Consider the following 72089-nt stretch of genomic DNA (forward strand, 5'->3'; position numbering starts at 1 on the left):
GGTGATTATGTGTTAAGCTTGGCCCCAATATGAAAGCCCGTAATCCAATTAGGAGTACATGGAAGCACGGTAAATCATTTATCTAACAGAAAAAGGACATTTATTACGGATGAAATACAATTTAGTGACAAAAACATTTTTTTTTTGACGGAAATTATGTCAGCAAAGTGCTTATCGAATTACGATGTGATAATCTAGCATGTTATTCAATGATGTTTCACTTATTTTGCTGTTTTGATGAGAGAAAATATGTAAGATTAATGTATTATATTTTTTCAGGCAATTATAACCGCAATTTCTTGTTTTCGAGGATTTGAAGTCATCCGTAAACACGAACTGCCCACCATCACTCCACTTTTTTCCTTGAGATAAGAATTGAACTTCCTCTTTCCTCAAAAATTGCTCCTTTTCCTTAGACAACAGAAAATATTCCGGATGGAACTACACCGTGTAATTCGCATATTTAACGGGAGAAATTCACCCTACAGCCACCGAGGACGGTAATTTCGTTGCATATACACCAATAATCACCTTCATGTATGTGTCTCATGGAAAATCGAAACGTTTCATATTTCTCCCGTGTACCTGATAAATTAGTTAAATAACACTTTTGATATCTGGTGATTTTTCCGGGTATTCTTCCGCGTTTATCCATTTTGTAGGACAATATTTCGCCAACGTTCCAGTTGGCTTCCTCAGGTCCACTGAAGTGTTGATGCAGAAAGTTGTTCATCTTATTTACACGTTTGCCGCCTTTTTTGTGGAGGTGTGACCTGTTTTTTCAGGATCTCTGAAGACCTTTTTCCACGCGCTGCTAAAATTCAGTTGCATATTTTCAGAAATAAATAGTGAGAACGTTAAATAATTTTTGGTTGAATTTTTGGTAAAAAACCAAAAATTTTGTGTTGTCACGCTGATATTCCGTCAATAATTATTTCGCCAGAGAAATTGATTCCAAAACAACGTTTATAACGTCAACAAAATACGGCTCTAAACAACAAAATAATCTTCAGAATCATGCGCTGCAGGATCAAATGACTTTGTACGCAGTCACGCGCACGGATGTAAAGTTAAATAGACCAAAGGATGAAGTTCGCCTTGAAAAAATATTTGACTTAGCCGGGATTTTAAACCCGGATCTCCCGGTCAAACATTAACCCTTGACCTGTGACGTGCGGTCTAAGAGACCGTTGCGCATCTAAAATTACGAATATTTTCGATATTGCTATTACAAAATACATATGATCCTCGTGAGTGTCATAATTATGTATAATAATGGCATAGAGCACTCTTAGAATTATTTAACGTTCTTACTATTTATTTCTGAAATTTTGCAACTGAATTTTAGCAGCGGCCTGTGTGAGACCTCACGTCACTGAATTGGAAAAGCCGATGAACGTAATACTGATGGAAATGAATCGAAAAGTTGTTGAAAACAATTCCTAGTGATTTTCAGAATAATAATAATAAGTATTAATAAAATGTAAGGAAAAATTTTTAGTTGCATATTGAGGATAATTAACCCTTTTAATCCCCAGCGTTGCGTTAACGCAAAATTATTGAATTCTAATTCTAGGAACAAGTTTCTACCTCAGAGTAATTTTTTCTTCGATTTACTGACTTTATTAACTATCTCTAGTTTAAAATTCGTCATTTCCACCAACATTTTCATTCAGGCAACTATATTTTTACGACTGAAGGCGTTCGGCATAAAAATTTGTGCGCACATACGAGACACCAAAGGAAGAATGACAACCCCAGCAAGTCCGTTGAAAGGCAGAATGGGGCATTTCCTCCAAAGTAACACTAATTAACTCCCGGCGAAGATATCGAGTGTGCAAATCAAGATTAAGAATAAAATATGTAACCCTTAGTTTTTATAATTACTGCTTTTGAATATATTTACCGGAGTTTTCCCAGCGTTGCATTGACGCAGCATTATGAATTTCATATAATACGATGAAAACGATTTTTTCCAAAAATTCGTCTTGATTAGGACGGAATAAATCGGAAAATTCAAAACAGCCGAAGTTAAAAGCTCTGAATACGGTCTGGGGAATAATGGGTTAAAAAAATGCGATAATAATAACAACTAATGTGCTTTTGATATCAGTTTTTTGATCCTGTTTCAATTAACAATTTTTACTAAGACGTCGGTTCGTATTGAGAATGCATAATAATAAATATAAGTTTAATAATAGTTGAGAAGTCAAAGAAACATTAAACTAAGCATTACAAACGACTTTGCAACGTTAAATGAATTTTTGTTTTATTGCAGTCTCCTATACCGCACGTAACTGGTAGTGTAACAAGCATTGCACGTCACTGGTTAAGGGTTGAGGATTTTTGTGAAATTATAAATTTTTGTGCATTAAATGTGTAAATATTGACGGTGGAGCTTCTTTCAAAATTTGATAATTCTCACAGTATAACGAGGAATTCAATTCACGGTCTGCAAATTTAATTGCATGCAACAATGGGGAACGTGCACAATTTTTAAAAAGTACTATCATAAAAAAGTCCCCATCTCAAATGTACTCGCCGAAAATCTGGCAGGTGGATAATATTTTTTAGCTGAGTTATGAGTCTTTAAAAATTAATCTTCATCGGCTTCTTAAAAACTCGACGTCAACGGAGCGTGACGTCACGGCACGGTATCCACTGTTCACCGACTGAGGAAGTGGATAGAAAATCGGTCAATGCAGGGCCTCAAACGTGAATTTGGCGAGAATAATTGCTATTTTTACTTCGATATGATACATTCAAGGCTCTACCGCTCCACTCTCTTAGCGAAGTGAATGGTGTACCGTCCGATGACGTCAGAAGGCGTTCCAGGTCACGTGACTTCAAGGGATATTTGAGCACTTATAATTAGCAATTTATGACGTTAATGGACTACTAGGAGAGTTTTGGCTTAAATATTTGGAATCGTGAGAAAATTGTCTATTCAGTGAGACTTACTAGCATGATGAACAAATTTTATGCATGTTCCCCATTGTCCATGAGGCTAATTTATAGAATCGAAGCATGATTTACCGCAAATCTATGCCGCTGGTAGGGTTATAAATCCGGAAAGGGAGGGAGCACAACTACCCTCGGTGAAAATGCGTCGTCGGAGATTTTCCTACCCAAGTAAACTAATACCGAATACAAACAGGGTGTTTCAAAAAGGACTTTACAACTTTGAAAATGTATATAAATTTTATTAAACAAGCTAAAGGGCTGGTTTTGGTGTTGTTTCAAAGGAAAACAATTCAAGTTTTGACTCGCGTAGTCCGCTAGTGCCTAATTGCGCCGCACAAGCGCTAGTGACAGTTACGTTAAAGATGGCTGCCTTCACTGGACCGGAGCGTGCTAGTTGTGTGTTTCAGTTTGAAGATTCGAAGTCTGCGACAACAGTCCAGCGAAAATTTCGTACCAAGTACGCTAAAGATCCTCTTAGTAGGCCTACAATTTATGAGTGGCATAGGTGTTTTGTAGAAACAGGGTGCTCAGTGAAACATAAAAAATCCTCAGGTCGTCCAAGCACATCTGACGAAGTCGTTGAGCAAGTGAGACAAAGTTTTGTTAATAGCCCTAAGAAATCGACCCGCCGTGCATCTCGTGAGCTGCAAGTACCACACACGACGGTTTGGCGTGTGTTTAGAAAATGTGAATATGAATTTTCAAAGTTGTAAAGTCCTTTTTGAAACACCATGTATATATTTCCTATCTCTCCCCCTTTTACGACCTTCGCGGGTGTGATGTTTCTTTGTTTCGGGACCCAACACAGCGGGGCTTGGGTTTTACTCTCGATATCAGGGAGCGGGTAACCGGACCTCGTCTTATATTACCCCTCTCAGCGGCGAGGGACCGCGGTCGTACAATTTTTTTGTCCAGTTATTTTGCGAAATAAATATTTATTCCTCCCTTAAAAAAGATGACCAAAGAATTGAATTATTTTCTTTATGAGCGGCTTTTACAATTTTAAACGAAATTCCACGATGAATGTTAATTCATATATCTATTTCAATTTAAAATAAACATTTTAATTATGGTTGATTTAAATGCGAAAATATTTAAGGTAAACCTTGTCCAAAATTTGGAATTCCTCAGAATAAAACGAGGAATTCAATTCAAAGTCTGCAATTTACGTTCAAGAAACAATTATCCGTATAGCTGTTTCACGCACACAAAGCATCATTGACAGTAGAAACGAGACTCCATGGCGGGCTCGTAAGGTTAGACTACTGGGGCAGGGACTGCAAGCGCGAGATTTTCTCCTCTGCACCCAGAAGGGGGAGGACGGGAAGGTAAAAGGAAGGAGGCGCCGCCGCGATAGGAGCCCGACGACGCCTCCTGGGAGTGGATAGGGAAGAAGGGAAGGGACGAGGAATCCCGCACCGTCACAAAGGCGGGCGCGTCCTACTAACAGCGAAACCAAGCATAAGCAATTAATATTCTAACGATCTTGGAGGACCATTCAATGAGGAAGGAGGATCCAGCGATCAAATTGTTAGATAGCATCATTGACAAAAGAGTTTGAGGGTTTTAGGTGAACCCTTCGAGGGATACAACGCACCGGGACCGGGAACCAAGCCAGTGGATTATCCGCCCGATAACCTGGGGAGGGGGAGGAGAGGAAGGAAAAAGGAAAGAAGCGCCGCCGCGATAGAAGCCCAACGACGTCTCTTGGAGAGGAAAGGTGCGGAAGGGACGGGACGAGGGAAAGACACCTCAACGCTATAGAAGCGAAGAGGGCCCACTAGATAGCGAAACCAAGCATAAGGGATTAATGTGCCAGCGATTTTAGTGGGTTTTCTTATAAGAAGAAAAATCCCTCTATCAAATCGCTAGATAGCATCATTGACAGAGAACCAATGCCGCTGGTAGGGTTACAAACCATGAAAAGAAGGGAGAATAACTACACTCGGAGTCAGAGATAATGCGAAGTTGACGCAAGAAAGGGTCGAAAGAAGTTGGTTCTGAGACAGCGTGATAATCAGCGAAACACGTTCTGACGAATGTCCAAGATTAACACTCCGTTCGGAGGGGACGTAAGAGTCTCCTGGCGCTCAGTACAGCAGTCATGCTATGGAGATAACTCCGCCGTCTCGAAAGGGGTAAATAACTTTGTGCGTGACGGTTCATTCTCTGTTTTCTGTGGATTTCTACCAGAGGTTTTATTTTTTCACGCATAAACTTAGGTCCTACTCTACAGATATATGTGGAATTATAAAATTTTCTGTATTTTTCATCAAGATTATTTAATTTTACCTCCAAAATTTGAGTGACAATAATGTTTTGAGGCAAAAATAATTATTACAGATACGTGAAAATAGCATTTTCATTTTTAACCAATCGCACTTTCAAGAACAGTTTATCGCATTTTGTAGCGTCAATTTTTTTATTTTCATAATGAAGCGCATTACGATAAAATGTAGTGAAACACAGTTATGTGGCAAAAGACAGAATATTTCAAATAATTATTTTGTAGAACAACAATAAATTATTATTTTTCCTTCTTACCTACACCTCGTTTATGTATTCCTTAATTTAGGCATTATTTTAACATAAATAATAAATTAAGGAATGAAAAATATGGTGGCGGAGGTAATATAGCTTGCCCGCGCTCCCTTGTAGTTCGCAGACAAGTAGAGTCCCAGCCAACTAGCAGCCGACCAGTCCCTCACATGCTTTAAGCGGTGAGTGTCGGTGGAGCATTTAAACTGCGCTCGGCACAAAATGTATGAATTTCGCCATCGAAAAGGCAAATTTGCGTAAAAATATCATAAAAGTCCAGTCATCGCATCTATGTCGCATTTATTTGCGCACATCGCATCTATATCCCATTTGCGATTTTCACGCATCTCTAATAATTATACACCACAACTTGGTTACAAGATCGTGTAAAAGACCACGAAACAATTGACCCTATATCAAAGTTTCACAATAAAAGGGCTATTTATGTAATCAATTGATAATACTGGAGGAATAAGCCGTTAAGAGTTTTCGTTAAATGTATTTTTTATAATATAAATGGTTTAATTAAAACTGGATTCATTACCATTAGTTTTGTTCGCGTTCAAGACTTTTAAACAAGGTAAGATGATTCATTGTTTCAGTCAAATAAACAATGAATATAGCTATATATATTACACGACCCAATTCAGTGAGAAATAATTTCATACAAATCTCTTCATCAAAGTTCAGTGTAATACCTCTTTGGCGCCAGTTAAGCATAGCTTAAAAAAAACTTAAAAATATAATTGCTGGTTAAGGAAAAAGCTTTGTAAATTACAAAGAAATAACGTGGAAAAACAATGTCAAAATTTTATTTATCAAGAATGTTCGGCAGATTCCGCATAGTATCGCCAGAAACCACGAGTGCTATGTCGGTGGATCAACCACTGCTTCCATTTCGGTGGTGTTGGTCGCCGTGTGCCCGGACAGTGGCTCAACTCCAGTGTCATATCCACAAAGACCAATCATTGGCAACCAATGATAAGCCCAAGAGTCCACTTCCGCAACGGCCTTCCCGTTGACCGAGTCTGGCTTCCTGTAAACACGAAAAAATTAATTAGAATTTCAAACGGAAAATTAGAATCCAAATTGATCCCCTAAGATTGCACGTGATGGAAAGGATGGATATCCTACTCAGACTCACTTTTTTTTATTTTTATCCTTCAAGTATCATTTAAACCTACCGCTGCTTTTCTTTGCACCTTTTAGTACATGATTCTGCCACCGCAGGACACATGTGTTTTGTTTTACATTCGTAAAACAAGATGGATGACACAACGGCAGGCAAGATGATTGAGCGTCGTCAAGTATTTTCACTAAGCCATGTATTCAGTTGTTTAAATCTAATTAATGATGTTTAGAAAGAATATATTGGTTGAAAATAATGAATGACGATGGAGTATTCTTGATGATAATAATTTCTTATTATAATCGCTGTGCATAAAAATTATGTTCTAAAATCTAAAATCGTAGTGCATGGTCGTGTACACAACTGTGAACTGTTTGTTACCTTATAAATGTTTATTTCAAAGTTCACACTGTCGATATTTTTTCCATCCACCCTGATTATCTAAGAAGCCTGAAACATAATTAAACAGCTCCGAGTCCTATGGACCTGAAGAATCAATAAGCAATTAAAATCACGTCGTTTCCACTGCTCATTTCCCTAACAAAACTCAACATCCCTAGAACATCCAGACAATATTGCCAGGGTTAACAATTGACATCCGTGCAATATCCATGTCAATCCAATCTATGTCGCATGGATATCAGGGGAGGAGGATAATCTTGAGGGGAGAATGTTAGTTTCGGCGATAGAGAAAGCACTTCGTGATACGAAGACTAGGAAAGCAGTAGGCACGGACAATATCACGTGTAAGCTTCTGAAGAATGCAGGGAAGGAGAGTAAGAAAAGGGTTTTCGAACTAGTACGCAGGATCTATGAGGAGGGATGTTGGCCGGAGGATTTCGCGAAGACGGTTGATTCCGCTACCGAAAACGAAGAAAGCTGTGGATTGCGGAGATTATAGGAATATCAGCCTAATACCACATGCGGCGAAAGTGGTATTGAGGATATTGAACAGATGAATGGAGGCGAGGGCAAACGAATAATTGGGCAAAGATCAGTTTGGTTTTAGAAAAGGGAAGCCAACCTGTGATGCACTTGCAATAATGATGTCCCTCGTGGAGAGGAAACAAGAATATTACCAGGACGTATATGCGTGTTTCGTGCATTTTTAAAACGCGATTAATAGGGTGCACAGGGTGAAATTACTGAATATCCTTAGGAGAATAGGTGTAGATTGAAGGGATAGACGACTGATTCGTAATCTGTACATGGCCCAGACTGCGCAAGTGAGGGTGGAGGACGGAAAATCTGGGTGGATACGCATTGGCCAAGGTGTGAGGCAAGGCTGTCCTCTATCGCCGCTGCTTTTTAACGTATACTCTGAGGAGATGGTGAGAAAAGCGTGGGACGAGTTGGAAGTTTGAGTGAAAGAGGGAGGAATTATGTTTAAAGCGGTATGATTCGCAGATAATCAGACGCTGATTACCCAGTCAGCGAGGGGACTGTAGGCTGTAGTGGATGCGTTAGACGAGCTGAGCGAGGAGCATGGGATGAGGCTTAATCACAAGAAGACTAAGGTAATGCGATTTTTAAAGCATCGCAAGCGAGGAATGTGAGACTCAAGAGTAGGAGAGGAAGAAAAAGAGAGCAGGTAGAGGAAAAGGGACGAGAGATGATTGGAGGCATTCGAGATGTGGGTATGGAGAAGGCTAAATGGACATTGAGGAAAAGGAACGACGAAGTGCAGGATATGGTTGGGAAGATGAGGCAGCTTTTAGATGAGATGCGGAGGAGACAGAAGTTATGGATGGAGGGAGTATTCAGCGGGGAGGGGATGTTGAAAAAGGTGTTAGAGGGTAGAATGTTAGTGAAACGAGGGAGGGGAAGGAAATGAGTAGGATTTTTTAGATAGATTGAAAGGGAGTAGGTCTTACAGTGAATTGAAGAAGGCAGTGCTGGAAGGAAAGGGGGGCTCCCAGATCACTTCTTTAGTACCGCATAGAAACATACCTCAATTGGTTGAGTACTATAGTAATTATAATTTTTGAAAATATTGTAAACAAATTTGTGGGATAAAATTTGAAAAACTATGTACGTCCACAAATAAAATACAAATAGGCACCTGTTGACAAGCATTGATAAGATTGGCAGGACCTGGAATTTTATAATATCTTGATATTTTAAAACTCATAATATGTTTTATTCTTTTCTTCACTTTCTTTTGTTTGCGTGAGATGACGTTTGATTCTTTGATCACAGTTATAATTACTTTGTAAAAACTTCCTATAAAATAAGTAAAATAACTTATTATTATTTATTATTATTTTTATCATTACTATTACTATTTTTATTATTATATAGCGTCAATGATTGTGTTCTCCCTTTAGTGACGCTTCAAACAAGTTACAATGTAGATGCTTACGAACAGTGTAGGTCCTGTATATCGATGACCGCTGGCACTACAAGCTTGTGTCCATTGAGCCTCTCCAACGCAGACGTTGGCCTCATTTCCAAGGAGGCGTACCGCAGGAGCTTGAAGACCTCGCAGTCGCAAACGAAAGGGTTGTGTCCCAGAAGTAATTTGACACGGGAGAAGTGGCTGCCTATGTCACAGCCTGGGATCACAACTTCAATCTGAGAGGGAGAAAATGACACAGATGAGAATATTACCTCTGCAATATAACCTGAATGTTTATTTTCCGCATGAAATTTGCTTTTCCTCTTATTTCTACAGAAATTGAAGAGATAAATATTTTTAAACCCAAGAACGGTTGAACTTTCCAACCCCACCAAAACCGCGGCATGGGAATTTTTTGTCCCATCGACAAAATACGTTGATCCTGTCACTTTTAAGTATAATTGACGGTTTTTTTGTGGTTTGTGTGAACAAAACACGTGTTTAGGTAATGTTTAAAATGTTTTATCAAGTATAACTAGGAATACAGTAAACTTATTTTGACAGCAAAAGTGTTGTTTGTCAAGAAGGGCGCAGCGCCGGGCAGAGGTGACGCGGCCGGCGCTGCGTGAGTAGGCGGCCGGCGCAGTGCACAGATTATTCCCTTCAGCGCTTCTACCTGGCAGAATAACGGTATCTGTGCATCGATCCCCTTTGTAACAAACTGTTATTATGCTAAATACAAAATATTTGTACAAAATAAAACTGAAATTGTATGTTTTCCCCATATGGGACAAAAAAGTCCCATCCCGCGGTTCTAGGCATATCGTCGTTTTTTCTCGCGAACCAAACATCGTACAATGTTTTCGACATAACCATTTGAAAGAGCATAAAAACTGAGTAAAATTCAGGAAATTTCAAAGGGATCAAACCACTAGTGCATGAATGGAAAACATTTGCAAAGGGCGATGGGACAAAAAAGTCCCGTCCGCGGTTCCAGTGTTAAATTATCGTAGCGTTAGTGCAAATCCCATGATACGTAGAAATATAGCAACTATTACATGGAAATCATTTTATAAAAATATAAAAAATTTTGCACGCATTCTGAGTATTGGTGTAATATAAGGTCGTGTTATCGAAGTAGTATTAAATTAGTATTAAAAAATGGAACTCATATTTCTGAATGCCACTACTCACTCATTGTAAAATAGCACCAAGACTTCGTCAGCGACCACGGCTGAGATTCAAGAGTGATATGAAAAACAGGTGAGTGAGTTCAAGTGTAGCATGCATAAAATACGTTACAAGCAGCGCTCAGCACTTGGAAACACTCTTAGATCAGGAAATAATTAAAAAAGTCAGATGCGTCTCAAATTAAACAGTGTGACTGAAGGAGATAAACTCAGTCATTACCCAAAGTTTGAATTTTCAATATATTTTTATGCACCTACGAAATATATTCATTATTTTTTTAAGTTGATCATTTATTTTCTATTTATCATGCAAGCAGACCACCCAGCGTGTCTCGCAAAGGATGGTAACCATAGAAGTGAGAGATTTAAAACATTAAAATCCGTGAAATATCTTCGAGTTGGACTCAATAATGATTTATCCTGGAACAAGCATTCAGGACGTACTACGTCAAGCTAATCGTAAATTGGGATTTGTTAAAATAAGGAGAGTACGGCGAAAATGTGAGAGAAATTAGCTTCTTCTCCCTCGTTGGAACCCATGTAGAATACGCTGACAGTGTTCCAGACCCTCATGAAAAATGCTTAATAAAAGAGTTAGAACGCGTACAAAGAAGAGTGCCAGGTACGTGAAAAGTCGATACGATAGTCATTTTATTGTAACTGACCTCTTATATAAACTCGGATGGCATTCTCCGTCAGAGTGTCGATTGAAAAATGGACTACACTTATTAAATAAATTCAAAAATAGTGTATTTTCTATCGAAGTTAACCATATCTTACGGTCGTCAATATACCACGGATGATCTGATCCTATAAAGAAAATGAGAGAGATATACATACTTAAGAAAAGAGATATCAGAATGTATTTTTTCCACAATTAATAACACTATTACGGCAGTGTTAGAACTCACATGAACGTTACCTAACTTTTAGTGTAGCCTACTATCTTATGTATTACTTAATGCCTGTTTCTACATTTTTTTATTACTACTTACAGCAAGACTTGTGTGTTCTTGGTATATTGGCAGACTACCTTAACGAGTAATTGGCGAGATTATCCTATGCATGAATGTGGTAGTGTAACATGTTAGTATGTGTAACGCATTTGTACCTTGTGTGGTGTGCCTGTAGGAATCCCATTGCATGTCATATGCTAGTGATTGATCACCCCCTGCCAAACATCATAGAAGTGCCTTTCAGAGTATTATGTAGATGCAGTTAGATGGAAGTCATGGCCACGTGGCTGAATTATTACGTAAAGGAAGAAAGCAGGCACGGTGATTTCATACACAAGTACTAACTGCGACACGATGGAAGAAACGATTTACTGATACCGCGAATGGGATCAGCTCATGTTCTGCTCTACAACATTGATTGTTGTGTGTCCGTACTTGCGTAGAAACAGAACATAGTTTGAACGCATACTCCATCTAAAAGGTTTGCATTAAAAGGATAAAAATCAATGGACAGATTTCTTTCGGTTATTGTCAACCTTTATGCGTATCAATAGGTTTGCCTACTCAACAGGATGTCCAACCAGAGAATTTTTTATGAATTGACGTAACAAAAGATAACGAGAAAATCGCGGAAAGGACGCGTAGGACAGAGACAAAAGCAGCACTAGGGTGTTTTGAAGCATGAGACGCAACTATATTGCTAAGTTTGGCTGCAATCCGTATGGAAACGCTTTGCAGACAGACAAACATGCATCTTATTTTATTCATTTAGATTTATGTTTTTCTATATTTATGTTAAGAATATCTCAGTATCTCTCATTCAAGCATGTATTTCATAAAAAATCGTTAATTTTTATTTCTCCCGTGCTACTAATAAATTAGTTTAATAAACTTTTTTTAGTTTCACTCTGAAATTGCGTCGATAATAGCTTGGTCTTTTCTGACGAATAGACCGTATTTTTCTGAATTCTAATTGATTTTTCTGATGGAAGTATCACATTTTTTCGAAGGCAGTTACATTACCATATTGAGTATGTAGAGCAAATCAACTATAATAGTCAGCTCATTAGAGGAAAGAGGATAGAGTTGAAAAGTCATCAGAATGAAAATTGCTTTGGCAAAGGAGACGTCCTTTAACAGGATGGAGCTTATGAGAGGATTGTTATGCAAGAGTGTAAAGAAAAAATTAGTGAAGATATTGATTTGGAGTCTACCTCTTTACAATACCGAGACGTGGACACTTAGGAAGAAGAACTGAAGTCGTCCGAGATGTGGCTAAGGCGAGGAAAGCAGAAAGTAAAGTTGACTTGGAGGAGGAGGAACGAAGTGCTGAACATGGTGGGTGACGAGAGACGGCCTTTAGAAGATTTACGGAGGAGTCATAAGGTATGGCTGAAGCCAGTATTTGGTGAGGAGGGGATTTTGAAAACGGTGTTGGAGGGTAGAATTTTGGGTAAATTAGGGAGAGGAAGGAAGGAAAAAGGATTAGGGAATCAATAAAAGGAATTGGCGTTACAGTGAATTAAAGACGGAAGTGATTGATGATAAGGTAAGCTCCCAGAATAACTCTTAAGTCCTCCATGGAAACCTACCTTAATCGACAGAATACTGTAATAATTATCAGCGTATTCTTAATGGGGTCTAACGAGAGTGAAGTAGCTAATTTATTTCACTTTTTCGTCGCATTTTCCTAATACTTTTCAACCAAACCCAATGCACGAGTAGCTTGGCCTGTTATTAACCGATTGTTTTCTCCATGATCAATCATTATTGAGTCCAAATGTTAGACATTTCACGGACTGTAAAGTTTTAAATTTCTCATTCCAATGGTTACCATCCTTCCCGTGTAACTCCGGGTGGCCTGCTTGTAAGATAAAAAAAAACAAATAATTTTCGTAAACAAGTGATAAATTTTAGTTTTTGGACGGATTATAATGAGAATGAAAACTCAAATTAAATTTGAGGAAAAGTTTATCCTCTCCAGTCACACAGTTTCGTTCGAGATGCATCTGTATTTTTTTAATTATTTCCTGATCTAAGACCGCCTCCAAGTGCTGAGCGCCGTTTGTGACGTATTCTATACATTCTACGTTTGACCTCAATCAGCTTTCCATATCACTCTTGAATCTCAGTCGTGGTCGATGACAAAAGATTCAAGTTTTCGTGTCACTAATTCTAATTGTAATGCAGCAAGTTACATTACCTTATCGTCTGAGAGTTACAGAGGAGAGAGAAAGTATGGATGAGGAGAGTTTTTAGCGAGGAGGGGATGTTGAAAACGGTGTCGTAGGGTAGAATGTTGGGTAAATGAGGGAGAGGAAGGAAGAGAAAAGGATTCTTAGATTCAATAAAAGGGAGCAGGCATCACTGTGAATTTAAGACGCAAGTGTTTGAAGATAACGGAAGCTCCCAGAATGCCTCTTAGGTACTCCATGGAAACCTATCTTAACCCGTTAACGCCCAGCGGTACCAAATGGTACCATCTGGTAGTGCCGTGTTGAACGTAACCTTTTTTTTATTTATCTTAATTTATCAGGGTTTTTGAGAAAATTAAATTGCTGAGAATATTTTTAATGACATTTTCCGAAAGTTTTGGTGTTTTAAAGCTGTTTTTAACGCATTAAGAACAGTTTGAAATTTGGGAATTATCAACTAGCCCAAAAAAACGGAATATTTTAGAGCAAGCATTTCATTTTCTTTACTTCATTGCTAATATGTACAAAGGTTTTTTATGTAATTACGATTTTTGTAGCCTGTTTATCTCGTATAAAGTATGATTGTTATTTGAGGTGAGCCTAATACATTGGTATTTTATGGTGCAAAATATGTCAGTGGTACCATAGGGTACCGCAAGGCGTAACCCTTAGTGGTAAAAGGATACATTTTTTCACCTAATGACTCAGAGTTTCATTGACATTTAGAGAAATTATTTCCACAAAAATCGCAGAAACTTTTTAATTCAGGAGTTACCGGGTTAATCGACAGTATACTGTATTAATTGTAGCACAACATGTTACATTACCTTATCGTCTGGGAGTTGCAGAGAAGAGATGGAGTTGTGCCTGAGGTCTATCGTCAGATTTTTCGAGCCTGGATATCGATTGAGGATGGGATTTAGATCTAGATCTAATAGAGTCGACCGAAACAATGCGAGGTCCATGTTTTCTCGGGCTCTGGTGAAAAGAAGATCTCCAAGCCACAGTCGTTTGATTTTGTTGTGGCTCAGGTCGACGTAACGCAGGTTTGGCAGATAGTGCTGGAACTCCGTGGGTATGGAGGCAATTTGATTGTGGGAGAGAATGATGACCTGCAATTAAATTTCAAAGATAAATCATTGTTAGAGATACGTGAAAATATCACTTTGATTGAAATTTTATTGCATTTTTAATTACAGTTTATAGCATTTTGTAGCGTCTACTTTTTTCTTTGTTTGACTGTTGTATCACTAGTATTGAGATGAAACGATTTATTTGAAACAATACGGAATAGCGTAAGTAATTTTGGGGTATTATAATAATAAATTTAGGAATAAGATACAAAGTGAATAATTAAGAATGATATTAGGGGGATTTCATCTCAAAACAGGAAGAGGGGTGACCGTTGCCAATTTATCTGAAAGTTATATATATATATGAAAGCAGTATCCTTATGATGGGTAATTGTCACCTTATTCCAGCTTTTAACTGGACCGTTATAAATATACTATCCTTTGAACATTGCCGAGTTAGGCCTCTGAGTAGAAAATGAAAAATCACATAAATACTGATTACTAAGGAACCATGACCCATAAAGTGTAAGTTGTCATTTCATTTTAAAGAAAACTTATCTTTGCATATTTTTACATAACTTGAAACCCATTTGAGACAATAATAAACAAGTACAACTTGTATAAACAATAAAAATAGGTCAATCTTTAACAATTTATCACTGAAAAGGACCTTTTATTTTCTTTAAAATTTCTCAGAAGGCAGTTAAAATGTTCTTCTATTAATCAAAATAAATAAGAAAAGGCATGTTTTTTATACTTTTTGTTATAAGGCATGTCAAAGTTAGGCATGTTTTCGAATCATTTGAAGGTATGCAATCTTGGTTAACAAGATTCGAAAAAAATGAAGTTTAATTCTACTTGGCACGCATAACGGATAAAAAGTTCATATCTGAATATGTTGCTACATCCATTCACTAAAATCAAGCTCAATCTTGTTTCTTTCCATGGCATCCAATGTGTGCAAAAACCCACCGCTACTGACGATGACGTGGAAACGATGTATGAGTCGAAATTTGCACAGAGTATTTTTCAATGGCACTTCACATAAGTCTTCTACTTTGGGCCATGTGGAACAATTCGATGGACCATGTGCGTGTGTGTGACCATGTGTTTGTTTCATAAACGAGTCACTAATATCATTCTCTTCTGTAAACACTGCAGTCATTTTAGAAATCCAATAGGTTTTTGGAAAACACGCAAGGAAGTCATTTATGGTGAGATCTTGAGTACTGCATGTCTTTATATCTGTATTTGTTAGTGTTACAGCTTCCTTGCTAGCTTGTGTGGTATGCAGAGCGAGAAATAGTGTCCCATGTCTGTTAATAACCCGGACATGAAACTGTTGATGCCATGCCCAATCAATATAGGCTTAAAAACCTATATGCCTCCACGATAGGGCGGATCGCAAAAATCGATTTTTTTCAAATCCATCTGGCCCAATGAAAAAAAGTTGTGGGACCGATCAAAAATAAGGCCTGAAAATTTTCAGACCTGTACGTGAACCCCTGACCCTCGCTCAAATGCAATTTAGGGGGGGAAAGTCAAAATTCGAAAAATATAATATTTTATGGTCATTCCCTATAGATTTTGCCGAGTTACTGCCCTCTAAGGGCGAAAATTTCGTGCACTTTGACGTATCTGCCACCGTTTAGCCACAAAATGCCTAATTTGAGTCCGCGTCCGCGAAGAAAATATTCCAACGCCCACGCAGCGTCGCGGATACCAGAGCCGCAGGCCGATCCCTTCCCCTCCACGCTCGCTTCTCCCCCTCCCACGCCTCTATTACAGCAAAATTCATTCCGAGCATGCTGCTAGGAGGTCGTTTATCTTTGATAATATAAATCAGAATATGGTAGAAGATAAAAAACGATGCGTAGTGAGACGACTTGTCCCTTATTTGGCGCCTCGTCGGCGTTAAACAATTCGATGTTACCAACTTTTAGAGAAGTGATGAAATATTCTTAGATCTGCGCACGCAGGAAAGGAGACTACGATCTATGAAGACGCCTCTCGATTGGCTATGAAGGTGTGCGAACTATGGTGACGCGCTTCTCTTCCATTATGAATGTGACTAAATGGATTTAGCGGTACCACAGGAAGTACTAAAACTTACGAAAATCGTCATTTGCCAAAAGTAGGGTTTTATTGAAGTAAAGACTCAAACAATTTTAAAGGAACATTTTAAATTGTGCGATATTTTTGCGTGTAAGTGCACATAGGAGCGTAAGGTTCCCCCAATGAAGAAGTATTTTGAGAGACAATCTGACGAAAAGATAAATGATGGCTGCTGGATTGAACCCTAAAGAAACTCGACAACTGAGGAAAAAAGGGAATCGTAGGAGAGCGTTGAGTCATCATCGTCAATTCTTGTACGGGAAAATAGTATCAAAAATTTTCTTCATCTATTCATCCGAAGAAAATTAAACTGGCGAGAAATTAGCCGATTTGTATCTCTACTTTCCTCATGAAATAAACATTAAGGACTATAACCTCAAATTGGAACTTCTTCGCGGAAAATGCGTCTGCCAACTGTGAAAGAGGTATATGCAAGAACCAAGCAACAGCAATTATCGTTCCCATAACTTTAGCTGACGCAAAAGTCATAACTTCGTAAGATACATCAAAGCTAGTGTACCAGAATTACTTACGTAGACAGAAAAAGATGCTAATTACTGTGAATAAGAAAAGAGAGGGGTCATCAAAGGGCCTTATTTTATTGGAATGAAAGACTATACTCTTGTCTGATGAAAAAAGGGAAGAGGACTTATCAATACAAGTTTGGAGGGGAATGTGTGGTGTTAGTTGAAGAAACAGGGTTCCTCTTTTGGAGGTTTGCCTCCCCCGTCGGAGGATTAGCAAAAGTTATAAAATCTGCGATTATCGATTCCTTTCCGAGTGAAAATTAGATACACAGAATCAAAAAGGATTTGATTATGATGGTACTAAGCGAATAGCGCCCAAAAAGGAGGCATCATCCCTTTGCTAAGTATAAGCATAATTACAACATCCCTTGCAGTGTGGGTAGACTCTTCTCGGGATTCCCACCGGGTTAATTTTTCCATAATGGCCAACATTTCAAGCTCCAACTGGGGGCTCATCCTAAGGGATAAATTTTGTTGAACCCCGAAAAGAATTTACACACATCATTCGCCGGGAAAGCATCAAATCGTATTTCATCCCTTACAGTGGTCTATTAACTAATTGCAATAAGTTGACTTGGATTTGCGACATAAACGTTGGGAGGGTAATCTAGGGACCCAATTTGCGTTTCTGCAAGGATGCGTTTGGCGACCAATCCGAGATTTTTTTAATTGCTGGATTTTAATATCGACGTAAAGGACTACCCGCTGATGATATATTGGAGAGAGACTCCGGTTCCTTCGGATATATCTGAGCTTAGAGCTGTGGAATTTAAAAATCTATTGATGAAAGTTCAAATTTGAATTTCAATATTCCTTTTATTATACATACGGACGAGAGATTCGCGAAAGAATTTACCAAAACTTTGTTGAAGGCAGCAAAAGACGAGGAATGACACCAACATAAGAAATACAGACTGGAAAGCAGGTAATTGAGTAATTTCTTCATGATTGTTCCTCACTGGACGATGCTGATACATCAAATATTAGTATGACCAACGAATAAAGACGCACTTGGTGTGAATTTTGGTGCATCTGGGGCGTTCGAGAGGGGAGCGGGGAGGTTACGCCGGCGGCCTTCACCCTTATTCATCCGTTTAGTCATAGCTGTCGGACAATACCGGAATAGAAGTGCATAGCCTAAGTTCCCAAACTTTCATAGCCACACGAGAGGCGTCTTCATAGATCGTAGTCTCCTTTCCTGCGTGCGCAGATCTAAGAATATTTCATCACTTCTCTAAAAGTTGGTAACATCGATTTGTTTAACGCCGACGAGGCGCCAAATAAGGGACAAGTCGTCTCACTACGCATCGTTTTTTATCTTCTACCATATTCTGATTTATATTATCAAAGATAAACGACCTCCTAGCAGCATGCGCGGAATGAATTTTGCTGTAATAGAGGCGTGGGAGGGGGAGAAGCGAGCGTGGAGGGGAAGGGATCGGCCTGCGGCTCTGGTATCCGCGACGCTGCGTGGGCGTTGGAATATTTTCTTCGCGGACGCGGACTCAAATTAGGCATTTTGTGGCTAAACGGTGGCAGATACGTCAAAGTGCACGAAATTTTCGCCCTTAGAGGGCAGTAACTCGGCAAAATCTATAGGGAATGACCATAAAATATTATATTTTTCGAATTTTGACTTTCCCCCCCTAAATTGCATTTGAGCGAGGGTCAGGGGTTCACGTACAGGTCTGAAAATTTTCAGGCCTTATTTTTGATCGGTCCCACAACTTTTTTTCATTGGGCCAGATGGATTTGAAAAAAATCGATTTTTGCGATCCGCCCTACTCCACGATGTTAAATGGTTTTCATATCGCGTGGAGTGAAGGATTAAGAAACTCATTTTTTTTCTTATCAGATGGCGGAAATATTTGTTAAAGAATGCATAATCTAGCGATGTTCTCAATCAACCTCTAAAGTGGCTCATTATCATCACTGGTCAACAATCCTAGGATTGGTTTCACTGTAGCTCTCCATTCAGTTCTCCCATCAGCTAACCGTTTCACACCTACGTACTTCTTCTCTTTCACATCTCTCTTTACTTGTTCCATATATTTTGTTCGAGGTCTTGCTTTTCCGTTCTTGCCTTCCACTTGCCCTTCGACGATTGTCTTCATCAGGCCATCATGTCTCAAGATGTGGCCTACAAGATTGTTCCGTCTTCTTATTAAGGTTTTCATGAGGCTTCTCTTCTCTCTTACTCCTCTTGATGAAGATCGAATGGATTGACCGAGATAGTAATGAGGAAGTGTTAATACCAGTAGGGAAGATGAGGAGCCTCATAATAACCCTAACGAGAGGACGAAAAAGCTATAAATGCCATATCTGGAGGCATGATTGAGACATTCGTCGAGGGACAAGTGGATGGAAGGAATTGAAAAGACAGACCTTGTAAAAAAATATATGGAACAGATAAAGACGGATTTGAAAGTGAACAAATACTTTGTCGCGAAAGTCTTAGCTGATATGAGAATTGAGTGGTGAGGATCACCAAATCAATCCTCTGATTGTTGGCCAGTGATCCCACATACCACAAATACGTCTCGGATACGTCTCTGAGACGTCTCGAATATCACATGTTACGTCTCAGAGACATTCTGAGAGCTTCAGAGTCATCTCTGAGACTTCTCTGAGATGTCAGTATGTCCAAAAAAATGGTCTATGTGACATCTCATGAGTGACGTCTCACATAGGTCTCTGAGATGTCTCATTAGACTTCGTACTATGGTATGCTTTAAATTTAGGCAAAAAAAATAAATTTAAATTATACAGTTATGGCCTACTTTTCTCGATCATTTTTAGCGACAAATTTTTGATGGATGACCTTTTGAAAATAAGAAACCCATATTAAATTATGTAGCAGCATGTGCTTAGAGCTAAGGAATAGAATGTTGAAATGCCTACCTACGGAGTGCTGTATTTTATAGATTTGGAATATTGACCTTGGGAAGAAGAGATAGGGAAAGGACGAATGCTTATGAAATGTCGGCGTGGAGAAGGATGGAGAGATTGAAATAGGTGAACAGATTGAGGAATAGAGTTAGTAAATAACATAATTGAGAACTGTTATGAAGGGAAAGGGGATATGGATAGGGAATATTTGAAGAGGGAAGTCGATTTCTAAAACAGCAGTCGAGGAAAAAGCGGAAGGAAGAGAGGGGGACTGAATGTAGGAGATACGGTGAGGTAAGAATGAAGGTACTTAGGCCTTGGACGGAGACGAATTTGGTGCTTGGTGACCTGCTAGTGAAGGTGAGAAAACAAGCGGATGATGAGCATGGATACCGAATTACCAGGTAACCGGGGGTACATGATTTTAGTTACCTACCAGTGTGGGAGAGAACCAAAAAAATATTCATCCCTCTATTCTTTCATTGGCATACAGACTGTCCCAGAGAGAAACAAATAATCAGCTGCAGCGTATGAGGGCGTGGTAGGCCTGTCGGAAAAGAATGCGAGGAAATGGAAAATTTTCGGAAGGAAGGGGGGGTAAGCGCGTTTTATATTTTCTCTACGACCTTTGACCTCCATTGTGACCCTCGGAGGTCATAAAATCAACAATACGGATCTATGAACTGCCTAACCGACTTTGGCACCCTTCGAAACCTATGGTTTGACACCTTGGTTGTCATGATGGCCCAACGTTTAGCTCTATGACCTGTGACCCCCATTGTGACCCTCGGAGGTCAATTACTGAATAATACTGTTTTTTATAATACCAATGACTTGGTCTCAGCACCACCGAAATTTGGTGGTACTAGCGAAAAGTGCAAACCTAAATGTAAGAGTTTAGTAGCAGTTTATGACAAAACACAATGTGAAGTTGATATTTGAGATATTAATGTAATGTCCTTTTCATTCTACTAAAAACGAATTATTTGTCCATTGCAATATTCTATTACACTGGATAAAGGATAAATATCATTATAATAACAATATTAGTTTGAATATTCGGTCTACGCTCAAGCCGATATATCGGCCCGTGGCACTAAGAGGGTTAAGCTACCATCCTGTGTACTCCAGGATCTTTCGATTTTGGCAATGAAAAAATAATCGGAAACCACCCTATTTTCTCACCTCTAATGCTGAAAGCCTGCATAGGGACGTCAAGCACCCCCAAACGAGCCTTGTGGAGTGCACATGCTCATAGCATCCATCCAGCTCGATCCGGTTGCGGGAGAGATCCACGTACTTCGTCTTCTCAAAGTGCCATAGCCTATCGCCGAAAAATTTGACCGATTTTAAACGGTTTCCAGACATGTCAAACGTCTCGAATGGGAGATATTTTACTTCCCTCTCTCTTCTTTCAGGTTTAAATGCAAACTCCGTGATATAGTTATTGCTAACGTTGAGGTGTTTTAAGGTTTTCGCGAAAAAAGCAATGCTTGGCAACATTGTTAAACGGTTAGACGATAGGTCGATAACTTCCAAATTGAGCAAATAATTTTCAAAGAGTACATAGTATTCGTCAAGCTCCAATCGACCATCTATGGTGTTAATCAGGTTGTGCGATATGTTGACCTCCTTCAGATTCCCTGCTTGCCATAATATGTCATATTTTATCCAGGTCAGATTATTTTCGGATAGGCGCAGGTTTGTCAACAGCGGAAGCGACAATTCCGGCACATCCTCCAGAAGATTTCTGCTCATATCGAGGACAAATTTGTTGCATCCCCACCGCTTCTCTTGGAATGGCTTGAATATCTCGTCTGGCAAATGGCGGATCCTGCAATGAAACAATGAAATTAATTATCTACATATTTTCGCATATCGACTAATTCTAAAAATTAGGGTTGTTCGAGAAGCACATATTGATCTCGAGTTGGGTAACGAGTCGAGTTTGGTAATTTCTTGGTAGTGAAAAATAAACAATACACACGCTCCAATATATTCCTCTTAAAAGAGTCGTGTCGCGAAATTAATATACCGAATTCTAAGCCTGACAATTAAAAAAAATTCATCAGGATATTTATATATTATAAAGGCCTTTATATATATTTTAGTTTTGTTTTATTTATTATCCTATATTTTACAGCAATTCGATATATTTTAAGAAAAAGCATATTCAATATATATCGAATGTGAGACTACATACAGGACATATTTCCATTGGGCACTGTGAGAAATACCAAGATGTAACCTTTCATCAAATTTCATTGGTGCAAGGTATATACTAATCAAGTTATGCCAATTTACGTATTTGCCTTGATAATCGAATCAATATTTCGATTATACTGCCATCTGTACTGTAAAATCTGCAGTGCTATGGATTTTAATTCCAGTCTATGGTCATCTACTCTATAATTCCTGGTCAACAATGCCCGTGGATGTAAAATCCTATATGTTATAGCAATTCGATATATTTTAGGAAAAAGAAGATTCCATATATATCGAATGTGAGACCACACACAGAATATATTTCCATTGGGCACTGTGAGGAATACCAAGATGTAACCATTCATCAAATTTCATTGGTCCAAGGTATACACTAATAAAGTTATGCCAATTTGCGTATTTGCCTTAATTTTGCAAATGAGGAGCGTTGATGTGGAATTTAGAGATCAGGTGGATAAGAATTTTAGAGATCAGATTGAGGAGCATTTTGAGATGAATGTCTCAAAATGTGGAAGAATTGGCATTTTCCGCGAAAACCTTAAAGTATCATATTTTTCATCCCTTCCTTCAGAAAACTTAACAACCGCAACCATTATATGGGAGTTTAATTAAAGAAAGTGGGGAAGGGTAAAATAAACTTTGCAAAAGGAATTACGAGCACATTGCGCTGAAATCGAAAAAAGTTGGAGAAAACCTCAAATTCGATATTTTTTTTAGTACGGAAGTTGAAACTTTGCACAGATGTTGCCAATACATTAGTGAATTTTTTGTGCTAAGCTTTTTCATAGGAAAATTTTTTAAAGAAATTGCTTGGCCTCAAAATTTGAACAAAATTGCTCTCATTTAATTTTTTCTCGAAATTCAACAACTTTAAACTAATGCCACACCTTCTGTAGTAATTCAATAGAAACAAAAACTTACAATACTATTATGAAAGTTATTGCTGTTAATTCTTTGCAACATCCACGACTCATTTTTATTATTTATAAGCGATACGATATGAAATGGAGGACTCTGTTTTTCGTCGAAATTTTGTGTACGTGTAGGATAATAAAAAAAAGGATCACGGAGTTACCTCGAGATTTTTACACCTCATACACAACAAAATCTATAGAGTATGATACCAGCGGGGGAATTGCGACCACCAGTGACGCCGAAATTAAGATCGGTTTTTTGAGGTAACTCCGTGGTCTTTTTGAAGTGAAAACTTCTTTAGCGGCCTTAAGCATTTTTGCGGGATGGGGAAAAAGCATAGAATTCGCGTGAGCGTCACCGACCCGACACCGCGATCGCTACAGCGAGATTTACATTTCCGTCATAAAATTCGTCTCTCAGTATCACATCCTCGGTAGTATAGTGGTCATTTTCCCCGTCTGTCACGCGGGAGACCTTGGTTTGATTCCCCGCCGGGGAGAATTTTTCTCTCAATCTCATACAATTAAAAATATTTCACAATGGATATTTCAACTACGCAGGCTGACTAGGTATAGTAAATAAACTTTGTTAATATAGAGACTGTTAAAGTCTTTTTATTTTAAAAATATTAAAATTGAAAATAAAAATCTATGGTGCATATTGTATAATTTAATTAAAGATAAAGAGCTCGTGCATGAATGTGCAGAAGAGTATACACGCTATAAAAATACAGTTCAGTACAATTTAAGGCAGTTTCCTTTATGTGCATAGTGAGCAATTATAGGTTTGAAGCATATTAAATAAAAGAAATAAAAACATATTATACTTTAATGTATAAATGATGCTACTTTCTTTTCATACACATCGTATTTTTAATTTAATAATAAACAGTTTGCTGAAAAAAAACCATTTCAATATTGGATGAAAAATGAGTGTTACTGGAAAAATTAGTTCTTTAATAATACTAAATCTATATAAAAAATACATGGGTAATAATTATTACAGTTTTCACTTCTGTCAGCCAGTCTCACGACTGCCCCGTTTTTTTATAATCCTACGCGAACAAAAATTTCGACGAAAAACAGGGTCCAATATTTTGTATCGCGTTGACGATAAGTATCGCAAGAAAGTGAATAAATTAAATGGTATGAAGTTGAAATGAGGTGTGATACTAAGGTATTATATCGACCTAAAGACGCCGGTTGGAATACTGGAGAAACTGTCGTCGCAAAGAAAATCCACAAGGTGAAACCCAGAAGCATGGAGACATCATTTAGACAACGCCGCAAAAAATACGCATCAACTAAGATTTTATAGTTTTTGAGTATGGGATGAGGATTAATCACAAGAAGACTAAGGTAATGCGGTTTTGTAAAGTATCGCGAGCGAGGAATGTGAGACATAAGATCAAAGTAGGTGGGAAAAAACTTGAACAGGTAGAGCAGTTTAACTATTTGGGCAGCACATTAGAGGAAAACGGACACAGTAGCAAAGACATCAGGAAGCGAATTGCACTAGCAAAGGAGGCGTTCATGAACAGGAAGGAGCTTCTGAGAGGATCGTTGTGTAAGAGTTTAAAGAAAAGGTTAGTGAAGAGTTTGATTTGGAGTGTAGCTCTCTATGGTGCCGAAACATGGACACTGAGGAAAGAAGACGAAAGAAGATTGGAGGCATTCGAGATGTGGGTATGGAGAAGAATGGAGAGGGTGAAATGGACGGAGAGGATAAGAAACGACGAAGTGCTGGATATGGTGGGTGAGGAGAGGCAGCTTTTGGATGAGATACGGAGGAGAAAGAAGGTATGGATGGAGGGAGTACTCGGCGGGGAGGGGATGTTGAAAATGGTGTTAGAGGGTAGATGTTGGGGAAACGAGGGAGGGGAAGGAAAAGAGTAGGATTTTTGGATAGATTGAAGCGGAGTAGGCCTTATGGTGAATTGAAGAAGGCGGTAATGGAAGGAAAGGAAGGCTCCCAGATCACTTCTTTAGTACTCCATGCAAACCTACCTTAATCGGTAGAATACTCTAATAATAATAATACAATTAATCTGCTTTTAAAGATTCAAGGTCTGTCATCTGTCGGGCACCGTGGCCAACAGCGAGCTGCGAACTGTGCCGCTCGTTCGAAAAATCGATCTTAATTTCGGCGTCTCACGTGGTCGCAATGCTTCTTTTAGTATCATACTCTGTAGATTTTGTTGCACAAGTGGTGTAAATATCTCGAGGTAACTCGGTGATCCTTTTTTTAATAATCATACACGAAAATGCACGAATACAAAATTTCGACGAAAAACAGGGTCCGTCATTTTGTATCGTATCGGCCACAAGTAATGCAACTGAGTCGTTAAAGTTGCCGAGAATTAGCAGTAATAAATTTCATAATAATTAGATTGTAAATTTTTGATTCCATTGAGTTACTGCAGAAGCTGTGGCATTAGTTTTTAAAATGCTGAATTTCGAAAAAAATCAATTAGGGCAATACTTGCGAAATTTTTTCATCTTTGAGGCTAAGTAATTTGCTTGAAAATTTTACCCATAAAAACCGTTTTGCGTCAAAAATGCACTAATTTATTGACATCATCCGTGTAAAGTTTCAATTTTCGCACAAAAAAATCGATTTCGAGGTTTTGTCCAGCTTTTTTCGATTTCAGCCCACTATGAGGTGGTCCACTCAGATTACTTCAAATACATCGCCAAGTCGGAAGACGGCAAGACTCAGCGGATGACTAAGAGGTAATCGGCGCCCACCTCGATGACTATGGTGATTGACTGCTACGTATACAGCGAGCTGAAATCCCCAGGTCAAGGCGTTGGAACGACGTATCGACATCAAAAACGACACAATTACCTAAGACGAATCTGAGCTTCTCGCGGTGAATTCCATGGATAAAAGCTTTTCGAGTTTTCAACCTGGTCACAACTCATCATCATCATCAGCCCTGGTGATGTTGGTAGTCTCCCAACAAAACATCGGCATACGCCATGCAGACTTCGAACCGAAGGGACACCAGAGAAGTGTTATAACCGTCATTACCTGAAAAGCATTTCTTTACGGCAAATTTGGGAACTTGAGCCTGAATCACATGATCATTTTTTTCGTCACGAAAGCGATCACTATCGCCATCTCTAGGGTGATCGTCAAAATGATCGTCATGGGCAATTCTTTTTCGCGATCGCGAAGAAGAATTGCCCATGAAGATTCCCATCGCTGTGTTTCATCACTCGTCCTGTCGCTTTTTCCGTCGCTTGAAACCGTCCCTAAAACCCCATATCAGCCAATCAGAACGCATGCCCGTATTATGTGATTGCAGCGCAGCGTTTGACAAATGTGGGAACGACATAAATAAACAAACACGCTACATATATTTTCGTGATGTGGGTCCTATGACAACGAGCTGTGATATTGGAAATGATGCGAAATGCGACGGCGGGAGGGACCGTGTGATTAACAAAAATGATCACTAGGGCGATCGCTTTTCGCGACGGGGTAAGTGATCCCGATAGTGATCACTTTCGCGACGAAAAAAATGATGGTGTGATTTAGGCTTTACTGGCCTCGACAGCACATTGAACGAAACTACTCGACTCGAATCGACCCTGAATACTACTAGATACAAACCTGTTGTCGTTGATATATATGTAGCACAATGAAGTCGACGCACTGAAGAAATCCAAGTCTAGCGTTTCAATGAAATTGTGGGATAGGTCCAATTTATCTAGTCTGGTGTTGTTCCTCAGCAGTGCCGCCGGAACGTTGGCGAAGAGATTATTCGAAGCTAGGAGTTCGATCAGATTTTCGTTCCGGGAAAAGATGTCTTGAGGCAAGTAAGTGATTCTGTTGCTGGAAATATTCAAGAATTGAAGTCCGTCCATGCCGTAGAAAGCATCATCTGGCAGGGAAGATAAGAGATTATTGTCTAGAAAAAGATCCTTGATCAATGACGAGCCAATCCATGCATTATTTAAGTTTGCAGGTTTTTCTTGAATTGAGGATAAGTTTGGAAACTTTTCATCGGAACTCAAAACTTTTTTGTAGGTTGGTGCCATCCCTTCCGGTGTGAGTCCCAAAGTTACAAGTTTGTTACCGTTGAGGGAAACAAGAGACAGGTGCGGCATGTTGCACAAACATTCCTGAGGGATGAAAGTTATCCTGTTGTAACCTGCTAAGAGAAATTCAAGTTTTCTTAGGCTACATAAGCTCGTCGGTAATGTTGTGAGCAAGTTTTCTGATAATTGGACATGAGACAACTTCTCCGTTTTGAGGAAAACGTCGTCGTCTAAGCTTTTTATCTCGTTTTTACTGAGATCTATAACCTCTAAACTCCGCATACTGCTCAGAAAACTGCGTCCGAGTGACTTGAGCTTGTTTTGCCGAAGATATAACGACTTCATCGCTTCCATATCCGCGAAAAATCTTTCCGGCAAATCTCGCACCTGCGTATCTATGATTTGAAGGTTTTCCAGCCGTTTTGATGTCCCAGAGAGAAGGTCCTCGTCTAATTTCGCCAACTTTGGACAGATGAGTATAAGCCTCTTCAGTTGCTTCAGGCCACTCAAATGCTGCTTGGAAAGGTGGACATTTTTCGACTGCTGGCAGTTTATCGTGAAACTTTCCAGAGGAAGGTCTTTCCAGCCTCCAATAGAACCTGTACTCAAAGCTCCAAATAACACTGACTGACTACGGGACGGAGCTGAGCAATTAGACACATCCAAACGGGCACTGTCTGTGTACATAAAGTAAGGCGCTGAGATGTTGGCGTGTAGTATCACTGGGAGATAATGATATGGGTCTATCTCGATTTCGCCCATGCACTCCATTTTATAGTACACCGGCACACCTGCTCCTGTCCATCGGCTTAAAAAAACCTTGTCTTCGCAGACGATAAAAGAATCTGGACTCCTCATTTCGAAACACAGACATTTGGGTTCAGCTTTACAATGAAATCCCATCATAACCCCGTCTTCGCTATCAGTTTCCAATTTTTCTGAGGAGCAACCCATGATGGATATGACGGCTATGAAGATATAAAAGTGTCTCTGGCCTGTGCTCGCATTGCAGCTGCTTCGCTTTGTGGCTCCAGACATTTTCCGAACCTGAAATAAAATAAATAATAATAATAATCTACATATATATGTAAAACAAAGCCGAAAATCGTGTTTGTTACAGCAATTATAAATCGAAAATGTCCGCACCGAAATAAATGATACTCGTTTGTTTGTTGATCCGTCTCAGCGCCAGATAACAACTAAAACATTTAAAATAGAAAATTTTCACGAAAAAATTGATCTTAATGTTAAACCTTTTACTGCCACCGGGACGACATATCGGCCCTCGTTGGTTGAGCGAAAACTGCCAGGTTTAACATTTTAACCCATAAGTAGGCGCACCTCACTTTGTGACGTAAGTGGGCGCGTGGGGTCTTTTAATACCCCATGCGGAAATGTTTATAACTTCGCCGAATTTGTTTATTTTACACTGCTATATTTTACGATAGATGCTGAATGTTGGATAATTCGACTTAAGTACCTTTAATTATTTCCTATTAGTTGAGCTAATTAATATGATCTCTTTTCTTCTATTTGCTTATTTCACTATGTGCGGTTACATAACTCATGTAATTTATCATTTACAAACGTTTTAAACGGTACATAACATTTTAATGCAACATATTTTTCTCTAAAGACATTATTTTAATAAATTTTGCTGAAAGAAATAATTTATATTGTTATTATATAGCAAATGTTTATGTCGAATTATGTTCACTTTTTTATCTCTGAATATCATACTTTAACATCTAGGGAGTAGTTCATTATCGACTAAAGATGTATTCAAATCAAAATATCAATTGTTCAGAATTATGTTATATGTAAACAATTTTTTTCTTATTTATTTAATTATTAGAACATATTTTTTCAAATCGCAATTTGAAGGGCTTTATATAATTATATACTGCACATAAAACTTTATACTCTGTACTAATATGGAGGGTTACAGCAATAATTTCAAAAACAATGAAAATTTTTAAGTAAGTCATTTATTATTTTCATTTAAATGATTAAACAATGAGGGCATACAGTTTTCATATGTTTTAAACACAGTTTTTGAACAGCGGCTGCAAAATTGGTTTGTTTTTTTGTCCATATTTCTAGGGCAAATGGTGCACCTAGCTCTTATTTTCACATCAAACTCACTGTGCCCCGAAGATGTTGACCCTGAAAGTTTCAAAACTTTCTCACGAAGAGATCTAGGTACAGAATTGCATGCTGCTCTTTTCCTAATCTGTGCATAAACGAGTTCTCGACCAACCTCTCTCAGAAATAACCGCCGAACCAACTTACGTTCGGCATTATTGGACATATAAATTACTTGCGCGTTGATGCCTGCGATATTTAGAATCCTAAAAAACATAACTAATGGCCAACGTTTGCAACGTCTCGCAGTGCTATACGTCGCATATATTTCGTCTACAGTGACCACTCCTGACTTGGTATAATTATAGTCAGTAATGATTTCAGGCTTACGCATTTCTCCTGATCTGTCGTCAATTGAAGCATCATGATGCATAGAAGAAATCATTATAACGTTCCGGTTTTTCTTCGGAATGTAAGATAAGAGTGTCAAGTGTTTCTGAAAGGCAAAAATGCTAGTTCCTACAGCTCTTTGCTTAGCGTTAGATAATTCTGGCGGAATTTCAACCTTGTTTTTCCTCATGGTACCTAAGTATGTTATCCTTTTCTCTAACAAGTCTTGTACCAAGGGAATACTGCTGAACCAATTATCAGCTGTAATATTTCGTCCAGTGCCTGCCATTGTTTTCGCTAAACGCTTCACAACATCGCATGGCCGATTTGACAGGCGGAAAGGTCCTTCTGGTTGTGTTCCAAGATAAACTTCCATAGTCTTTGTGTACATCGATCTAGCATCCGTCAAAGTAAAAACTTTAATCCCATATTTTGCCGGCTTGCTTGGGATGAACTGACGAAAGGGACATTTACCTCGAAATGGAACCAATTGCTCATCAATTGTAGTTAGCTCTCCTAAATTGTAATATTTTTCACAGTTAGAGGTAAAAGTTTCAAAAACATTACGGAAAGCAGTGAATTTGTCATGCTCACGTCTTTGTGGTCTGTCTTTTACGTCATTAAAGCGGACGCAACGCAATAGGAACAAAAATCTTTTCATACTCATTGTAGTATAAAATATTTCGATTCCAAACCCGTCTCTATCCCATAAATCACGGATATTTTGATGTCCAGAACGAATGGAACCTGACAAAATAAGAAGACCTATGAAAGCCTTCATCTCCTCTTCATCAGTCAATTTTGCATCTCGATCTCTACTGAATAGCAAAGCAATCTGGGAGATGTAAATATTTGTGCATATGGTCACTATACTTACAGTAGCATCATCTAAAAATAGTCTGTAGCATTCGATAGGGGTTTTTGCATTTTTTGCCTGCAGTAATGGTCCCGACGAACTAGACACAATGTTCACTTGTGGGGTCCTAACTCTGCGTGAAGGTGGAAGCTTTTTCCAACGCGTTACCTTATCTTTTCCAACAAAATCTAATGAGGATGACCTATTGGGAGAGTCGTTGGCACTACACATCTCATCATCAGATGCACCACTTTCTTCTGTCCCCGTATCATGTTCCGACTCACTAAGATGATCCTCTTCCTCCGAAGCAGTAGAATCTCTTTCATCCTCGGAGGGGATATCCCAAAGAAGGTCAAGGATGCGGTTTCTTTCTCCTTCCTCTTGCTCATTCATCTTGTCCGCGAAGGGCAAACTCAAATATTTTAAGGATATGTGTCGAATTCGATGCCGGCATGAAACTGATAAAAAATAAACAGCACAAATAAGAAATGAGCCTAATCAAGAGTAAAAAAGAGTCGTTTCAGGCGTGATGTGGTGAAATAAAATAATTAAATAATACTGGCAATTTGCCACAAATAAATCTTTCCTGATGATGAAGTATCACTTCGAAATCGGTCGTAGTAAAGATTTCTTTGAGGAAATTGCCAATATTATTTAATCTAATCAAGAGTACCATAAATGAACAAGCGCTTCATATACATACCCTGGATAGAAGAAGAAAAATCAGCGGGTTCCCGAGTTACTCCGAGGAAGCTTCAACTACAGTCACAGTTTTCTTGTTCACTCAAAAAGTGTTTCCCCTGCAAAGCACCGTTCTCTTCACGGCAAGAGAGGAAGTAGTTATGGGTACGAGCATAAACTACCTTACTAAATCAGAGGAGGAGTGGGTCATCTAAAAGCCTACGGTTGGTTAGGACGGAATAATGGGGTGAGGGGATTCTTTCAAAGTAAAGCACCTATTTTCTACAATGTGTCGGTTTGATTTTATCCCTCCTCGCTTTTGAATCTTCCATGAATAAATTGTAATACACGAGAAGGAGCGCGCGGTGTTCCTCTGACTCCGCAAGATTCTACTTGATCTGGATATAACTTAACCATTCCATATTCAATGTTGCAGGCCTTCGTAGCGTCACATTGCTTACATTTTAATTAAATTTGAACCCACTATTAGGTTAAGTAAGGATCTCATGACCAGCACTTAAGTTAGAAATGAGAGGAGGGTAGCGTACAAGGAAGACGAACGCACCACCTGGCGTCCCTGGTACACTACATTTGTAACGTTGGTAGGCGCGTGGGGTCTAAAAAGACCCGAATGCTTAAAAATATTATTTTGCGTGAAATTTATCCATTAAAAAATAGAGGTTTTTTATTTATCAGCTGTATGTAGGTGTCCTAGGAAGGTACTGAAAAGGTCAACTTCGAAAGCAATTTTTGTTATGAAATATTGCGTTTGCTACACCCATGGGGTCTTTAAAGACCCCACGCGCCTACTTAAGGGTTAAACATCATTTCACAATTGAAATAATTTAAATTTTGAACAGAATCTCAGTAATCAAATTGGTAGAAACAAAATAATCACGCAGTATTGACCAACTTAATATCTTTTTCAGTGAAACCATTTCATAAAATATGAACTTAAATCATTGAATTCCAACTTATACCAGCCCGAATTGAAGTATCATCAAAAACGTCCCTACCGTGTGTGTAAACAAATCTCCACAAGGAATTGTTGACTAACAGTAATGGCCGTGTACCTTTCGAGGGATAGAGAGGAATGATTTTTATTTCCTCGGAAGTTTTGCAATTTCGATCCAAAGATGAGCTTATCAACAAAGTGTTCTCGAGCATTATTGATAACCACGAAAATAACAAATATTTGACTGAGTGAGCAATTTTCACGGCTGCGGACGAAGATGTGGATGAATGCAACTTGGTGACTTATGATAAAATAGTTTGTTCTCCGCATTAATTCAAACCTATTGACTGTTTAACAAACAACGACGAAGCCACCAACTAGCAATCTGAAAATTTTCAAGCCCTGCGATGTGCGTGGATTACCACGGCACAATTTACAGTTGAAGTCAGGCTCGCTTTTCACGATGCTTCAAAACGTAAACCAGTTCAACTATGCCATGGAACGCGTTTGGTGATCTTAATTTGGAAATCTCTCGGGCTGGAAATCAAATGTTTGATTGTAAGATCAAACTATTACTTTTCGTTCATTATGTTTAAATGTGCTCATCGTGGCATTTGTTAGCACAATTTTAAATTGGTTCATTTTGCATTTCTTTACAGTGTAATTTTATAGGTTTTCAAGGTACATGTGCCTTTTTATGATTATCCACTGAGCGTGGAATCCCTCCGCGCGGAGCATTTCCAAAAGTAGTCCCAACTTGTGATTCGTAATAATGGGCTTATTTCGCGTCCAATTTTGAAAATATTTGCATCACTGTGTTTGCCATAAAATTTAAAACATTAAGAATACCCAAAACTATAACTTTTTATTTAAAATAAGTTTTCCATTTTTTGTTAATAGTATGGGTAGTGTTGCTTAGTAACTTAGTTTTCACGAATTAAGTCGTCATATTGCAAGGATCATCACCCCTGAATTGTCTTTATTGATTTCAATGTCACTATAAATCTGAAAACAAACGCAAAAGCAAGAGCCAAAGAGTGCTCGGCTTAGCATCGTAGCGGCGCTCATAGCCTCGCACCAATGTGGCCTTAAACAGCGGGGGGAGGAGGGGGCAAGAACCAGACTGACGTCACACGGGGTTTTCCCAGCATTCATACTAAGCGATTGTGTTTTCGCTCGCATAAAAATTTTCACTTTTCATTTAATCGCGGATAACAGATATCGCATTTAAAAATCTAAAAGCGTAAAATAGGTACTCAAGGAGTAATAATGTTTCATGTTTAGGCAATAAAAAATAATAGGAAACCACCCTATTATCATTTACGTAGATAATTGGTAGTTTTAATACATACGTCACTTGATTTTAGTCAATGCCTCTTTAACTAAATTATGCTAATATTGCTAGATATGTTTTTTGGAAGGATAGTCACCGACAGTGGGAAATTTCACATTCCCATTAGATGCCTACCTGAACTAAAGCGCCTTCGGTAAACCTTTCAGCAGAATGGATATGATGAGAGACAAATTTCCAAGGCCCTAAAAAAGTCCATATCCAAGACCAACTCAAGGAGAGAAGACGGAGAAAGAGGCGATCGAACTGAGAAGGCGTGTTTACCATACATCTCTTCAGTGTCGGGGAAAGTAGCGAGAATTCTGAAGAGATTCAACATACAGGCCATCCACAAACCAACAAAAAAGATCCGGACATGCTCGTCAAAGCAAAATATCCGGTAGGATTGATGACACCTGGCAATTACCAAGTGCCATGTGGGTGCGGAAAAATATACATCGGTGAAACGGGCCGCACTATAGACACGCGGCTCAAATAACATAAGCGCCACCTCCGCCTAGGACAGCCCGAAAAGTCAGCCATCGCAGAGCATTGGATGGAATGCAAAAATACTGTTAAGTCTGACGACACCAAGATGCTCTGCCGATCCAATGGCTTTTGGAATCGACTCATCAAAGAGTCTATTGAAATTAGACTGTCTAAGAATACCATCAATAGAGACTCCGGATATGCTCTGAGCAGCACCTGGAAACCTGTGCTCAAGACTATACAAAAGGCTAAGCAAAACCACCAATCAGAGCATGCCGCTGACGACAGCCAATCAGCAGTCACCTGACCACCAGAGTGACTGTATATAAGCAAGTCAAAATTCTCACTCACTATTTTGATTGTGAATTCCTAGATGAGTAAAGTAGATTGCGAAAATGAAGGAAGTAGTGTCATGAAAATATTTGGGAAGGCAAAACTGCCACAGTTTCTTAACACTAGTAAAATAATTTCTAACTGCATATCTCAAAATATAACACTAAATACACCACACACTATGCATGAATCTGATCTGCAGGATAATTTTATCAACGGCACAATAAAATGTAACCAGCTTTAACTTCTGCTTCTTAACGTTCTTCTACAGGAGTCATCTTAATATTTTCCTTTTACGTGTATTGGTGTTATTAATACTGATAACTGCTGGAAAACATTTAAGAAAAAGATAACACAAGTATTCAGTTCTTCATAACATAGTATTTAATTTTTTCTCAACTATTTTTGCCCTGACGAAAATAGATCAAAAATCGATCGTTCCAAATTTTGGAATAAACCGGAAACCGGGATGATTGATATGAAACCGGAAGTCGGAGTTATTGATGATCGACTTGTTTAACGAAATGTATCATGAGTCATTTGATTCACCTAGTGATTCAATCTTTTTGATCGAATCGTTCATTATCGACCCATCACTACTCGACATTCACAGCCCTGAGGACGATGACCGAGTCGGACATCGAAACGTTGGCAGATATGGAGTTCCTGACCCGGTGGCGATCCCGAGAACTCTTCACTAAGTCCATTCGCCGGGATAGCACAAAATCTTTCTTTCCCATTTGATGTTTGTTTTGAGGTCTTCGGGCACAACCGCTATCCGCTAACCGTCTCTCCTCGATTTCCTCTCAAAGAGAACACTCACATCAAAGTAAAACATATTTATTTTATCGTTATGAGGACCACTTCGAAATGGCTTCGAGAGACGTGACTATTAAAATTTGTCTGGAAAAGCCATCTGTCGAATGCACACTTGTATCGATTAAAACCTCGGCTGTAATTACAGCATTAGTTTACGTTAACTTTTATCTTATTTTTACCTTAATTTTACCTTTCAACACGAGTTTCAGTCCCTTGCTTTAATAAATAAAAAAGATATTAGGGAAAAATAGAATTTCAGGGTTTTCCATATTATATATTATACTCGATAATAGATGAAGTGGAATCTTCATCATTCTTAATTTTTTTACCTCTGTGATAAGAATTATATCCTTAAATTTTTGTTTATCTCGTAAAAGGGGAAACGTAGACAAAACGATTTGATTACATCCCGATTTACTTTACATTGAAAATAATGGTCGACATAAAACGAAAACTATGGTTGCCATGGAGCCCGTAATATAACGAAACATTTATGTTAGCAATCAGATACAACACTGAAAATTTCGGACAGGTATGGTCAAAAGCAAAGGAGAAAATGAGACCTATCGATATAAATCCATGGCGATATATTTTCATAAGGAATCGTTACTCATCAATATGATGTGTACGTGTGCAGGGACCTTTTCTGTCTTAGAAGACCATGGGTTATCGAAACTTGCTCCATTCACTGATCCATTCCTATTTCACCGAGAAGCCTATTAGAGTCTACAATGCTGAGAGCAGTTTTCCACTAGAATTAGCATCAGACACTAAATGAACGTACAGCTTTCTATGCATGGGAGAACCGAGGTGGAAGCATATGATAAGGGAAAGCGTGGACAAGACGGTACAAATATATGATCAACAGAACTCTCTTCATTATTAACCCTTGCAACAATCCTCTGATATACCAGCGAAAGAAAGAAAATGTATAGAAACTGCGGAAAATCATCTGTAAATTCAGTCTGTTAACCAGTCTGGCGCTCAAATGACGGAAGAAAAAATATGATGACAAAGGACATACATAATTAGCAGAACACTAGTGGTAGGAGTACTAAAGGCCGCCGTGACACTAAAAGGTATGTCATCAATTATTTTATAGTTCATGCAGCCGATAGTAAAAAAGCGTGTTTTCGACAGAGGAAAATAATAAAAAGTAACGAATATACGTTTAAACTCAAAAGGGCTAATAAGTTGGGATCACGGTTGTAAAGGGCATCATAAGTTGGGGAATCTTCGTAATGACAACTTCCTCATCTTTGAAGTTTCCTTTGAAGAAAGTCGCCCGAATCATATTCATTATCAATTTTTTTTAATCATCAAACGCGTTCAGTAGGATAGTTATGGTTGGTTTAGGTTACAAAAGCATCATGAACACAGGGCCTACATATAGATGTGAATCGTTCCCTGGTAAGCCAGGTACGTCCAAGGACTTAAAATATTCAGATAGATAGTTGGTGATTTCGTCTTCGTTTCTTATGCAGTTAACAGATTTGAATTCATGAAGAGTACCAAATATTTCATCCTGATGTACCTAGTTTGAATAATCCACATCTTCGCTCTGGTCCGTCAAAATTGTTTGCTCAATCAAATATTTTTGATTTTTCTGGTGATCAATCATATTCTGGAACACATTGCTGATGAGCTCACCTTCCGATGAAACTAATTTGCAAACATTCCGAAGAAGTTTTCTTTTTTCTAGATTCCTCAACAGGAACACGTACATTACCGTTTGTCAAAAATTGCTTGAAGATTTGTTTACAAACACGGTAGTGAAGAGTCAACTCGAGCTGGACTTTCATTAGCTCGAATTAAATTTTTTAAATACAATTTCAATATTTTGAATATATTTATCAATAAAAATGTCATATTGCTACGAATTTCAATTATTATATCGGTAAAAACAAAACAAATAATTTCATTTGTAGTTTTGACCGACTTATGAATTGTTGTTGCGTTACTAACTCCTAAAAACATATCACTGAGAAAGAGATGAATTTTTTGTGAAATTATCCTTTTCTAATATTCTGTATGTTATCCGGGGCTAAGACGAATCCAAAGAACCTAATATCAATAAAATCGGTGCAGCCGTTCTCGAGTTATAAGTATTCTAACTGACACGATTTTCGACTTTCTTTTATATATTATTTATATTTCTGAGGCGATTTGCAATAGATTATTTTTTTATTAGCCACTAGATGGCAGCTACTATCTGGTACATAATGTAGCCAATAACTTACAAAAAAAACTCGAGAAATAGCAGCAGAATCAAGTGATGGATGTCACTAACGCGGCACGCTTGTGGTGTTTGTTGGCAGGTTAATATCATTTACCAATAAGCTTGTGGGTGCCAATAGGCTATCATGTTATGAAAGAAATACACAAAAGATTGCATATTTTAGAATATTCTACATTTACATCTACATGATGCCCTGATAGCATCCTCTAGGGTGTTTGGCAGGGGGTGATCAATCACCAGCATGCAGTATGCAATTGGATTCCCACATGCACACCACGCGGTCCACGAAACGTCACGTATACCAACAAATATACCATATTCTGTTAGAAATAATAAAAAAATTAAGAAACATGAATTTATTTTTACATAGGTTAGTAGGCTACACTAAAAGTTATGCAATCTATTTATGAGTTCTATCGCTGCCGTTATAATTTCCTATTGATCATGGAAAAAAAACATTCCTAATCTGTCTGTTCTACAATGTATCTCTCTTATTTTACTAATTTGATGTGATCTTCCGTAGTATGTCGGCATCCGTAATGTATGGTTAACTTCGTTGGAAAAGACATTGGTCTTGAATTTATCTAAAAGGTTAAGTCTATTTTTCAATCTACGGTCCGACAGAGATTCCCATCCGAGTTTATCTAAGAGGTGAGTTACACTAACAAGACTATCGTAACGACCTTTCACATACATGGCAGCTCTTCTTTGCACGCGTTCTAACTCTGTTATTAAGCCTTTTTCATGAGGGTCCCAAACACTGGCAGCGTATTCCAAATGTGGTCTAACGAGGGAAAAGTAGCTAATTTCTCTCACTTTGTCGTCGCATTTACCTAATATTCTTTAAAAAAAACCCATTTTACGATTAGTTTGACCGGTTATTTCTCGAATATGTTTATTCCACGATAGATCATTATTGAGTCTAACACCAACATATTTCACGGATTCAACTGCCTTTAACTGGGTGTCCCGAATGATATAGTTACGCTGTAGGGAGTTATTCTTCTTCCAAAAATTCATTACGACGCATTTTTCCAAATTTAGTTCTAACTGCCAAGCATCGCACCAAGCTTGGATAGCAGCAAGGTCATTCGTTAGTTCATCTATATCTTTGCTGGAACGGATTTCTCTGTAAACTGCAGCGTCGTCTGCAAATAATCGTAACTTAAGGTATAGTTATATACTGTTGACCTTGTCCTAGTCAGCACAATTGCGGTAAAACATCTGCAATTCAGTTGTATTACAGAAGGTTTTACGAAAAAGAAGTCTGTTGGATTAGTGTTGTAATAGAGCTTCAAATTTTCTCTTAAACAATTGTTTTATGATTGAAATAAAAAGCTCAGTTACATGTGAGTTAATAATTGTATTTCTTTTTTAATCATGTAGATAATACCATTTTTATCATTCATTCCTTCTTTGTATGCTACGTTAATAATGCAACTACATTGATACTTAAAGTATCATTAAAAATTGTGAATAGACGAAAAATACTATTTCAATCTCCAATTTCACTAATTAGACATTAATTTGGGTAATTAGTTTCGACATTTCTGTTCAGAATACTGGCTCGTTGTATATCGAACTACACACTTGTTAATTCATATCTCAGAAAAGGTTTCAAAAACCCGTACAAATCCATAAATAAACCAAAGAAACATAAAAAAAGCAGAAAAAAATTAAAAAAGAAAATCTGAGCAAAATGGTGAAGTATTCGCTTTGGATAACTAGTAGAACTTTATTTCAGTTGCAAAAACTTGACTCATGTGGTGTCACCTCCATAGTTATAGTTAACAGTCAATCATTAATCGATAACTCGTAACAATGGGCCTGGAATTAGTATTGTTGCTATTAGTTATTCTATGGATTATCACGCGCTAAATAGCACGAATATTGCCTCTCCATTTGTATCTTGGCATGGTATCAAACTTGTGTACGTATAGTCATCAAGGAGACTTTATTAGGCTGGTGGTAATTTTGGGTGGTATCCTATAGGATAAAACCCCTGCCACACGCCCTATAGGCGGCTTGCAGGGTAGTATGTAGATGTATTAAGGCTACACTTCACGACTTACTTTTGGTGGAAAGAGCCGCCAATCTTTCATCCAATTCGTCTTAAGTCGGATCTTAAAAAAGCAAGAAGTTAGCCTTTACAATACCTTTCTGATCTTTCTCGAGGCGACAGAGGGTCTGTGCTTATAGATATGCGGCACCGCGTTTCTCATGTCTTAAAAAGTATAAAGAATGTTTAGGTCCGTTCTGGGCCGCCCTGGGGCGACCTTCAACCTGGAGATCTTTGGCACAGTCCTGTACCAAAACTGGAAAATTTTAGAGTCAGAATACCAAAATTGAACCTTTAAACTTGATTTCAATGATGCCTCATTTGAAAGCATAACTAACACTGTCTTGAGTAAACAGACTTATTATTAAAAATAGCACATTTAAATCTGATTAGATACAATTCTATCTCGAGAGAATTTCGAATAAAATTTCAAAATTTATATAATATATTCTAAAACCCCAGTCTTCTGGGTAGTTCTCCACCTGCGTTTTGCTCGAGCCCTCTGACCATGGAAGTCCACAACCCTTGGACGGGGTCTAAAATCTAACACCCACTCTCTCTCAGTCCTTCGTGGTGTGCGGACGTATTTTCCTGTTGCTCTCTCTACTTAAAGCAGTCCACAATGCCTAGTGAGTGCGTCAAGTGCGGTTCCAGTATAAAGCGAAACCAGAAGCAGATTACTTGTGATACATGTAAGAGACTGTATCACCCTCACTGTGCTTCATTGTCAGATACTGACTTGCAAACACTGGTAGAACTCCAGAAGTCGTGGTCCTGTGCTGTTTGCATCGATGAATCCCGGAATTTACGCGGTGACAACACCCCAGTTCGAGCCACAGGTCATTCAGCTCCAAGTAGAACATCGCCCGAGAATGCCGGCGACCCCCTCGCAGAGTTGCTTCATCGTATAAAGCAGCTGCAGGAGGATCATGGAGATCTGAAGAAGACCTTCATCACGTGGCAAGATACCTTCAACGACCAAACCGCACTCCTGGAACAAGTAAATGGGAAACTGGACACCCTAAAAGAGGACCAGAAGAAGCTAACACAGAAAGTAAGTGAAAACAGTGAACTGTTGACTGGACTTTCATCAAAATTTGTTCTCATTGAGGAAGAACTGTCAAAAGTTAAAGGTGCAGTAAACGTGCTCCAAGAAAAAGCAAATGACCTTGATCTTAAGTTAAATAAAGCTGAACAAAGCACACTGAAAAACTCAGTCGAGATAAGAGGTGTGCCGCTGTTCCAAGATGATGACATTCAAAGTGTGGTCATAAAAATTTGCTCCTTTCTTGGTGTGCATGTGTCAGCCGAGGATATAGACGGAGTTTTTAGACCCAGGCCTCGCCACAACAGTGATTCAGGCACACACGCCCCCCCGATTATTGTCAGTTTTGTGAGGCAGAGCAAAAAAAATGAGGTCATTGTGAAGCGTCGTGCCAAGAAAAATTTCAGCTCTAAAGACGCGGGTTGCTTCTCCGATTCAACTTCTCTCTCCCAGATCAATCAAACAATATATATCGATGAAGCCCTCACCAAATATAATAGAAAAATATTTGCCCTCGCTAGAGGTCTTAAGAAGGAGGGCAAATTAAAATTTGTTTGGGTGAAAAACGGTAAAATCCTTGTGAGGCAATCTGAAACCGGCCCTGTTGTTGTCATCGAATCTCAGAGAGATCTGGATCTTTTTTTATAAATAGCGATAAGTGCTTGTCTGAGACAAATCTGTATGCTAGCACTGATAAAAATATCAATATTTCATTAATTAACGCTCAATCACTTGTCGCACATTTCGATGAATTTAAAATGTACTATGATTCTAGAAAGATCCATATAATTGGTGTAACTGAAACATGGTTGAAATCAAATATTGGAGATGATTTTGTTGCATTGAACAATTATACTCTTTTCCGAAATGACCGTGAAGGAAAGAGAGGGGGAGGAGTGGGTATATACGTCCATGAATCCTTACAAGCTGAACTGATCGGTTCGTCCCCTAGTGAATATTCGAACCGGCCAGAGTATTTATGCTTAGAGGTATGTCGACCACCAACAAAAATTTTAATTTTAATTATGTATAAACCTCCAAAATCTCAAAATTTAGAAGAATTTGAAAACTTCCTTGGGTATCACATTTCTATGTATGAAAATGTACTTGTGATGGGAGACTTTAATATTAACTTACTTAAACCCTCTTCAGAAAAAGATAGGCTGTTGGAAATGTTACAGGGATTTAATCTCAGCGTTGTAGCTACCGGGCCAACTTGCCATACGCACAACGCCCAGTCTGTTTTAGACTTATTCTGTGTCGATAATCTCAATAAGGTGGTTAAAATTGAATTATTCGATGAACCCGACATGTCTTGCCACAATCAAATGACTTTAGTGTATGATATTAAATCACCAGACCCATTAGTGAAGCACATAACCTACAGGGACTTCAGAAATTTTGACCACTCCAAATTCCTCTCCGACCTGAGTAATAAAGACTGGGATGCAATAGCGAATGCAATATCCCCAAATGATAAAGTAGAAATTTTCAATACCAACGTTATAGATACATTTGATTTGAACGCTCCTATTCGCACTATTCGTGTGACCCACCCACCAACTCCATGGATAACACCCGAAATAAAGACGGAAATTAAGCGAAGGAACTATGCCCGAGCATTATATAGAAGGTATGGTGACCCTGATGCCTTTGCATCGTACAAAGCCCTGAGAAAGTTTACGAAGAAAAAGATTCGTGAAGCAAAAAATAAATACTATCACGCGCTTTTCTCAGAATGCCAGAGTGCAAAAAATACATGGAAGCATTTGCGAAATCTCGGAATCGCTACAAAACATAAAGACGATAAGTTAAACATACATCCAGACATCATAAACAATTACTTCTCTCTCAGAAAGAAGGCAATTCTTCCCCAAACCTCCATCAGCAATGAGGCTGTTGATCTTGATAACCAGTTCTTCTTTTCACACGTGAAACTTACAGAGGTCACTAAAGCATGTAAAAACATCACCACAAACGCTAGAGGCTATGATGAAATTCCTATAGATTTTATTAAAAAGGTATTACCTATGTTACTACCTGTTCTCTTAAATATCTTTGACTCCTCTCTACAACTGGGTATATACCCAGATGTATGGAAAAGAACCTTTTTACGGCCAATTCCTAAATGTCCCAAACCTTCCAATCCGAGTGACTATAGACCAATAGGATTACTATGTGCCACAGCCAAAATACTTGAGAGAATCGTATTTGATCAAATAAGTGCGTATATCACCGACCGTAATATACTCGACCCAAGACAATCTGGTTTCAGGAAGGGACACAGCACACAAACTGTACTTCTGCGCCTAACCGAAGACATATTAAAAGCAATGGATAATAGACAGTTAACTGTGCTTGTTTTGTTCGATTTTTCACAAGCATTCGATTCCGTTAACCACACTCTCCTATTGCAGAAGTTAAAAGCATACAATTTCTCAAATAGTGTTGTTAAATGGTTCCGATCATATCTTTCCGAACGAATGCAGGCTGTAATAGGGAAGGACGGAGTAACATCTACTTGGCAAAATGTGGACACAGGAATGGTTCAAGGTTCTGTTCTTAGCCCATTACTATTCTCCATTTTTATCAACGACCTACCGAAATGCTTAATTCACTCACAATATTTTCTCTATGCCGATGACTTTCAAATATACCTTCATGCAACTACTGAAAACCTCATACAAGCTATAGATAAGCTGAATACTGATATTGAACATATTAGCAAGTGGGCTGAGACTAATGGTCTGAAACTAAATGAAAATAAATCAAAAGCCATTATATTTAGCAGTAGAAACCTTTCCCTCAAGATAAATCTTAACCACATCCCAGAAATCATGGTTAAACATCGACCTCTCCCCTATGAAGAGCAAGTAAAAAATCTGGGGGTAATTATGGACTGCAATTTAAATTGGAATGCGCATTGCATAAATGTTAAGAGTAGAAGCCATAAAACGCTTTATTACTTATACAAGACAAAGCGCCTGTTGCCCACAAACATACGAAAATCCATCGTAAATGCTCTCATTTTTCCCCATTTTGATTACTGTTGTGGTGTGCTAAGTAATATTAATGAAGAAACAAATAACAAATTGCAGGTAACGATGAATGCTTCACTGAGATTCATATATGATCTAAAGCGTTGGGATCATATTACAGATGCTTACAGAAAACTAAAATGGCTTAAAGTCAAGGAAAGACGCCTCTATTTGTCTATGGTTTCTGCCTTTAAAACTTTTAAATCCAGCTGTCCTCAGTACCTATTCAACTCTTTCACTTTTAAAAAGAACATAATAAGTCGCTTAACGCGCTCCCAGCATATTGATCTACAGATTCCCCAGCACAAAACCGAAATATATCATAAATCTTACGTAGCTACAGTATCAAGGCATTGGAATGCACTCCCGGAAGATATTAAATCAAGTCAATCTTTAACTAGTTTCAAAATTAAATTATTCAAACACTTAATTCTAAAAACTGAAGAATCTTCCTAAGCACATTGTATCCTAAATTTAGTTTTAATGTAGCTCATTGTTATATATAATATGTACGATATGTCAATACCTCCTGTGTATGAGTGTAAATTTATATATTTCCTGTAATTAGTAATCAGACTTAGGATGTCCCAATTGTATGCTACTATGTACCACGGTACAGTCACTTGTTCTTTTATACTTTGTGAACTTACTCTATGTTTTTCAAAAAATTCATTTTGCCGCAGATCAACACTGTTTCATGTTTCATGCCTTGTTATGTATCGAGTGGAAGTTATTGTTGCTATGGGGAAGATACTATTTTTTTCTATTCTATGTAATATTTCTGCTGTACCTAAGTCTTTGTTATTTTTTTATTTATTTATTACTGTCTTCTTATCGTATAAAAAAAGCTAAATTTTTATTTCTGTAATGTCTTTAGGACCTTGAAGGTCTACGATAATAAACGTTTATTATTATTATTATTATTATTAAAATAGCCCAGTCTTAAACTAATGATTTCGCTTGAATTTTATAATGATCTAAAGTTCCTGAAGTTTAGTCAAAATGATGCAAAAGTGTTTAAGAGACGTTACGGTTTATTCGGGTGCAATCTCTAGGGCTTTAAATAAAAAAATGAGTGTACCATATTGATTTAAAAATAAAAGTTTACAAGCAATATTTTTCACAATAATATAAAAATAATAATTAAAAAAGGAAAACACAAGAATTTTGACATATCTTATTTTTGGACAGGGCTGTTTATTGATAGTATGTAACTAAACATATTTACAATCCATTTCAATTTATTAAAATGAATAAATTTTGCTAATATTCTCGACGTTTGATCTTCCATTACAGCTGTTATTGCTTTAAGATAAATGAACCTTTCTTTGAATAATTTTTTAAAAATTAATTTCATAATCTAAACTTTTGGTGTTTTCAGCATCGAAAGTATGGCCATTGTTTACGCTATGGTCCTCAGGGTCACATAATGTTATAATACTTTTTTTAAACTGCATTTTGCCTTTTATTTATGTATAAATATTGTACGCTCTTTGTTTTCATTTACATTGCTGAGAGCAGTATTCCACCGGAAATAGCATTCGTCGTTAAACTATTGTTGAGATTTCTATGTACTCAGTCATATGATTTTTTCCTGATATCGAGGCCAAAAATATTTCCTTAGGCTGTCGTGAATGTCTCCTTATGAGAGATACAACGTGGAACTTCCTGGAATCTTTCCTGGGATTATAACGTGTTAGATTGTCGGGTGTTGCAATAAAGCATATATCAAGTCTGGGTTCTGTCTAAAAAAGTAAATATTCAGTACAGTACTAAAAGACATGACGGGTAATTTGCGAGAGGTCTCCAAATAAGCCTACCTGGTTTTATCAACTGTTAGATTTTCGCCTGTAATTGGAGAAGCAATATTGAAAATATGGATTCCTTTTAAAAAAAAGTAAATAATCAGTAAAGTACTATGAGACATGACGAGGAATAGGGTAGTTGCCTTCATCAAAGAAAACGAAAGGCATTGGTTGCGATTCGTTACCCACCATTACTGCATTCATAATACACAAATTATTTGGTTTTTGAAATACCGGTATAGACGAATGGCAAGGGTCAAATTTTATCCTCATTTGAGAAAGGCCAGATTGGCGCCAGATGCGATTCCACTCCACGTGACGTCCCAGGGACCTAGTTTCTACATGAGAGGATAGAAGTTATACATCGTCTGATGTTACCAATGCATGCATGAGGCACAGAGCTCAGGGAAACATGTCTTAATAATCACCTATTAAAACTGGCTAAGGTCGAAAAGTTTTCTTCGTTTGCTAAGGTGTTAATAAAACTTTTTTTAGCCAAGCGCTACCTGCTAGCAGAGTACTCAGCTACCCGATAGCATCCTGCGTCCTATCAGCGCTCAGTGCCTCGATCAAGGTCACCTCACAAGGCGAGAGGGGGAACCTGAAATGCGTCGCACGGACTTTTTCCCATCATTCATACTTACGCGTCGCGTTTTCGCGCGCTTGAAAATTTTCACTTTAGCGCGAAATCTATTTAATCGCGAAAAATAGATATCGTCATTTAAAAATCTTAAAGTGTGAAATACGAACTCCAGGAGTAATAATCTATCGATTTAGGCAATGAAAAAATAATAGAAAACCACCCTATTTGGAAAAGTCTTTAAAGTAACCTTCCAGATTGTCACCTGTAATTGGATAAGCATATTGAAAATATGCATTCTGTCTAAAAAAAAGTAAACAATCAGTATAGTCATAAGACATGACGAGAAATTTGCTAGAGGTCTCCAAAGTAGACTCCTGGGATTATCGCTTGTAGTTGGATAAGCATATTGCAAATGTGAATTCTGCCTAAAGCAGTGAATTATTAAGCAGTATTGTACATACAGTCATGACGAGGACCTTGCCAGAGGTTTACAAAGAAGCCTTTTTGGTCGCGTGCCGGTCATTGTAGAATCACAAGAAAAATATATATAAAAGCCCAAGAGCAGTGTTTGGAAGAATTTAAAGAATCAGTGCAAATCTGTTCATCAAAATTTTCAAAAAAAATATTCCCATTACCTTTGGAGCGAACTCTGTATGCTTTTTAAGGAAAGTCACAAAACCGCAGTCTGTCTTTCCGCATCCAAATTTGGGAAGGAAGTAGAGAGAACCAAATAATATGTATCGCTAATCCACATCCGGTGATGATACAATGTTCAAGCATCGGAGTTATTTGTAGCATTGATAAAAATCGATAATGGAATCCATTTCCGATACGAAAGAAAGAAAGCGTCAGAAGGGTAGGCTTAGCATCTTATTGTAAAAATAAATTTTTAGCGACAAAGTTCTTCAAATTTAATGCAGAATATGCTAGGTAAACTCTGAGGAAGTCCATGTTGAGTTATATCAGCATAGCATTAAAAAACAAATTGTATAGGAATTGCCGAAAATCAGTTTTGAATTCAGTCTGTTCACGTGACTGCGACTCAAATAATTGGAAGAAAAAATCTGATTATAAAGGACGTACATCATGACTAGGAAGTTAGTGGTGCGAGTCAACATAACCGCCCTGACACTGCCCACCAACCGTTATTTCATGGTTAATGCAGTCGATCGTAAAAAACTTCGCAAAAGTCGTATTTTCGAAGGACCATGTTATTTTGAAAAAAAATCAAAAAACTTAACCGGTAACGCCTGAAGTAAAAACTTTCTGCAATTTTTGTGGCTATGGTTTATCTAAATGTCAATGAAAATCTGAGTCATTAGGTGCGAAATCAATTCTTTTACCTCTAAGAGTTACGCCTAGTGGTACTATATGGTACCACCAACACCGATATTTTGCATCATAACATCCCAAATATTAGGCTCACGTCAAATAATAAACATACTTTATACAAGATATACAGACTAAAAAAATCATAATTGCATAATAACACCTTTGCATTAGCAATACATGGGGCGTAAGTAAAGAAAATAAAATGCTTTCTCTAAAAAATTCCGTTTATTTGGGCTAGTTGTTAATTCTCAAATTTCAAGCGGCTCTAAATGCGTTAAATACAGATTTAAAATACCAAAATTTTCGGAAAGTTTCATTTCAAATGTTCCCAGCAATTTCAAACTCTCAAAAATCCTAATAAATTACGATAAATAATAAAAAAAGTTACGTTTTACGCTGCACTACCAGATGGTACCATTTGGTACCGCTAGGCTTTACGGGTTAATTCTTCAACATAAACGGAGACTATGTTAGGTTAACTCTGAGGTAGTGCATGCAATTATTCTCTGATAAACCAGCACAACATAAAGAAACAGATTGCATAGAAAATGCAGAAAATCAGTTGTGAATTCAGTCTGTTAAAGTGACTGCTACTCAAAGGATGGAGAAAAAAATCTTGTTATAGACGACATACATAATGAGCAGAACATTTGTTGTACCGGTCAAAACGAGCGCTCTGGCTTAGATATATATCGGTAATATGTCATGGTTCATGCCGGCGATGGTAAATATATTTTGATAGTTGTCGGAGAACGAAAATCATTAAAAATTACGAAACTAACAATTTTAACCATCGTCAAGGAACAATAAAAAGTTGTGGTACTTTTTCACACGATTTATTCAAGACGACCGATTTCGTCGCAGAGGCGACATAAACAAGTACAGAAATCGTTGTATTAACAGTTATTTTGTTGTTATTTATCTGGTTGCTATTACACGTTCGTAGGGGAGGGTTGCGTTGGGGTTGGAGCGTCACTCAGCTTCAGGGGAATCTCTAAGAGTGGGGAATAGTTTACAAAAATATTTTCATTTGCTAAAATTCCATTTTTTTATATGCTTCCTTATCTCCAACTCCTCCAAGCAGTCCATCCTTCTTCCCTTTTCCTTAAGGTGGAGAATTTCCGGAACAAAATCGCCTCTGTGGTCACTCTCCCATGTAGATGTTTCGCGAAATGCGAGTTGTCTATTTCCCCGTTTCTCAAATTCCTTCCGTGTTCCTCTGTTCCTACTCGGAACGAACGTCCAGTCTGGCCTGCGCAAGAACAAAGTAACCTTACCGTTCCGATTAAGAACACGTCTTGAATAAATCGTACGAAAAAGTACCGTAACTTTTTGTTGTTAAGAATGGATTTTCACAAAGCAAAGCCAGAAACAACCGAGTTCATCGTTAAGGAAGATAACTCCATTTGAAATTCAAAAACGGGCAAATTGACATCTTTGACGCTTCCATTTTTATCCCTTCCGCGACTGTGCGCGGTAACTCGGTTACCCCAAATTTTGTCAACCCATTAACGGCCAAATTTGTTATTCATATTTTTTTTACTTTATTCGTGTCCGTCTACATCCCAATAATTAGGAAAACACGCATTTTGAATCTCACGACGACCACGATGTCAACCGTGAGCCCCAGATGGGGCTCGAGGTGTTTGTGTCTATTGTTCACAAGTGACGCACATTTGCAATACAAAACGTCGATTATACTATTGAATACTAACCAGGAATGAAGAAATATCGACCCAGTTGAAGAATAGTCAAAAGATACAGCGTCTTTTATGCTGTCAAAAGTCACCTTTTCCCTATACGACCAAAAAAACGGAAACCTCTGAGCGGAAACGAGCTCGCGTGTACATGTCAATGCATGCACGTGATCACTTCATGTCTCCTTTCACTAACGACATCCCGTTGGAAGACGCGAAGGTTCTGTTCCTATGAATATTGGTCACAGGTGGCGCTGCTATGTAGTTTAAAGTACCGGATCCCCATTTGGGGATCATGGCATTTAATGGGTTAATGCTGTTTCATTTTTTTTAACCTTTTATTTTGTCCTTCTGATATATTTGGTATTTATGCTCAGCCACTCCGTCGTTTTTCAGACAATGAATGATTTTTTACATTTAAATTGTCCTCGAAAACGGCTGCTGGCGGTAAGAAATAAAACTTTCTTTATGTGACGAACTAATACATACTCGCATTGGATTACTAGCACAATTTATTACAGTTGAAAATACTCGGCTCATGAGATGTATGCGTTATTTTTCAAACCCTATCGCGTGAGCCGCGGTGAAATATTCATGAATTGCTTTTATAAAACGTTCCCCTGGACCGGGAATCGAACCACGGATCTATAGCTTAACGAGCCAATGCGCGGACCACTATACTATCCAGATTTCTTGATTCTCATGGCTACGGTACTACATGTTAGTCCCTCGCCGTCCATCAACAATGGTAACGTGAGAGAGGAAAGACCTCAATGAAGTCATAATGGGTTAAGAGCCTTAAACCTGCGCTAAAGCCGCGAAATGCATGTGTAATATTTCAAAAATTGTAGTCGTGTTATAGGAATATCAAAATAATTGCGAGAAAAAAGTGAGAGAAATTAGCTGAACCTCCTTTGTAAGAATTTCTTTAGAATACAATACCAGTTTTTTAGACCCTCATGGAATAGGAATGAAAACAGAGTTAGAACGAGTGCAGAGAAGAGTTTCCAGGTAGTATAGGGGAATAAAGCATCCCTACAAAGTTTGTGCCGCCACTATCGCTCCGCGGGATAGTGGGTTTCCTTTCCAGGGGGATTGCTATTCTTTGGCCAGTGAGAGAAATTCAAAGAAGGCAACCCATTTCCTGTCTTCGTCGTACAAATAAGCGACCGACTACTGAGTCTCCCGCACCCCAGAGCGTGACTCGCGATGAACTCCGTAGAATCGAGGCGCATTCGACGGCATCATGTGCGCACATTGGGAACGCTCCTATGAATTTTCCTTCGCCTATCCCAACGAATTGGCAAAAATCATAGCAAAACCTGCCATAGCAACCTTTCTCTTAAGGTAAACAAGACAGTTAACGAGAAGATTCGATGGGCCACGTATTTGAATGCAGTTGATATTGAAGAAGTTTTAGCTTTTCAGGAAGGACTGATGAGCACATCGCCAGAACTCGTTTTTCTTTCGATCGAGAAGGATATATTCCTATCTTGATTTAACCCGGTAACGCCTGAGTTAAAAACTTTCTGCAATTTTTATGGCAATTATTAATTTAAATGTCATTGAAACTCTGAGTCATTAGGTGCAAAATTTATTCTTTTACCACTAAGAGTTACGCCTTATGGCACCACCAACATATTTTGCATCATAACATCCCAAATATTAGGCTCGCATCAAATAATAAACATACTTTATACGAGATATACAGGCTACAAAAATCGTAATTACATAATAAAACCTTTGCATTAGCAATACATGGGGCGTAAGTAAAGAAACTGAAATGGTTGCTCTGAAAAATTCCGTTCTTTTGGGCTAGATGATGATTCTCAAATTTCAAACGGCTCTAAATGCGTTGAATACAGCTTTAAAATACCAAACGTTTCTGAAAATGTCATTTAAAATGTTCGCAGCAATTTAAAACTCGCAAAAATCCTAATAAGTTACGATAAATAATAAAAAAAATCCGTTTAACACTGCACTACCTGATGGTACCATTTTGTACCGCAAGGCGTTAAGGGGTTAAGATGCTTTTGTGAGCAGGCGAAAGAGGGAAAAGTAAACCAGACAGTCGACGAGTGCGGAGAGGAGCTGCCAGGTAAGATTAAATCAAATGTAACAATAACGTATAAAGTCGTTATCATAGTCTTGTTAGTGTCCCTGACCTATTACATAAATTCGGATGGGAATGCCTATCAGGTTTTCAACTGAAGTAGATAGATTTAACCAATTAGATGAATTCATAAGCAATTCCGATGAAGTTAGCCATGTAATACGAGCGCCAACATACTACGGTATACAAGAATTGCCATGAGAAAAAATTCCCCTGGACCGGGAATCGAACCACGGACCTTTGGCTTTCCGGGCCACTGCGCAGACCACTACGCTATCCAGGTTCTTTAATTCTCATGGCAATTATACCGAGGCTCATGGCACTAGGTGTTAGGCCCTCGCGGTCCATCAAGGATGGCAACGCGAGGGAGAAGGGACAAGGAAAGGGCGAGGAGAAAGGAATTTTTTCTCATGGCAATTCTTGTATATTTCACCGCCGTTCACGCGGCAGGGTTTGAAATATTACACATACCGCTTTGCGCGGCTTTAGCGCAGGTTTGTGGCTCTCAACCGGTTGTGGCTTCTTGGAAAGCCAAAGGTCCGTGGTTCGATTCCCGGTCCAGGGGAATTTTTTCTCATGGCAATTCTTGTATATTTCACCGCCGTTCACGCGGCTGGGTTTGAAATATTACACATACTACGGTAGATAAAATCATATAAATAAATTATAGGAGACGGGCTATAGAAAAGGTTTACACTCCCGTTTTTCCTAGATCAATAAGAGACAATAGCGGCAGCATTAGATTGACCCGTTATTGTGTCTAACTCCTTAGTATTCCATGGATTCTGCAGTCCCTCTCGAGGTTCCCTGAATGATATAGCTAGATGTAGGGGAGTTATATATGATTTTACACTTTCCCGGCGAACTATATTTGAAAAATCTTTTCGCGATACCGCGCGGGTAAGATTATATGAGAGCGCCGACGTTTCGGGTACCGACTCGCTACCCATTCTCACGGCTACCGACAGAAAATTCGAAGTGACCGTTGAAGCCCAGCATTAGGAGGGGCCGGATTGGTCGAGATCCGATTGTTGTCGCGGAAGACCGTAGACCAGCGTAGACTTAGCTCTGGCAAGGATAACTCTTTTAAGGGTTCTATTCCAAGAGCTGCTGATCGAAAATCCTGTGTCTCTGTTTACATTCTTACTCTCAAGTCTTATTTCAATCGCCTCTTTGGTTAAACGATCCCAGAAATGATCTGATCGCCATAAAACTCTGGTGTCATCCCACCGTATTTTATGGTCCTCATCGAAGCTATGATCGACTATGGCTGATTTTTCCCGTTGACCAAGTCGGAAATACCTTTGATGTTCTTTGAGACGAGTAGATATTGTTCGCCCAGTCTCACCCACGGAGACATTATCACACTAACAGGGGATTTTTAAAACTTTTTTTATTTATGTAGGGGAGTTGTTTTTTTTTTTCAATAAATTCATTACTGCGCATCTTTTCAAATTCATAGGTTAGTAGCACTGATAACACTATAGCAAAGACTTTAAATGCTCCTACGAGTTCTAACTCAGAAAGGGTACAACTTCAGAAAGGGGACTATAAAGAATCATTGAAAAGAAAAACTAACTACGGGCAGGACTTAACCCTTGACCGGTGTCGTAAGGTCCTAGAGCAGGGGTTCCGAAACTGGGGGGCGCGCCCCCCCCCGGGGGGGGTGGAGAAAGTCCAGGAAGGCGTGACACCCAAATGAAATAAATAAAAAAATTACAATAGTAGTTTCCTCAGATCAGACGTACAACTATTGAATCTTTCCATTCTGCGTTACCGCATTCAACAGTGAACAAAAAATCCACCTACTCACCGTATCAATTAGGCACATACTTGTACGAGTACAAGTACTTGTACAAGTAGGAGTTGGTATGTGCGGCACCGTGGAAATAGGGTATTGCAAAATGGAAAGCGGATATGTGTAGCAGGGGGGTGGGCGTGGTGCGAAAAAGTTTGGGAACCCCTGTCCTAGAGAACATTGCGTTTCTATAATTATGAAAATTTTCAAAATTGCTTTTTCACAATATATCTATAATCCTCAATTTTGTATAATAAGGACATCCCACTCTTAAAAATTAACATTCTTATCATTTATTACTTTTTGTAGACTTGTAGTTTGTCAGACGTCACGTCACCAAATTGGAAAAACCAATGAACGTAATTATGGTGCAAATTATTAAAAAATTATTATTATTATTAAAATACTTAGTCACAATTCGACCATGAAGTCGGGTGGTAACATAGATTTAGGAAGTGCATTAAGACACAATAATGTACTAAACCCAAAATACAAAACAAAATACTAAGTAGAAAAAACAAATTTCAAAAGCCCTCAAAATACCATTTTTCACACTCACAATACATGTCCTCAAAGCACCAAATTTTTCACCAAATATTTCACACAACGCATGTCCACATAGCACCAAATAAGCAAAAAAACAATGCAAGTCTTCATTTACACTCATCCCACAAAATCCATTTTTACACAAATAACAAACTAAGACGAAAGTAAAAAAGACGACAAACACCAAATTTAAAAAATATACGATTTTAAAGCCCTAAAAACTCAATTTTATTTATCCTATTGAAAAATATAGTGGCGTGAGTGGGAAAGGGCTCAAAAAAAATTTCCTCCAGCAAGCCATTCCGTTCCTCTATCCCCCGATGTAGGAATGAGCATTTTAGCTTATTTGACAGCTGCCTTGGGGCCTTAATCTTGTAATTATGATCCCTCCTCCCCAGATAACTTGGTCCTTTTAACCGCTTCGTTAGGTACCTCCACGCAGGATCACCACTATAAGTTTTAACCCGTTTAACGCCTTGCGGTACCAAATGATACCAGCTGATAGTGCAGCGCTAAACTTAACTTTTTTGTCATTTATCGTAATTCATTAGGGTTTTTGAGAGTTTAAATTGATAAGAATATTTTTAATAACTTTTTCCCAAAATTTTGCTATTTTAAAGCTATAATTAACGTATTTAAAGCCGTTTGAAAATTGAGAATTATCAACTAACCAAAAATAACGGAATTTTTAGAGCAAGCATTTCGATTTTCTTCACTTACGCCTTATGTACTGTTATTACAAAAGTTTTATTATTTAATTATGATGGTTATAACATTTTTTATCATATAAAGCATGGTTATTTGATTTGACATTAATATTTGGGCTGTTATGATGCAGGATATTTTGGTGGTATAATATGATACCGATAGGCGTAACTATTAGTGGCAAAAGAATAAATTTTGCACCTAATGACTCAGAATTTCGTTGACATTTAGATACATGATTACAGCAAAAATCGCAGAAATTTTAATTCAGGCGTTACCTGGTTAAATATACACTTCAAGCGTGCTTTCTTCCTCCTTAACGCTAAAGATTTCCAGCCCAGCGTTTTCAACATTTCCGTGACGCTTGGTATCAAAGAGTTGTTAAAAACAATTCGTAGCGATTTTTCAAGAATAATAGTAAATATTTAATTTGTAATGAATCATTTTTAGATGCATACGGTGAGTAATAAGTACTTAATTTAAAAAAAAGAGTACGATAATAACAACTCAAGTTATTTTATATCAGTTTTTTTATCCTGTTTCAAATAACGATTTTTACTGAAAAATTTGGTTCGTATCGGGAACGGATTAAAGTAAATGTAAGTTTTATAATAGTTGAGAAGTCAAAGAAACATTGGACTAAGCACAGAAAAATGACTTTGCAACTTTTTATGCATTTTACGCACGTCACTGGTAGTGTAACAAGAATTGCACGTAACCGGTTGAGAGTTGTGAATCATTTTGATGCTGGCATTCCACCGATTAAGGTAGGTTTCCATGGAGTGTTTAAGAAGTTATCTGGAAGCCTCCTTTTCCTTACAGCACTGCCTTCTTTAACTCACTGCAAGGCCTACTCTTTTTCAATCTATCTAAAAATCCTATTCTTTTCCTTCCCCTCCCTCGTTTCCCTAACATTCTACCCTCTAACACCATTTTCAACATCCCCTCACCGCTAAGTACTCGCTCCATCCACACCTTCTGTCTCCTCCGTATCTCATCTAAAAGCTGCCTCTCCTCACCCACCATATCCAGCACTTCGTCGTTCCTTTTCCTCTCCGTCCATTTCACTCTCTCCATTCTTCTCCATACCCACATCTCGAATGCCTCCAATCTTCTCTCGTCTTCTTTCCTCAGTGTCCACGTTTCCGCACCGTAGAGACCCACACTCCAAATCAAACTCTTCACTAACCTTTTCTTTAAAGTCTTACATAACGTTCCTCTCAGAAGCTCCTTCCTGTTCATGAACGCCTCCTTGGCTAGTGCAATTCGCTTCCTGATATCCTTGCTACTATGTCCGTTTTCCTCTAATGTGCTGCCCAAATAGTTAAACTTTTCTACCTGTTCAAGTTTTTCCCCACCTACTTTTATCTTGAGTCTCACATTCCTCCCTCGCGATACTTTACAAAACCGCATCACCTTAATCTTTTTGTGATTAATCCTTATGAATCATAGAAAAGAAAAACTAACTACGGGTCAGACTTATTTCCCAACAGCAAGTTAAGTGTAAAAATACTTACGGTGCAGTAACTGCTCGCTCTGATCAGTCTCACACGTCTATAGCTCTGGCCGGAAATAACGTCGTTTAAGTAGACCGCTTAGGGGGCCTTTTAAGCCCGGCTCTGCGTTGACGCCACCGCTCCCAAGCCAATCAGTGCCCTTATTTGAGAGTTGATGATGTCATGTCGCCAGCTCGCCTAGTCATCGCAGAAAAATCGGATCGTGTCATATTCTTATCTACGATATGACGGCAGTAGGCCGGTGATCACGAATTTGGTGTTTCCTTATGGCAAGCTTAGATATGCAAATATGCAGTGGTGACTCGCAAGGGAATAACGATTGCTATTTAATTTATTATTCGCCGTTATTAAGAAGTTTAAAGCTTAGATTTTTATATATTTCCTAAGAATAAGACACATTATAACCCTAGGTCAGGTTACAATCACTGAGGAGCATAGATTAGCGTCATACATACCTGTCAATGGTATCACAAGCTAAATGCAGCGCAAGAGCTGCTTGCTGGTAATTACTGTCGTTTATTTTTCAATTCCTATAATGCAATTGTGCCCTCATGATCTACTCAGATGAAGCTATTTAGATAACATGGCTGTTCGAACAATAGTTATCATAAATAAATCATCCTGATAACTTTTCACCAAACACTTGTTCCCTTTAGGTATGCAATTTGTTATTTTTCGTATATTCCGAGATAGGAACTAAAACGTAAAGGCCATTATAATACAAAGGCAAGTCGCTACCTTGGTTTGACAAGGTTCTAACTGACATTTTTGCAAAGTTAAGTGTTTTCAATAAAGATAACTAAGTTTATGTTTCTCTATGTGTTGCACCGGTTTTTATTCCTCTATGTAAAATAATAACAGATTTAGAACAGTGACAAAGTTCCAACTGCAAGGAGAAAAAACTAATATTTGTTGTGAAAAGGTTCTAACTGCATTGTACTTATTTTATTACTCACATAAACATGTATAAAAATAAAATGATTTACATATTTTCTTAAAGTGATAATTACGAGTGCATTTAGTGATCACTAGTGTATGTGCCAATAATCAAAAATAAATTCCTATTACTAATAGAAATAGAGCAGTTTAAAACTTTGACAAGGTTTATCTCAAAACCAGCCGACGGTCAGTTAGAACCTTATCAAACCAAGGTAGCGAAGTGCCATAATTACTTGCATTATTAGCGGCTCTGTGGTGGACTTACTTACTTCTAATGCAATCAATAGTGAAAGAGAATATTTTTGGGAATGATTCGACGCGAACATGTAATCTCCAGCGTACGTATTGGGTTTTTGGTTCGAAATCGTAAGATGAAATGCTCTCGGACTGACTTTTAAAGGCCGACGCATCTAACCTTGCATTTGTTTTATCAACGCTTAGATGTGAACGCCGGGTCTACACTAGTAACTTAAGTGACTATGTAAGTTGGCTCTCCACGGTAAGGGTGGGGCCCACAAAACGACATAGAACCCTGCAGTGGTACGTCAAAAAAAGTTAATTAGAATAATTGCAAATAAAAATCAAGTTGAGCCTTCTTACCTCCTATTTGTTAGCCTTAAGTTATTGTCATTGAGGTACATGTTTGTCTATAAAACTTTAAAGTTATTTTATTTGCGAAGTGGTAGTTTTCCAGCAATTTCTGGAACCGAGCATGGTTATAACTTACGTAGGAATGTTAATTTTCTAGTTCCTAAACTTAATCTTTCTTTATTTCAAGGGTAATTTCTTTATTTGGGACCGAAGATTGTTTATAAATAACCTTGTTTGATCAAAGAGTTAAAGAGTATAAATGAGTTTTGTAAAAAGGCCAAATATTGGTTTTTATCCCATGATAATATAAATGTTTTTTTGTTTGATGTGTTTGTGAATAATATACATATTATTATAAATTATTTTTATATTTTTGTGCAAGGAGGAAAAAAGAAATTTATTTTGTTCTGTCCATATATTATACTTTGTTCTTGTTTATTGTAAGTTATTGTCACTTACATGTTTCATAGTGATAATGTTTCAAATAATTATATATACTTTCTTTTTGTTTTCTGGTCTGCCTCGAAATTGATGTTTAAGATGGTAGCTTCCATGCTGGTTTATTTATTTTAACCAATGATGTTACCTTAAGCACCATTAATTTTGTGCTGTTAAAAAAAGTTTACATTCAAGGTTGGAGTAATAAATTCATTCATTCATTTAAGGTGGTAGTGTACGTTTCGCCAGCTTCCTTTAACTCCTTAATTCCCAGCGTTTCGTTGATTGGATTAGCAGGACGTAATATTACGCCCATGGTACGCAGAGTTTTAAATTGCGCTGGCAATTGTTTCCGCACGGTTGAAGTTCTTCAAGTGTTGTAAATGACACATAAATACCCATCTCACCCCTGAATCATCCCGTTGATTTTGTTCTAAGTTGTGCCATATTCCATAATGAGGTTATTGAGCGTTCTATTTCGTTATTTAAATTTCTAGTGTTGGGGTTATTAAATCGACGAATTTATTTTGAGGAGTTTCTCATCTTAGTGTTGGTTTTATTTCCGTGAAAACTAATTGCTGCGCCTTTTTCTCACGGTGAAACCCGTTTTATAAAACTAGAAACGTTTAAAGGAATTTTAAGACTGACAGTGAGACGACGGCAGAGGATCCGGTGAAGCAGTTTATTTTCCATGGTGTCATAATAATAAACGTAAACGAATGCACTCAGCAACATCCCACACACTGCTATTGAAACCATTGCATAGGGCTTCAATTTTAGTCCTACGGTTGCCAAGCGGGATGGAATAGGGCGATCTCATTGGACGTGGGAGGAATTAAAGTTTAAAATTTAACATACATGGTTGTAATAAAGGAGTAGAATTTGACCAAAAATAAGTGTTTTCGTTTTCGTTATGAAAATGTCATTCCACTAAGTCGAGCTTGGTAATTCTGAGTTCCTCTGGCTCCATAATCTCTCGCTAAATAGCGTTTGTTCATGGACTGAAATTGTTCTTTCCTTTTAACCTTATAAATCCAAAATGGTTAATTCACGGAGTTAGGAAGTTTATTTCAAATAACCATGGCTTCGGATCCCAGAATCACTAATTGCTCTCCTAGATCTTAATCTGTCAACATAATGGTTTTCCAGACATAGACAATCAACTGGCTAAATTCGACTTTAAGCTCAAGTGTAGCTACCGCACCACATTTAAGATTATATTAAAGTTAAGTCTGTAGTGCAGACAAGGCAGAAGGCACCCTTATACTACGTTCAGATTACGATTGTGCGAACGATCGCTCCAACGACAGACAGGCCTTTCAACCACAAAAAAACGGATCACTTAACTTTGCTATTCTTTGGTGCAAGTAGAAACCGGAGAAGCCATAATGAACAGCATGGCAGCGATGACTAAACTAACCAATCAGCTAGAAACTTGCAAGGAGGTGACAGCAGATAAAATATCCAATCGTCACTGACGAAGAAAGGCAGTTTTACTACAAAAATAAACTAATATATAACTAAATTGTGGATAATAATTGACTCATCCTCTTGCTTACAAATTAGAAATACTTGGAATCGACATATTTAATGCTGCGTTACGTGGAGGGCTTAAATAGCCCCGTGACATTTTATGCCTCGTATATTTATATCTTTTCGTATAAAGTAGAGCAGTAGTAGGGTAAAGTTGATATGGTAACATCGATGCAAATGACAACCTTTTTAGGGCCTTTAACAAGTAAAATATCGCTGAAGTAAATTAAAGAAATTATTGCCGAGCAGCTTGATACCTGCAAAGACGTAATAACAAATGAACAATGCATGAATCATCAACGTGGAACGATCATACTATCTTGAGAATAAACAAATATATTGTTATTTACAAAAATATGAACGGGAAGAGTTATAGGAGAGGAAATGAATTACCGAATAAAAAATATAGGGTGCCATTTAAAAAAGACATACCACTGTTCATACCTTTGTAAATAACAAAGCTACAAGGAAGGCAGTCATGCTGATGAATGTCCCCCTGACGGCTAATGAACATTTTCTTGTCACATTTTTCAATTTGCATCTCGACAAAAAGTTATTTCCGGTGGTCAAGATAAATGGGAAAACCTCTATATTGGGAAATAATTCGATAGATTTTTTTACAGGATATGCACAGCAAGTGTCCATCTTTTTAGACAACAGTTTTGCTGGAATTCCAGTCAATGAAGTACATAGAGAAATATGATTTCCCCGTGAATTATGTGGGTAAACAGATCTCAGGATTCTCACCGGGTTAATTCTTTCCTAACGGCTACTGTTTCAAGCTCCGTCTGGACACTCGTCATCAGGGCTGAATGTAGATTTATTTAAATTTTTAGTTGCCAAGTCTCACTGTTGCAAAATATTTAGTTAATTGAAAAATATTTTTTTAGGGATGCTCGGATCGGATACCCCGGATCCAAATAATCGCGGATATTGCCCTTCATCGAATACATCGGATCCAAAGTCGCGGTAGACATCGGATCTGGATTCGAAATTTTAAACAATAGCTTCAGTGAATGCAACGCTCCATAAGGGTGGAAATTTTTCCGATTCTATCTTGGAATGCGCCGTCGCATGTGGTTCTTGTCCTACTCATGAACCGTTTTGTTTGTTTGAAAGCTCTCGCAAAGGTTATGTGTAGGAGAATATCAGCCGTGGAAAATATAAAAAAGGCAAAATACGACTGGCACATAAGTGTGACTCTTCATGAGAGACTGAACAATCATCGGGGGAACCTCAGCCTCAGGAATTTGAAAATGCGTTTGGATCCGACAATATCCGATCTGAAAGATCCGGCTCCGAAAATCAAGGATCCGATCCGAATCTGGATCCGAGAAAATTCTGTATCCGTCCATCCCTAAAATATATAATGAAATTGCAGATATCAATTGCCTTCTCTTCGCATTAAAGTAAAGCATCGCAACTACTCCTCTGATGCTATCAGTTGCGCTTCTTTCGTATCGGAATACACTTTCCTTATCTATTTTTATTATTACTCCAAATAACTCTGGGTTTCAAACTATTAATCATCGCCGGATGTGGAATCGCGATATTAATCATTTGGTTTCCTCAACTTCCTTCCCAAATTTTATGCGGAAGGACGGATTGTGGTTGTTTTTCAAGCAGCAGACCTCACAACAAACGTATCATCGAGAAATTTATCGTCACATTGTCGGTGACTACCCTCTAGAAGCATAAAGGGTTCGCTCCGATAATAATGCGATTATTTTATATGCATACGTTTATAATAATTAAGTAGCATTAAAGGAAGTTTATAAATTAGTGAAAACTAGAAAAGAGAAGGCGGAGTTACAGGGCATAAATTTGCATCAGAAATAGTCACAAAAATAAAAATAAATAGTTTAATTAAATTAAATAATGATGACGAGAATGTACTAGAAAATATCTTAACCTGATTTGTGCACGTAAAATATAATTTGTTGTAATTAATTGGCTAATAATATAAATGGAAAACTTTATAACGATTTATAAAATAATTGGGAAGTCACAGGGTAACCTTATGAATCTATATTCTATAAAGTCCCCTAATGACCACTCATTCATTCATTCATTCACTCACTCATACAAATGTTTGGGGTGAACGAGACGAGATACGGCAAAAAGTCTAATGAAGACCCCCTCTAAAATTGTATGAAACCCCAGGAAAAATTACGAAAACACTAAATTTATAATTATTTATCTGTCTATTCATATTTTGGAGATTAGTTAAAAAAAATTGCCACCAAATTCCAATTGCAATCATACAAACGAACAATCATAGCAGCATATTTGTTTATGCAAACAAGAGGAGCGAAAATTGGGAAAGAATATTAAGGAATTAAAACAAAAAACTGAAAAATATAAGGAAGGAAATAAGGAAAATAATATTTGAAGTGTCTATTTCTTTGCGTCTTCTTTCCGCAAGAACAAACATCTGTTTAAATCAAAGCGCATTCAAATCAAAAGCGGAGAAATATAAGGTAGGAAATTAGTTGTTGTTTTTGGTATATTACATCGAAAGTGTGGTGATTATTAATTTCAAAGTTAACAAGTGCACTAAATGCCATTTTAGAAATAAGATTCGTGCTGTTGACTATAGTTCGTATCTTGTTGGCGATACACGATTGTAGTAGAAAGACTTTTAAACAAGTCTTACATAATATAGGTAGGTAAAAATGATTATATTTTCATTTTTTGTGATGGTGACAACTTTTTATTTTTGTTTACGTTCTTTTTTCCGTTAATGTCCTTTTTAATGTACAATGTTATCCGTGAGCTGCAGAAGTGAATAGGCAGTGAATAATACAATATGGAAGATAAGTGCAAATAAAGGTATTTCTTATTCAATTGTTTGTCTTGCGAAAGTCACGTTTCCTTGAGTGGCTAAGTTATGTGAAAATTATCGAAATCTTGACACTCACAATGTCTTGTACACCAAAGGCTGTGATCCGTTACTCGCTAGACTTATTGCGCATTGCGTTGGATATTACAGCGGAGATATTTGTGTATTCCGATTCATTAAAACTTTAAATAGAGGTATTTCTGAAGTGAAATCATTCGCGATCAGGATAAATTATATTTCGATAAAATTCGTCATACTAGCCCCAATTCATGCTAAGGCGCATTTGTTCTAGATATTGATATTCAGTCCCTACGTAATTCGCTTACGAAGGGGAACAGCTGTTACATCTTATTCGTATATCAAGAATTTGGTTCAGTTTTGTGGAAAATAATTAATAAACGTGTTTTTCATTGTAATACGTAAAGTCGTTATGTTATGATATTACGTATGCATTGGGTGTTACAGTGGAACGTGGTCTCAACGTTTTTTGTATTTGCATTGAATACGTTAGAGAAACTCGTAGAAATTTATTTCACTTTTTTAGCCCCTCAGAAAAACGTTTCTCTTTATAAATATTTACATTCATATTGTAGCCTACGTACCATGCGCTCGTTTTACGTGAAAGTGGACATATTGCTTATACCTAAGCTAGCCAGCTTAAAAGTAAACGATCCATAAGTAACAATTAGCAAACAAAAAGTGTAAGACCTCCCACAGTGAGCATAACAGGCCGCAGGCCTTTTTTTGGGGGGGGGCAAAGCGAGTACACTAAATAAACCTTGCCTTGGAATTCCACAACAGTGAAGTAAATTTCTCAAATATTAGAAATTTTAAAAAGTATTTGTTTGAGAGAACGTTAGTAACGTTAAAACTAAACACAAAGAATATACGCTAAACATTCGAAACAAATTGAACTACTTATTAAGAAAAAATATTGAACTAAATCCACGAATTTAAATGAATACGCCTACTATAGTATTGACAAAAAAAGAGGTTGCCTTGGATTCTAAAATCATGATTAAATTTTCTACTCACACAATCCAATAGGTACTCAAAATTACTTGCTCACGTTAAAAACGTGGGTTTTGTTCTTCATTGGATCAAATCATTCTGCATATCTCTTGTTTTTCATTGGACTTGTGCTCAACAGATGACCGCACCTGCGTAAGAATGTCCCAATTAATGTTACGATTAGTTTGCCTGCCCACGATCGAAATATAAATCCTCCCAAGGTCGGTGACTATTCTAAAAAAATATCCGGTTGCGTTCTGAAGGTAATGCGATTATTTTTTCGTGAATCAATTTATTTCATCTACATAATACACTGCGAGCCACGTCTAGGGTGTTTGGCAGGGGGTAACCAATCACCAGCATGCAGCATGCAATTGGACTCCAACATACACACCACACAGTACACAAAATGTCACGCATACTAACAAATTATACTACTATAAGCTGTAAGAAATAATAATAAAATTAAGAAACATGCATTAAGTTATACATAGAGTAGTTGGCTACACCTCAAGTCATGCAATCTATACATGAGTTCTATCGCTGCCGCTATAATCTGTTATTGATCGTGGAAAAAAAGACATCTGAATCTGTCTAATCTACAATCTATCTCCCTTATTTTATTTATATGAAAATTTATTGAACCGATTTGCATGAGCACTTCAAGCCTCCGTCAGTTGCCTCAGATTTTGAAATGCAATTTGTCGTCGTCTCACATACGCTTTTGTAGTAATGGTTGAAGGAAATGCATGCCACAAGAGATGACTATTTGAACAAAATATACATTGATTGCAATCCTGAATTTGTATCAAAGAGTCATCAGTCAACAATCCTAAGATTGGTTTGACGCAGCTCTCCATTTCTCTCTCCTATATGCTAATCTCTTCATAGCTACATATTTATTCTCTTTTACATCCTTTATAACCTGTCCGATATAACTCATTCGGGGCCGTGCCTTGCCCTTTTTTCCCTTCCACTTGTCCTTCAACGATTGTCTTCATCAGACCATCGTGCCTCAAAATGTGGCCAACTAAGTTGTCCCTTCTTCTGCTTAATGTTTTTAGGAGGCTTATCTTTTCTCCCACTCCCCTTAGCACTTCCTGGTTACTCAAACGGTCAATCCATTTCCTCTTCATCATTCTTCGGTAGCACCACATTTCGAATGCTTCCACTCTTGACTTCTCTGCTGCTGTCAACGTCCAAGCCTCGCTTCCATAGAGAAACATACTCCACATGTAGCGTCTGATGAATTGTTTGTAACCTAAATTTAATGCTGTAAATAGTTGTTAATAATGCTTGTTTAAATTATAAAACGCATGTTAACACTAGAATTGCCGGCTAGGTCAATTTGACCCAAATGAGAATATGAATGTTGATAATTTTTTTAAACGAAGAAACATTTAGACTCATATTTCATGACATTTAATCATTTAGGTTGGATTACCACTGTGCAAAAGTTAGGCCTGATATTATTATCATTTTCTATTTTTTCCCATCACTTATACATGCCATGCTCATTTTGACCCAGGCTATCAAATTCATTTGTATTGTTCCTTTGTATTCAATGTTTATTTGTATTATTCCTTTGTACTGTTCCTTTGTATTCAATGCAACGTGTTTTACACTGATTTTTTTTGTCAAAATTTTATTGTGATTTTTTCACCTTATACTATTGAAACACATTGTACCTCCCAAACCCATCAGAGGAAAAGTATTCACAAATTTTTGGAAACTAGTTTCCCATAACACCACAGAATTTGTTGAACAACTACAATTTTAACATTCTTCGTCCAATTAAATTTTCTTCCTACCCTTCCAAATACTTTCTTTACAAAAAATTATAAATAAACTGAGAAATAATAAAGAATTTTGAGTAAAATATGTAAATCTCATCATATTGGGTCAAATTGACATACTATGGCATAAAAGGGTGCAAGGATTGGTCCGGTTAGTGTTAAAACTTTGCAATGAATATCGCGAAAGAATTAGTATACTACGTATTGTATCCTAAGTTATTGAGTGGCGTCAACCGGACGCCAAGAGCAACAAAATATTCGTATTTATTCCAGAATTGCGACAAAACATCAAATAATACTTGTTAATTACTCAGAATCATTAACCCGGATAATTCCCCAGACTGTATTCAGGGTTTTCAACTTCAATTGTTTCGCATTTTCCGATTTTTTTTGGCCAATTGAAGATGAATTTTTGGCATAAAAATATTTCCATCGTATTATATGTTTTTCATAATGCCGCGTATACGCAACGCTGGGAAAACTCCGGTAAATAAATACAAAAAAAGTAATTTTTAAAAACTTAGTTTACATCTTTTATTTTTTATATTTATTTGCACACTCGACTTCTTCGCCGGGAGTTAATCAGTATTCATTTGGAGGAAATACCCCATTCTGCCTTTTAACGGACATGCTAAGGGGTGTGTCATCTTTCCTAGGGTGCCTCGTATGTGCGCAACGATTTTTATACCAAACGCCTTCAGTCTTAAAAATACGATTATGTGAATGAAAATGTTGGTGGAAATGACGAAATTAGAACGAGAGATACTTTTAAAAAGTCAGTAAATCGAAGAAAAAATTATTCTGAGGAAGAAACTTGTTCTGAGAATAAGGATTCAATAATGTTGCGTTACCGCAACGCTGGGAATTAATATGGGTTAAATAATAAGATAGAAGTAAGGACAGTTTCCTATAACTTCGAAAGCACGATGTTGGTAGAGAAAAGAAAATGACTTGGTGTCTAGACGACGAAAGTTACGACGAAAATATAGAAATAGGTCTATCATGCGTTCTCCTAACAAACGTTTCCCACGCTGGTTTGAAGTCATTTTGATAATTTTGGCCTCAATATTAACACTTTGTGTGCCATGGGCGTAATATTACGTCCTGTTAATCCTTCTGAAGATTTCCATGGACGTAATATTACGTCCATCTATTTTTTTATTGACTTTGTTTGCGTGTAGCTGTAATGATTCGCCCGTGGTACTTCTCCAGTTTACTGCTTACAAGGAACATTAACGGAGTGTAACGCCCACTTTTGCTTTAAACTTTGCACATTTGTAGATTAATGCAAAAAAATGAAATGTGTGAAATTTCCCGTGCCCTCGTGACCTGTGAGTCGAGATATCAGCGATCAAAGATGCCCGATTCGTCAATTCGCCGCCCGTCAGGGGGAAGGCATGCCGGCAATTGGCCCACTCCTCGCCGGGCTCGACCCAGCCGCCCGGTGAGCGGCCAGCGATGCGATGCGAGCTATATTTCGTCTACGGCGGAGTCTCACGCCCCGGCGAATCGCTCTTTTGTTTTCTGTTAGTCTTTCTGTATTTCCGATTTTACCTGATCCTTATGGAGCATCGGATTGATGGGAAAATTGCTCTGCATTTAGTTATAATATATAGCAACACTTTGAAACGCGGAAACTTCGGAATGATACTATAACCCGGAGTAATTCGCGATAAAAATTTATGCTTCATCTTTCTGCCCGTAAATGCGCAAAGGAAACGAAATAGGCGGCATGTTTCTTTCAAACTTTTAAGGGGAAACCCAAAATAAGCAACAAATGGAATACGTCAACAGCCTAGGCCTCTCGGAGACGAGACGGGAAAAACCCCATCCGTATGAATGGACGGGGTCCCTTGCCCTTTGGTGGGAGGTCGGCAAATCTATTGTATTTCTAAAGGGCGTACGTAGATTCGTAGATTTTTCGCTTCTGGAAACGGCTGCATCCTCGACCATTTCAGGTACTGTCATAAAATAACCCCAACATTTCCCGTCTCCTCGAACAAAATATAAACACCAGTAGAGATGGAAAACAGCGAGGAATTGGAATTTTGTCAGTTCTACTTCATCTTTTGGTTTGTTCAGAAGCATACGGTTATCTCCAGCACTCTCTCTGCTCTTGTATTGTGGGTTGAGCAAAAACGATCTGATTGCTGTTTTTAATAGTATAATATAGCTTTCAACATCGTTCGGGTAATTATAATGGCTGAGGTGATAAACCCATTGAACGTTTTGGGGTTGATGAGAAGTAAATTTTTGGATACTCTCTCTTTTTCGGAGACCACTGTGGAAGAAATTGATCTGGCGGAAAAGCTCACAGGTAAGTGTTTTATGATAATTAAACGATGAAATTATTATGCTAACAGTCAGTTACTTGCTTCTCTAATTTATTTATAATTATATTGTGTAGTAAAAATATGTTATAATATATGTGTTGCAGCGATATTGAAATCCTGTGCAGAAGATGGTGAATACGATTGGGAGGTCGAAGATTATCTTGTATTTGACGATGACAATGAGAGGAATGAGGAAACTGTGGAGGGGTTTGAAGAAAGTAGCAGTGATTCGGAGAGGGATGAGGATATTTCTCCAACATCTCCTTCTTCTTCAACATCATACGATGTTTCCCCTATGAAGAAACCGAGATCAGAACCATCAATGCTCCAAAAAAAATGGCAGTTGACTTTTGGAAGTCAGGGAAAAAGGGCAACTTGCGACTAGAGACAGTTCGGCACAACTTCCACTTCGTAACTAGCCGAACTCAACTTCATCGATATGAGAGGCAGATAATAGAAAGCGGAGCCTTAAATGAAAAGTATAAATCTATCCGGGAAGCTCTTCTCACCCGCTTCAAGACCGCCAAAGAGAATAATATAGTTATAAATGACCGAGATTTGCGGAGGTGGGCAATTGAGGAAAATAGTCAACTGGATACCCCAATCACAAACTTTAAATGCACTCCTCCGTGGCTTTGGAAGTGGAAGAAGCATAAAAACATTGTTTCTCGCAAGGTTACGCGAGTTGTTTCCAAGAAGCATTCCTTGGAACAACAGAGTGTTTCAGAAAAGGCCAGAGAGTTCGTGACGGAGGTTAAGGATTTAATTAGTAATATTGCAAATGGTAGTGTGCAAGTTTTAAATACTGACCAGAGTGGTTTTAAAAAGGAAATGCATTCCGGGCGCAATCTGGAATTTCGAGGGGTGAAAGTGGTGGAATCAGTGGCCCAGAGTTTACATGCAACCACTCATTCTTGCACTATTCAACCGACTATTTCAATGGATGGTGAGCTCCTCTCCCCTCTACTTATCTGCTTGCAAGAGAAGGATGGCAAATTCCCCGCAGGCGCGGACATTTTTCAATTCAGGATTGTTAACCAAAAACATTTTGATGGAAGAGTATTTCGGGCAGGTTCTTTCCCCAGTAATACGTAATGAATTTATGTATGAATATGTAATTATATGTATTTATGAATGAATTATTACTATGTATATATCTTTGTGAAAATTAACAGTATGGAAATAAACATGTTTTAACTGAACTGAACAATCAAAATAATTCGTAAATCTATAATCCTCTCACGTTACGGCCATTGGAACTCTCTTGGGCCTTGACCGTCCCGAGGATATTCCATGGGGAGCTCGGTGCACCGGAATGCAGAGTCATTAGTCTGAACGTATCAGTCAATTAGGTGAGTTTTGGTTGTCCATTCCCCATACAATAGATTTGCCGACCTCCCACCAAAGGGCAAGGGACCCCGTCCATTCATACGGATGGGGTTTTTCCCGTCTCGTCTCCGAGAGGCCTAGGCTGTTGACGTATTCCATTTGTTGCTTATTTTGGGTTTCCCCTTAAAAGTTTGAAAGAAACATACCGCCTATTTCGTTTCCTTTGCGCATTTACGGGCAGAAAGATGAAGCATAAATTTTTATCGCGAATTACTCCGGGTTATAGTATCATTCCGAAGTTTCCGCGTTTCAAAGTGTTGCTATATATTATAACTAAATGCAGAGCAATTTTCCCATCAATCCGATGCTCCATAAGGATCAGGTAAAATCGGAAATACAGAAAGACTAACAGAAAACAAAAGAGCGATTCGCCGGGGCGTGAGACTCCGCCGTAGACGAAATATAGCTCGCATCGCATCGCTGGCCGCTCACCGGGCGGCTGGGTCGAGCCCGGCGAGGAGTGGGCCAATTGCCGGCATGCCTTCCCCCTGACGGGCGGCGAATTGACGAATCGGGCATCTTTGATCGCTGATATCTCGACTCACAGGTCACGAGGGCACGGGAAATTTCACACATTTCATTTTTTTGCATTAATCTACAAATGTGCAAAGTTTAAAGCAAAAGTGGGCGTTACACTCCGTTAATGTTCCTTGTTAGTGGTTCTGTTATTTCAAAAAACAACTGCTCGATGGAAAATCAGTTTTTTTAATGTCTTGAGGACGAAAAGTCCTTTGTAGCTACCGGTACCCTTATCTTAGCCCACTTTGTATGAAAATTCTTTGGATGAAATAACCGATCGTGGAGGGTGCAGTGGCCCTTCAGAAACTTGTATGATTTCACGAAACGCTGGGGATTAATGGGTTTACGTATCGTCGCGCAGTGGGCCGGAATCGAAAAATGCTGGCCAAAAACCGCTTTAGCGCCAAGTATTGCTAAATCAATTAAACTATTTGCGAAGAAAGTATGGTGTGTATACAATGAAACTGATTTAGAAAGGTGCAGTTCACTATATTGTTTAGGATGACAATAAAAATTAAAAATAGGAAAAAGTGACGCGGTGAGTACAGTTTCCAGGGGCACATCGTAAATTTTATGCGGCAATATCGAGGAAAATAAGGATTTTCTTACATTTTCAACAACGCTTAATCCAACTTATAGCTTTCCATACGGAAATCTAAGCTTGATAATTACCTTTGAGCCCTTTAAAACTTGAAATTTAGGTCAAGGAAATTGCAATAATAAACAATAATGCCAATAACATTAATAAGCCAAGGCGCGCCGTGGCTAATTTAATCCCGATCCAGCTCCGGCACTTCGACTCGTTCTCGTTGATCTAAATGCACCATTATGTCGGAAGAATACCAGCAATTTTTCAAGGACTTCCGTGCTCAAAACTCCGAATTTACGTTCGTGTGCACTGCCGGTTGCAAACCAGATATCTCATAAGGGTACGCCGTAGTGTTATCATGGAATCTTAAAGATGAAATTGCATCCGCACTGTTCAATTTTTACGGTGAGCTCACTGCCATCAGGACTGCTCTCCGTAAAAAAAAACAGTGTTGCGTCATTTACGATCTGCACAGATTCCTACAGCGCTCTCCAATCCATACCTTCTTATTCTCCAGCTCACCCTATTTTTCAGGACATATAATGCACTCTGTTATCCCACGATTAAGACATGAACCCAAATAAGATTTTCTTTAATTAGACATGTCGGAATAACCGGGAATGAGAAGACAGACCGAACAGCCGAAGACGCACACAGGTCCCCGGATACCGATTCACAATTAATTCTTGGTGACGTTTTGGAAAATACCATGAGGATTATAATAGGACGAAGTTAGAAGACGCAATGGCTTGATATTCAAAACAACAAATTTCGGTAAATTAAGCCCGTAATTACTGCGTGGCAGACCTTCGAGAAAAATGTCTGCCGGGAGGAAGTGGTTTTAGCACGTTTAAGGATAGGTCACAGCATATTAACCCATGTATACCTCTTCACAGAAGAGAGAATTCAGCCCCAATGCTGAAGGCTAAATCACTCGATCATTTGTTCCATCGCGAAAAGGGATCACTTTCGCGATCACTGGATCGATCATTCGCAAATAATCATCGCCGGCAATTGTTTTTCGCTATCGCAATGAGGATTCCCATCGCCATTTTTATCACTCGTCCGGTCACTTTTTCCGTCGCTAAAACCGTCTCTAAAACCCCATATCAGCCAATGGGAACGCATGGCCGTATGGTGTGATTGCAGCGCAACGTTTGACAATCGTGGGAATGACATAGATAAACAAACACGTAATTATATTTTCGCTACGCGGGTTCCATGACAACAAACTGTGATATTGAAAGTGATGCGATAGCTGACGGCGGGAGGGTCCGTGTGATTCAGTAAAATGATCACTAGAGCGATCGCTTTTCGCGACGGGAAAAGTGATCGCGATAGTGATAACTTTCGCGACGAAAAAAATGATCGTGTGATTCAGGATCAAGGTTGCGATTGTCCACGGACAGTGCAACAAATCTTGTGCAAGACATCGGATTGTACGGGTGAATCACAAACTCGGGGTAATACTAGCTGAGGTACTGGTGGACAATAGGGTGGTTTCCTATTATTTTTTTATTCCCTAAATCGAAAGATTATTACTCCTGGAGTACTTATTTCACGATTTTAGGTTTTTAAATGACGATATCTATTTTTCGCGATTAAATGAAAAGTGAAAATTTTCAAGCGCGCGAAAACGCGACGCTTAAGTGTGAATGTCGGGAAGTCTCTCCGCGTGACGTATTTCTGGTTCCCCCTCCCGCCCTGCGAGGTGACCTTGAGGCGAGGCTTAACGCTATACGACGCAGGCTGCTAGCGGCTAGCCTAGTACCCTGCTGGCTGGTAGCGCTTGGCTTAAATAAGGATTATTAATAACTAATCAAGCGAGGAAAACTTTCCGACCTTAGCCAGTTTTAATAAGTGATTGTTAAGACATGTTTCCCTGAGCTCTGCGCCTCATGCATGCAATGGTAACCTCAGACGACGTATAACTCCTATCTTCTCGTATGGAAACTAGGTCCCTGTGACGTCACGTGGAGTGGCATCGCATGGGCGCCAATCTGGCCCTTTTCAAATAAGGATAAAAATGGACCATTGCCATTCGTCTAACCCGGTATTTCTAAAACCAAATAACTTGTATATTATGGATGCACTAATGGTGGGTAAAGAATCGCAATCAATGCATTTCGTTTTCTTTGATGAAAGAAGCTACCCTATTCCGAAAACGTCTCTCGACTGATACCATTCTTACGCTCAACTGACCTTTTCAATAAAATATTAATGATACCTCTTTTAAATTATTCCCACCAACTTTTAAACCCGAACTTGTTTCTCTTTTCCAGACCCAGTCAGTAAGTGTTGCAAAATGGCCTTAGCCGCCTACGCACCCGATAAAAGAATTGCTACTTCTTCTACTAATAGAACTCGCAGTTTTTTATTAGAGGAATATATTGGCAATAGTCCAGCTGAAAGTGAGCCCATTATAGAGCTTCTTTTGATAAATGGTTATTTCAATAATTTATACTTCTGCTTCAGCTAAACCAAATGTATGATTTAAGAAATTGTGGATATCAATCATGCTTTACAAAATGATTAGTGTAAGTGATTAAGTATATAACGCTTTCAAAAGCTGACCCTCAAATATGACACATAGGAA

At 38.2% G+C, this 72089-nt stretch overlaps 2 protein-coding genes across 2 annotated transcripts; one reads left to right on the forward strand and one right to left on the reverse strand.

Annotated features, from left to right (window-relative positions):
• Positions 1 to 6298: 6298 nt before the first annotated feature.
• On the reverse strand, positions 6299 to 28133 carry LOC124172661 (chaoptin-like). Its single transcript, XM_046552117.1, has 5 exons — positions 26671 to 28133; positions 21100 to 21748; positions 14138 to 14422; positions 8994 to 9205; positions 6299 to 6538 (listed from the first exon to the last, which is right to left on the reverse strand). Exons 1-5 carry the CDS (start codon positions 28050 to 28052, stop codon positions 6370 to 6372), a joined length of 2697 nt encoding a protein of 898 aa, XP_046408073.1. The 5' UTR covers positions 28053 to 28133; the 3' UTR covers positions 6299 to 6369.
• An 11823-nt stretch (positions 28134 to 39956) lies between these two features.
• LOC124172767 lies at positions 39957 to 41027 on the forward strand. The gene has a single exon (XM_046552256.1). It carries the CDS (start codon positions 39957 to 39959, stop codon positions 41025 to 41027), a length of 1071 nt encoding a protein of 356 aa, XP_046408212.1.
• Positions 41028 to 72089: the final 31062 nt, after the last annotated feature.

Source organism: Ischnura elegans (genome assembly GCF_921293095.1).
Source record: "Ischnura elegans chromosome 13 unlocalized genomic scaffold, ioIscEleg1.1 SUPER_13_unloc_2, whole genome shotgun sequence".
Lineage (NCBI taxonomy): Eukaryota > Metazoa > Arthropoda > Insecta > Odonata > Coenagrionidae > Ischnura > Ischnura elegans.

Excerpts from the sequence above, each read along its gene's own strand:
- LOC124172661 (XM_046552117.1), bottom strand. The coding sequence starts at position 28,052 with ATGGGTTGCTCCTCAGAAAAATTGGAAACTGATAGCGAAGACGGGGTT. Across the intron at positions 14,423-21,099 it reads GCAGGCTTTCAGCATTAGAG|GTCATCATTCTCTCCCACAA; the intron begins GTGAGAAAATAG and ends ATTTAATTGCAG. Across the intron at positions 6,539-8,993 it reads ATACAGGACCTACACTGTTC|GAAGCCAGACTCGGTCAACG; the intron begins GTAAGCATCTAC and ends TCGTGTTTACAG.
- LOC124172767 (XM_046552256.1), top strand. The coding sequence starts at position 39,957 with ATGCCTAGTGAGTGCGTCAAGTGCGGTTCCAGTATAAAGCGAAACCAG.